The sequence below is a fragment of the Myxine glutinosa genome, chromosome 1 (genome assembly GCF_964187855.1).
Source record: "Myxine glutinosa chromosome 1, kmMyxGlut1.1, whole genome shotgun sequence".
In the NCBI taxonomy this organism is placed as follows: Eukaryota; Metazoa; Chordata; class Myxini; order Myxiniformes; family Myxinidae; genus Myxine; species Myxine glutinosa.
The window spans coordinates 240,298,494-240,370,582 of record NC_136261.1 but is presented as its reverse complement, the minus strand read 5'-3'; the positions used below and the strand labels follow the sequence as shown (position 1 = coordinate 240,370,582).

The window sequence follows — 72,089 nt, the reverse complement described above, 5'->3', positions numbered from 1 at the left end:
ATTTCGAGCCCACAATTCAATTGGATGAGCCCCCAATTTCTGTTATGTGCTCCTCCCCGACCACCTGGTCACGGTGTACCTCCGAGCCCCGAGAGGAGCCACGGCAGAAAAATATGTTATTCTGTGTCCGAAATCAATAGTGAAACCACACCAATGATTATCAACAAACAAATATTGTATTAAAAATCACACAAGAATAACGGTACAACAAATAGCAATCAAAAGTACACTCAATACATCTTATGATGGTACCATCAACTAGCATATGATAACTCACGGTGTTCCAGGTGAGTAGAAAAAAACCTTCCCCAATGTCTCTATATTCCCTTCCTCAAGACAAAGTTGCCTCGCTCCAGCAATCGCTAGAACAATGTCCAATCAAGACCAGAATCGCGTGCGGGTGTCAAGGGCAGTCGCACTGCCGATGCAGCTCTCAGGCGTAGGCGGTCGAAGCGACGCAAAAAGTCACGTGGTCCAAAACCAAGCAAACTCGCGGCGGAATGGGAAATCCCAAAGTTCCTCCAGGTATGAACGTTCCCTGGTTCAGTCGGCGAAACACCACTTAATCTCCAGACTCAGCGTTGCGCACACACATCCCCGACAGACGACAGGATGGTGAAGAAACGATACCGCATAGCAAAGACCTTTTGCGATGAACAAAGCGTGAGGGTCAAAATGGCCGTTGGCTCGTACTGGAGTCGAAACGACCTGGCGATTCATCAGAATCCCAACGCCAAACCTGACCACACAGGTTTCTCAATCCCAGCGATAACACCTATCGTAGGAATTCCTTTCAAGGAAACTCAAAGTTCACTCGCGACTTTCGTTCGACAACGCTCGCTATGGAGCTGGAAACGATTCGCTTCTTGTCCGACCTCTCTCGCCACGCCCTTGCCTTCCTCATCTTCTCGTCGTCATCCGGTTCCTGATCCGGTTGCATTTAAAGTTAACCCTTTTACATTGTGATAATACTAATGGCCATTTTACTTAAACAATGATAATAATAATACATAGAACCAGAAGTGTGTCCAGTGGATGAAAACCACAACAGCGGAAGTGACGAATCCGTAACTGTTTACAAGCATAATACACACTATTTCATGAAGCACACGTTTCTGCATGAGGATAGTGACTTGCAACCAAACAAACGTGCATTTCATTGTCAAAACTACTTCTATTAGGCAAACAAGATTGGATTTGCATGAAAAAGGTGTCTTGCCAAATGTGTCATTTTGCTGTTTACAAGCATAATACACACTATTTTTGAAGCACACACGTTTCTGCACTACAATTGTGACTCGCAACCAAAAAACGTGCCCTTTTGTGTCAAAACTACTTCTATTAGGCAAACAAGATTGGATTTGCACGAAAAATCTTTCTTGCTAAATATGTGTTATTTTGCTGTTTTCAAGCATCTATATAATAATAGCGTAAGGACTCGACTTTGTTATCCCTTTTACACCGCACCCAGTGACCTGATGCCCACGGCACTATTGGATTTACGATCTACTAACCGCGCTCTTTGTTTATCACGTACAGCCATACTCGAAAAATCTGAATTAGCCGACGTTGGGGCCCAAAAGCATCCGATTAACTGCCGATACGACGCCATCTTACGACGCCATCGTATTGGTGTCTGCTGGGCGAAGGTGAAGCTAGACGTCCACTGAGTGGACAATCCAGAGCATGCATTTGTGCCGGTGTCGGCGATCGTTGTTCATATACGCACTCTTCATTCTCATCTTTCTTCCTAACTCTTACTCGGACAAGCAAATCCCCTATGCCATCCAAAATGGTATACTCTATCCATCCACCACATCCTCCCTTCCATGGATGTTCCACGGGTTTCGGCTAGTAATACACTATTTTTGAAGCACACACGTTTCTGCACGAGAATAATGACTTGCAACCGAAAAAAACGTGCACTTCTGTGTCAAAACTCCTTCTACTTTACAAACAAGATTGGATTTGTACGAAAAAGATTTCTTGTCAAATAAGTGTTATTTTGCTGTGTTCAAGGATAATACACAATATTTGATTGGGAACACACATTTCTGCACCAGAATAGTGACCTGCAACCAAAATAACATGCCCTTTTGTGTCAAAACTGTTTCAATTTGGCAAACAAGATTTGATTTCTATGAAAAAGGTTTCTTGTCAAATATGTGTTAATTTGCTGTGTGCAAGCATAATACACACTAAATGATGAAGCACACTCGTTTCTGCACCAGAATAGTGACCTGCAACCAAAAAACGTGCACTTTTGAGTCTATACTGTTTCTATATGACAAACAAGATTGAGGATTTGCAATTAAAAGGTTTCTTGTCAAATATGTGTTCTTTTACTGAAGAAAAGCATAATACACACTATTTGATGAAGCACACACGTTTCTGCACTCGCATAGTGACTTGCAACCGAAAACAACGTGCACTTTTGAGTCCAAACTGCTTCTATTTGGCAAACAAGATTGGATTTGCACGGAAAAGGTTTCTTGTTAAACATGTGTTATTTTGCTGTGTTCATGCATAACACACACGATTTAATGAAGCACACACGTTTCTACACTCGAAGTGACTTGCAACCAAAAAAACATGCACTTTTGTGTCAAAACTGCTTCTATTTGGCAAACAAGTTTTGATTTGCACGGAAAAGGTTTTTTTTTTTTGTTTTTTTGTTTTTTTGTCTACAAGATCGAGACTCGTGTAAGAGCTAACATTAATGACAAAAAAAAAACGGACACAAAAGACATAATAAAGGGAGCGGGAGACAAGATGGGGCGAGAGGGGGAAGCACACAAGTACAACATTTGAGAGCAGGGACATTGGGAGATCTGTGGGAGGAAGTGGGCTTGGGGGAGGAGGCACGGAAAGTGGGGGGGGGGGGCGGGGGGGGGGGGGAAACGTTCTTCTTGTCAAACGTGTTATTTTGCTGTGTATACAAGCATAATATATACGATTTGAAGAAGCACACGCGTTTCTGCCTGAGAATAGTGACTTGCAACCAAAAAAAACGTGCTCTTTTGTGTCAAAACTGCTTCTATTTGGCAAACAAGATTGGATTTGCACGAAAAAGGTTTCTTGCCAAATATGTGTTATTTTGCTGTGTGCAAGCACAATACACACTATTTGATGAAGCACACGTTTCTGCCGTAGAATAGTGACTTGCGACAAAAAGAACATGCACTTTTGTGTCAAAACTGCGACGAATTGGCAAACAAGATTGGATTTGTACGAAAAAGATTTCTTGTCAAATACAGTCACGTGAAAAAGCAAGTACACCCCATGTAAAGTTTTGACTTTTTCAACGTATTTCAACATACAGCTATTTGATCTTCATTTCAACAATATTGATAGATAAAGGTGATATAACATAACAAATATCATGAAACATTTACATTTTGTAGTCCATTGTATAATATAAATAAACATAAATGCAAATTTCGCATGTGCAAAAAGTAAGTACACCCTTGGCTCTAATAGGTGGTATTGCCCCCTTTGGCAGAAACAACCTCAAGTCAGCGTTTCTTATAACTGTCTACCAGGCTCTGACATCGACTGGGAGAAATTTTTGCCCACTCCTCCATGCAGAATTCTTTCAGCTGTGCGATGTTTGAGGGGTTTGTTGCATGCACAGCTCGTTTCAAATCCCCCCACAACATCTCGATGGGATTTAGATCCGGGCTTTGACTTGGCCATTCCAGAACCCTCCATTTCTTTCTTTTCAGCCATTCCTTGGTGGATTTACTGGTATGTTTAGGGTCATTGTCATGTTGCAAGGTCCACCTTCGGTTGAGCTTCAACTTTCCAACAGATGGCCTCACATTATCAAGCACCCTCTGGTACAATGAAGAATTCATAGTGGATACTATGATGGTGAGCTGCACAGGCTCTGATGCAGCAAAGCTGCCCCAAACCATAATATTTCCACCACCATGCTTTACAGTTGGTATCAGGTTCATGTGGTCAAATGCTGTCTTTGGTTTTCGCCAAACATGTCCTCTGGTACTGTGGCCAAATAGCTCTACCTTTGACTCATCTGTCCAGAGCACATTTTTCAAGAAGTGCTGGTCTTTGCCGAGGTGTTAATTGACAAACTTTAGTCTTGCCCTGATGTTCCTTCTGGCCAGCAAAGGTTTCCTCCTGGCACATCTCCCATGTAGATCAAATTTGTGCAGCCTCTTTCTAATGGTAGACTCGTGCACTTTGACATCTGCAGTGGCAAGAGCTACCTGTAGGTCCCGTGATGACATTCTGGGGTTCTTAGAGACTTTTCAGGCATCTTACGGTCTGCTCTCGGGCTGAACTTGCTGGGGCGGCCTGGCCTGAACAAGTTGGCAGTTGTTTGGAATCTTCTCCACTTGTAGATGATCTTCCAGACAGTCGAATGATTGATTTCAAATTGTTTGGAGATCTTTTTAAATCCCTTCCCAGACTCGCAGGCATCTATAACCTTCTGTCTGAAGGCTGCAGAGCTCTTTTGATCTAGGCATGGTGACGCCGCACACTTCAACAAAAAAAGAGCAAACCAAACAAATTGTCTGAGGTTTAAATAAGACAGGTTCCTCCAAGATCCTCTCTAATGATGTTCTAATCATTTGCACCTGAGCTGGTGCACCTGATTCTAATTTTAGGTATTTGAAGTAGTGATAAATGTAGGGGTGTACTTTGTTTTTCCACATGTGAAATTTGCATTTATGTTTATTTAAATTATACATTGGACTACAAAATGTAAATGTTTCATGATATTTGTTATATTATATCACCTTTATCTATCAATATTGTTGAAATGAAGATCAAATAGCTGTATGTTGAAATACGTTGAAAAAGTCAAAACTTTCCATGGGGTGTACTTACTTTTTCACATGACTATGTGTTATTTTGCTGTGTACAAGCATAATACGAACTATTTCATGAAGCACACACGTTTCTGCACGAGGATAGTGACTTGCAACCAAAATAACGTGCCCTTTTGTGTCAAAACTACTTCTATTTGGCAAACAAGATTGGATTTGTACGAAAAATATTTTTTGGCAAATGTGTTATTTTGCTGTGCAGGCTGCTGCAAGGTGGGGGGGGGGGGGGGGGGGGGTTAGGATGATTCCAAAGGCCCTGCACTGACAGGGCCCCTAAAAATTAGTCAAACATTAGGTAAAAATTCTCAATATTAAATTATTAACCAGGCTTTGCAGTCTTGCCATGCTGTCCATTGAAAGTCAGTTGACTGGAAAGCTGGACTTCAAGGTCTTGATCAGTGGCTTTGCTCGCAACAAGGCTCGGCGCTGAGCTCTTGGTGTGTAAGGCTGAGCAAGGACCAGTGATAACTAAATGGAATGGCTAAGGATATTGGATCACTACACTTGGTATGTGTACTTGTATGTATACTCTGCTGCCGATTTTATTGTTTTGTTTGTTATATCATTCTAAGGACGATAATGTTAATTTATTTTAATTGAAGAGGTTTATGTATGTTGTAATTATTCTTACCATTAAAATTACATTTAGACTGTAAAAGATGGCCTTTAGCACATTTCTTGTGTGGGTATCAGTCTTGCATCAAATAGTGAATTCCATACTGGATGCAGAAATATAAGTATTGTTTCAACCTCCTGGCAAAAATGTCGGGGAAAAAATGTGCGCGCGTGCTTCATCGGGCACTGCACTGACTGCTTCGACATGGCAAACGGATATTGGATCAAAACGGAGCCCATTGTGATTGTGATATCTTTTCTTGGGGCCCAACATCCCTGACGGCGCCCCTGTTGCTGTGTACAAGCATAATACACACTATTTGATGAAGCACACATGTCTCTGCACTCGAATAGTGACTTGCAACCAAAAAAAAAAACGTGGTTTTGTGTCAAAACTGCTTCGATTTGGCAAACAAGCTTGTGGATTTGCAATTAAAAGGTTTCGTGTCAAATATGTGTTATTTAACTGAATGCAAGCATAATACACTATTTGATAAAGCACACACCTTTCTGCACTCACATAGTGACTTGCAACCGAAAACAACGTGCACTTTTGTCGTTGTTTTCGTGTTCATTTCTTCACAATACACACAATACACTCGCATAGTGACTTGAAACCCCCACCCCCCCCCCCCCCCCCAAAAACGTGCACTTGTGTCAAAACTGCTTCTATTTGGAAAACAAGATTGTGGATTTGGATGAAAAAGGTTAGTCAAATGTGTTATTTTGCTGTGTACAAGCAAAATACACTATTTGATGAAGCACACACGTTTCTGCCCGAGAATAGTGACTTGCAACCAAAAAAACGTGCATTTTTGTGTCAAAACTACTTCTATTAGGCAAACAAGATTGTGGATTTGGACGAAAAAGGTTTATTGTCAAATATGTTATTTTGCTGTGTCCAAGCAAAATACACACTATTTCATGAAGCACACACGTTTCTGCACTCGAATAGTGACTTGCAGCCAAAAAAACGTGCACTTTTGTGTTTCACTTTGGCAAACAAGATTGGATTTGTTCGAAAAAGATTTCTTGTCAAATATGTGTTATTTTGCTGTGTTCAAGCATAATACACAATATTTGATTGGGAACACACATTGCTGCACCAGAATAGTGACCTGCAACCAAAAAACGTGCACTTTTGAGTCCAAACTGCTTCTATTTGGCAAACAAGATTGTGGATTTGCACTGAAAAGGTTTCTAGTCAAATGTGTTATTTTGCTGTGTACAAGCATAATACACAATATTTGAATCGGAACATACTGTTACGGAACCGGAGAGGGCTTCCCTCGTTGCCCTGCGGAGATCAACCCGCCGTTCCTTCTACTAACCACTCTCCATTCCTGGTCGTCCCAACGCTCTCTCCCGCCCGCAGCGCCGCCAGGGTATTCGGGCCAGAAAGTCGGAATGGCCTTCCCGGGACCTGAGTGCAACGCTGGGTCGTGAGACAGGGAAGAGACGGCCGTTCGAGCTACGGTTTTAGGTTACCGAGCGGGTTTAGTAACCCGTAGTTCGAACCATTAACAAACTACACCCGATTCTAACGTTGGCCAAATCGCGCTATGCTAAATCAATGATGGAAAGGACACGACGACTGGGAAAGATGAAACGACGCAAGGGGGTACAGTTCTCAAGACCTCAAGGTGTAATTACAGTGGTGGAGAAAAGGGGTAGATTACAAGGCAGAGTGAGGTAAAGACACAGAAGAGATGGGCACTTAAATACAGGCTTATTTATACCCAGACAGACCACGGACAAACGGACAAGGTAGACTCACACAGGGGTTGATGGCAGGAATGGACAGGTAGGTCGGTGGCACAAGGTGCACCTTGGCTCGGGGACAGGATAAGGCACGGTCCAAAGATGCAGGGAGGTCTCACAGTGCTCGGAGGGTACGTCTTGCTTGCTCTAAGCTCAGCGCGCATCTGACGTCACCTCTCTCTCACTGCGCATGCTCAACGGGGAGTGACACGCCCTCGGCTGGTTGGTTCCGCCCCAACTGGGGCCGGTCCGCCGCTTCCATTGGGTGCGGGGGTTACCGGGCTCCGCCCTTGACGAGGAGCCGACAGGGAGCCATGTTCTGCCCCTGTTGGGTAACCCCGTCGAGCACATGTCCGATGGCGGCTCGTTGGGAAGGCCTGGTGCCCTCCCACCATTCCTACCAACCAAGCCGGAGTGAGGACGCGCACTCCCTGCGCTCGTTGTTGTTGTTGTTGTTGTTGTTGCTGCTGCTGAAGAGAACTGTGAGGAAGAACTGTGGGGAGGTATTGGGAGGTCCTAAACTTCCTAACGGTGCCATACAATCACATTCTGGTGCAACGAAGGGTCAGAATTAATGGAAACGAATCCTTAACTGACATAGACTAAGAATAACTAGCAAGATGTCCTATAGTTGTCTACATGAGATGCGGTGGACCTGGATGCGACATTTAATGGGGGAAATAGGGGAAGGTCGGGTCTACAGAGTGTTGTTTACAGAAAATGGGACTAGGGAATGGGGGGATTGGGGAGAGTTGGGAAGTATTGAGGAAATAGGGGAATATTTACAAGCGGATATGGATGGATGCAAATCCCATATCCGCAACAATACGTTTCTGCAGTGGAATAGTGACCTGCAACCAAAAAACGTGCACTTTGTCAAAACTGCGACTGCTTGACAAACAAGATTGGATTTGTACGAAAAAGATTTCTTGTCAAATATGTGTCGTTTTGCTGTGTGCAAGCATAATACACACAATTTGATGAAGCACACACGTTTCTGCTCTCGAATAGTGACTCGCAACCAAAATAACGTGCACTTTTGTGTCAAAACTGTTTCAATTTGGCAAACAAGATTGGTTTTGCACGAAAAACGTTTGTCAAATGTGTTTTGTTGCTGTGTCCAAGCACAATACACACTATTTGATGAAGCATACACGTTTCTGCACTAGAATAGTGACTCGCAACCAAAAAAAACGTGCACTTTTGTGCCAAAACTGCTTCTATTTGGCAAACAAGATTGCATTTGTGTTGCGGCCTGAAGCACACCAAGCCAAGCCTTCAATCACACTGTCGTTATTTTTGGATTATCACACGAAAATCTCTTCCTGCACATAAAACAAAGGGAGAAGAGGGAAAAACCCAAATAGGCCGGTCCAAGAGTAGGCCCCAGGGCAGGCCCCATAGTAGGCCCCAAGGCAGGCCCAGTAGTAGGCCCCAAGGCAGGCCCAGTAGTAGGCCCCAAGGCAGGCCCAGTAGTAGGCCCCACAGCAGGCCCAACATTAGGGCCCAAGGCAGGCCCCACAGGTAGGCAGCAAGAGTTCGATCAACGTCACCCTTCAGGTCGAGCGATTGCAGCTGGACACTCTACAATCCCCGAAAAAGCACTCTGCCATAAGCCCTCTTCCAAAATGGCCACTCACTCCTCTGAATCACCTTCCTGGCCACTCCCCTGCCCCACAGCCAATCATAGGCTTTATACACATGGACCAAACCACTTCGTCTAACTCACAGGGGGGTGTGGGGGAAGGAAGAAGAAAAAGGTCACAAACCGTAACACCTCCCCCCCTTAAAGAAGAAAACTTTACCCCAAGAAAAGTTTTTTACAAAGGCAGGATATACAGTGCAAGCATAAACTTAACCCAGCATAAACAGTGCAATTAACAAACAGCCATCTCTCCTTTGTGACACTTACAGGCATCATACCGAACGTGCAGGGGCATGAAAGAAAAATATCTTAAGCTCGAGATAGAGCATCTGCAATGACTATCTCGAGCCGAAATATGTACAATTTTCAAGGGGTACGGTTGTACTAAAAGCCCCCATCAGTTCCCTATCAGGTGCTTGGAGAGCAACGGTCTAATTCACGAGTCAATATCTTGATGCTTTATATGACCTACCAAGTGGCAGGCCGAGGTCGGCCTCACGCTCATAGTACCTTTTAAGCATATTAACATGGCACACCCGGCGGGGTTTCCATCTGTCATGGGTCCGCACCACGTAGTTCACCTCACAGCTTTTTTTCGACCAAGTAGGGACCACTAAACTTCACCAATAGTGGCTCCCCAGGCAGAGGTAGTGAAACTAGCACTTTGTGTCCAGACCTAAAATTACAAGCTGTCGTATTCAGGTCAAAACGGGCCTTCATTACTCGCTGAGATACTTTCAAATGTTCCTTGACATCATTGCAGGCAGTGGTAAGTGTTTCCTGGAAAGTACCTACGTAGACCCGAAGGTTAGGTTTCTCCGTCTCTTCGAGGAATCTTTCACTAATGGGGAAACACAAACCCTATTGCCAGCCAAATAATTTCCCAATAGTAAACTAATACCCTCTATGGGGAGAGTGGGGACTATTCCTACTATCATGGGTCCTGTGACCAAATTAGACTTCAAGTTCACCCTATGTAAGGGGACTGGGACATAACGACCTGCAATGCCCTGGATTAAGGCACTCGCTTTCCCCAAACTACTCAAAGTCAATGGCAAAACGTTAGACAACATCAATGACTGGGCGGCCCCAGTATCCCTCAGAATAACGACGGACTTGACTTTCCCGTCCCAAGACACTTGGCCCTTTGACACAAAGGGTTTATAATGGTCCTGTACGGGGCTCGTAAAGTCAGCAGTATCCTCAGCTTCAACTGAAAGGGCACAATCATGGTGATTGTCCACTTTGGTTCGAACCAATGCAATAGGTCTAGCGGAGCCTCCCTGCTTCTCCTCCCTTTGCAATTTCCAGCAATTCGACTTCAGATGTCCCCTCTGTTTACAGTAATAACACGTGGGGGCCGGTCCCCAGCGAGATGCCTGACTCGAACACTCAAACTGTCTACCCAGAGACAGCCGCATCAATGGACCCCTATGGTCTGTCCACTTCCCCTCTGACCGGTCCTCACTAACCCCCTTCTTGTTATCCCAGGTAGTACCATAATGAGGAAAACCAAGGCCTCTCTTATGTGTAAGTTCATAATCATCTGCACCAACAGCAGCTTTTTTCAACTCACCAACCTTATGATCCGTAAGGTGTGTCCTAATGTCCAAGGGGATACTGTTCCTAAACTCTTCCTTCAAGATAACCTCCCTTAGATTACCATATGTCCTATCCACTTGTAGAGAACGATACCACCGATCAAAACTCATTTCCTTCTCCCTTGCAAATTCAACAAATGTCTGCCCAGCCTGTCTTTTCAGGGTTCGGAACTTCTGCTGGTACGCTTCCGGAACTTGCTCATAGGCTGACAACACAGCCTTTTCAACAGCCTCATAATTCTCTGACTGATCCTCCGACAGAGCTGAATACACTTCCTGGGCTCTCCCTATGAACCCACTTTGTAGTAGCAGGGTCCAGTATTGTTTGGGCCACTGAAGACGTTTTGCTACCTTTTCAAAAGACAGGAAAAAAAAGTTTCCACCTCCTCCTCGTTAAACTTGAGAACAAGCCTAATGTTCCGAGCCACATCAAAGGAACGGGAGATCATTTTGACCCCCACCTGAATCGATGGAAACAGGTTGGGCCGGTCCCACCTGCATTTCTAATTTTCTTAACTCAAACTCTCGTTGTCGCTCTCCTTTTTTCTTTCAAACTCTTTGCTTTTCTTCCTTTTCTCTTTCAAACTCTTTGCTTTTCTGCCTTTTCTCTTTCAAACTCTTTCCTTTTCTCTTTCAAACTCTTTCCTTTTCTCTTTCAAACTCTTTGCCGTTCCTTGTCTTCTAACTTTAGTCCGAGCTGTCTTTCTTCTGATTCTATCCAGGCCAATTCCAAGGCTTCACTCCTCCATTTTACCCATGGTTCTAAACCCATGCGACTGACAATAGCCGAAACAATCTCCGCCTTTTTCATGCTAGATGTCCCACTAACCCCAAGATGATCAGCTACAGCTCGTAACTCTACCTTACGTAAGTTCTACATCTTGCACTGATAGCCCCTTCTCCAAAAATTCCTTCAACTCAAAATCTATCTCAGCCATGGTGTACGACTGCAGTGTAAGTACCAACACTGTAAACAAAAGTCAAATTATCTGCCAATGAGAAAACTTACAAATGCAGGAAAAAACCTAAATCCAACACAGGTGTCATATAATCCAGATCCCGGACGAGCCCCCAATTTGTTACGGCCTGAAGCACACAAAGCCAAGCCTTCAATCACACAGTCTTTATTTATGGATTATCACATGAAAATCTCTTCCTACACATAAAACAAAGAAGGGAGAAGAGAGGGAAAAACCCAAGTAGGCTGGTCCAAGAGTAGGCCGGTCCAAGAGTAGGCCGGTCCAAGAGTAGGCCGGTCCAAGAGTAGGCCCCAGGGCAGGCCCAATAGTAGGCCCCACAGCAGGCCCCAGGGCAGGCCCAGCACGAGAGGGTAGGAGTAGGCAAGTCCACGAGTAGGCCCCAAGGCAGGCCCCAGTGGTAATCAGCAAGAGTTCAATCAACATCACCCTTCAGGTAGCGAGATTGCAGCTGGCCACTCTAAAACCCCCGAAAAAGCACTCTGCCATAAGCCCTCTTCCAAAATGGCCACTCACTCCACTGCCCCACAGCCAATCATAGGCTTTATACACATGGACCAAACCACTTGGTCTAACTCACAGGGGGGTGTGGGGGAAGGAAGAAGAAAAAGGTCACAAACCGTAACACTTGCACGAAAAAGGTTTCTTGTAAAATATGTGTTAACATTAATAATGGGTAGCTTGGTCTGACTTCCAAAATTACTGTTTGTTGGTGTGGTTACAGTGTACGTGAAATTACAAATACAGTTTACATTCATTATTGTTACTCATTTAAATACAGGATGTTTTTCTTTCATTGTAAACTACTGAAAATAATTAAGGTGGGGGTATTGCCCTAGAACCCCAAACACCCCAAAACACCCCCCCCCCCTCCTCCCCCAAACTCCGCCAATGCCAAAAGACCCCAATCACCCAAAAGACCCTGAAGACCCAAAAGACCTCGAAGACCCAAAAGACCCGAAAACCCAAAAGACTCCAAAGACCCAAACACCCCCAAAGACCCAAAACACCCTTGAAGGCCCTCAGGCTCAAAAAGACCCTGAAGACCCAAACCACCCTGAATACCACGAATACCCTTGAATACACAGAGGAACCAAAAGACCCTTAAGACCCAAAAGCCCTTGAATACACCGAAGACCCCAAAAACCCAAAACACCAAAAGACCCAAAATACCCTTAGGATCCAAAATCCCAGAGGATCCAAAAGACCCCGAATACCCTTAGAATAGAATAGAATACCTTAATTAGAATCCTTAGATTAAATCCTTAGAATAGAATACCGAATACCCTTAAAAAGACACCTTAATACGAAGACACAAAACACCCTGAAGACCCTTAAAGACCCAGAGGAACAAAAGACCCTTAAGACCCAAAAGCCTCCGAAGACACCAAAGACCCTGAAGACCCTGAATATGCAAAAAATCCTGAAGACCCAAAAGACACCGAAATGGTCAAAGATGCAGATCCCTCTGAAACGACGTGTGGTGAGGCGCATGGAGCAAGTATGTATAATATTGCATGAACTGCTGTAGCTCAACAATATGTGGCCGACATCGAGTTTGAAATGAAAGTTTTCAAACATCAAATAGTTTGGGAAAGTTGTTAATAAATGGAGAATGTCTGTCAAAAGAGTGAAGAAAACTTAAACTTTGCGGTGTAACAAAATATTGAGGGAAAACCGTGGCTGGATTCCCCTAAACTGCGGGCAGTTTTACATATACCATTTATGTTACAGAAAATTTATTATTATTCAACGGTAAGAAAATATTTCCAATTTTTCATTTTTTCAAAATAGATTATTAACAAAATCCGATTATAGGTATTTTTTATATTGATTGTAAGACGTAGCTAATTGTATGACACTGCCATACTATTTCCGGTTGTTTGATTTCCGTGTCGTCGTCGGAGTTACGTCAACGTGCGACGTGCGTGTCCAAGTCCAACACTCCAAACTCAAGTTCACATGACTTTTGAAACTTATGGTGGCGGCGGTTAAGCTCCCTTCCACCAGGTAGTGTTTCTTACATGTTATACACAAACAAACCACCGTCCTCGAGTATACAATAAAACATACCACGTGTTGAACAGTTTGTACGTGCCACGGAACGAGGTTTACACCATTTGTTTTCAAAATCAAAGCTACCTGTGTCTTGATGTGGCTGAAAGTGTTTTTAAAAAAACATGCAATATAACTTGTATTCGGTCATTCGGTGTCTGCTGCATGTAATCTGTCTTGTCACGGCAGGAATGAATAATTAAAAAAGGAGAAAGAATTACAGGAGGAGCGACGCAGTGGAAAAAAGAAGAGAGGATGGAAGATTCAGGGGGTGATTTACACGAGGAAAAGAGGGACAAGACGAAAGAGAAAATGTCAGCAGATATGGGCAGTGACCTAAGAAGACGTCATGTGGGATCCATGTTAAGTGATGTCCCATCTAGCTCTGACTCGAGTGGAAGATCCAGCTCCAACCCCATTTCCACATCTGAACCTGAACACAGCAGCAGATGCCAGGAATCACAGCCCGGATCATACTGGCTCTGCCGCTTGGTCATCCTGCGCGCGCTTGCCTTTATATACTGTGAGTACAATATTCCACACAATTGGTTAAAAAGCCTAAAATTGTTACCTCCCACACCAGGTGTCTTCACCCCTGTCTGTCTGTCTGTCTGTCTGTCTGTCAGTTTGTGAACAGATCTCAAAAAGTTGTGTAAAGATTCGGACGGAATTTGATTGTGAGGTTGGGTATGTGATAAGGTCGAAATGGTTAGATTTTGGTGAAGATTCAAATCCGGATCTGATTCAGATAATTTTTAAGCGATTCTTCACCATTGAGAGAAAGGGAAAAAACCGATATGTAACATGATATTTCAAAAAAAGTTGCCGATGACTTATGACAAAACTTAGTGGACGAGTTGGTAAGGTGACAAGAACAAGCCGATTCGGTTTTGGTTCATGTCGGATCCAGATCTGACCTGTCAGTGCAATACAAACCATAAACTGTTCAGCCTGGAGGAGGTATGCTCACTACCGAGTGCCGTTCTGGTTTCATGAATGTTTTAATGGTGCATACCATACTGAAGACCAACATGAAGGGTGAAACTAATCATTGTGACATGATTTTCTCAGTAGTACTAGTACAGTGATGGATTTAATTTGTTCTTCCAGACTGATTTATCAAGATATTGCATTTGCATTGTTGTTGATGTTTTTGGACCAAAGTCTTGGTTTTATGTATCGATTTAGGTGACATTTGATGATGTCATCAATATAAATATTATACTGACATGGAGGTTGATACGAAATGACAATGAACTCTATAATGTCCATCCCATTGTTAATAACCATAATACTGTATTTACATTCTTTATCACGAAAGAAACCACACTTAGGACAAAAGCATGAACCACTTTTAGAGGCCATTTCCCCCGCAGAGCAGGGGTTGGCCTTTTATGGGCACCGTGGTCCCCTTTTTGAAGGAATGTTTTACGGCCGGATGCCCTTCCTGCCACCAACCCTGTTAGTCGCCTCTTGCGACAGACACTAAATACCAGTGAACTGGTACTCAATTTGCCCTCCTCAGAAGGATGACAGGCTGAGTCAATCCCCCTGGGCCTGGCGTTAATTCAGCGATCGACCGGGATTCGAACCCAGGGTCCTAGGATCCCAAGCCTGCACCCTAACCGCTAAGCCAACACTAGGCTTTTTTAGGACATAAGCATGAATAAGCTTTTAAAAAGGGAATGGATAAACTGATGACCACCGATGACACCAAGTTGGGGATGTGCAGAGATCTGAAAAGCCAGGTGGATGGATGAGACCATAGAGTAAAGCCTGGCAATCTTTAATAAGTGAAAAAGAGAAGGTGCTGTCTTGGAATCTTAACAAATAATTTAATCAGTGTACAGGATTTTACTTTTTGCGGAATCCAGGGGCAAAATAATTGGCCAAAAAGGAGAATTTGGGATCGTTGGCCTATAATGGAGCAGGCATCTGCCATTTATCTTCATACGAATGCATTGGTTGGCACGTTCTAAGGCTTTGCAAGTCAGTCATTCCACATTCCAAGTGCTTGATGATCTCATCTTGTTGTTTCCCTTGGTAAATCTTTCTCTATGTTGCATCAACTCTTATTTGTGCAGCTTAGTCTTTCCTTGTTACCCCGTGCATGAAGTGCAAAGCTGGGTTAAACAATTGGTCCACTCTATCTGTCTGTCTATCTACAGACGTGAGTCGCTGATTGAGGAACCACATAATTTCATTGGATGTTATATTTTGAACATGAGTTGGAACACGAACCTGCAGTTTAGCAATACTTTGGCTCTGAATTTGGCAAATTGTTTGGGATCTGGACTCTGTGTCCTTTCCTTCTGACAAGGTGGAAAAGTTTCTGTCAACCCTCGACTTTGATTCTGCAACTGGTCCTGACGGCATCAGCCCACGGGTCCTAAAATCATGTTCTTCCGCTCTTTCACTCCCTCTTTCTGTTCACTTCACCCTCTCTTTTGCTCAAGGTCATCTGCCATCTGCTTGGAAATCAGCCAACATCACCACTTTGCACAAAAAAGGTGCAAAAACAGATCCTAGCAACTACAGACCAATCAGCCTTCTCCCAATTATCAGCAAAGTCATGGAATCCATCATTGCTTCAGATATGAAATCTTTCCTCTTCTCCAATGGCTTGATCTCTGATCATCAATTTGGTTTCAGACCTGGTCACTCTACTCTGGACATGCTGCTTCTGCTTTCTCAACAATGGATGGAGGTCCTCAACGCCAAACAGGAAATTAGAGCTGTCTCCCTTGACATTTCACGTGCCTTCGATACGGTCTGGCACCCTGCTCTGCTCACCAAACTCTCCTCCTTTGGTATCCATGGAAATCTCCACGCATGGCTGGCGGACTTCCTCTCTGGTTGTAGTCAACGTGTGGCCCTAAATGGGTTTCTCTCATCTCCTCTTCCTGTTCAGGCTGGAGTTCCCCAAGGTAGTGTTCTGGGCCCTGTGCTTTTTCTGGTCTTCATCAATGTTCTCTCTGACTCTCTTGAAAATCCTCTCCATCTCTTTGCTGACGACTCTACTCTCTGTCGCTCCATTCCTCACCCCTCAGATCGGCAGTCTCCAGCCTCCTCACTCTCTGCAGACCTGGACAAAATCACAGACTGGGCAAACAAATGGAACATGTCTTTCAATCCTGATAAATCTCACACTCTTACGATGTCTCTCCGAAAAGACCGACTGGACAACCCTCCCATCCACTTTCTGAATAATCCTCTCCAAGATGTTCTGTCACTCAAGCTTTTGGGTCTCACTTTTTGCCATGATCTTTCCTGGGAAAACCACATTTCAAATCTGGCCTCCAAAGCCAGTCGCCGACTGGGCATCCTCTGTCGTGCGAAGTCCTTCCTTGGCACACCTGAGCTCCTCACCACATACAAGGCTTTCATCCGCAGCTCTATGGAATACTGCTCTCCCCTCTGGTCTGGTGCTCCTGCCTCACACCTAGCTCGTCTTCACGCTGTTGAAACCAAAGCGTTCAGAATCATTGGAATCTCCTGCGATGATGCTAACTCCAAGGGCCTTTCACTCACTCACCGCAGGCAGGTTGGTGGTCTTTCCGTCTTCTACCGACTCCTCTCTGGCCTTGCCCCCCCAGCTCTCTCTGGGCTCTGTCCCCCAAATATTACTACAGGTCGCACAAGATCTGCCTGCAACCCTCTTATGGTTAAACTGCCAAAATCAAGACTTTCTGCTCACCTTCACTCCTTCATTCCTCTTTTCTCCCGCCTCTGGAACAAACTCCCTCACTCTCTTCAATCCCACTCCACCCTCCAGGTCTTTAAAACACCTGTTCACCACCATCTCTTTTCCTCCCCCATCCAAAACCTTGATCTATTCTACCCCCGCTAATTTCGGTCCCCTTGTGTTTTATACCTCTCCCCCCCTCCCCCTTCCCACGCCTCCTCCCCCCCCCCCCCTCCCCCTTCCCACGCCTCCTCCCCCCAAGCCCTCTCCCTCCCACACTTCTCCCTGCTCTCAAATGTTGTGGTTGTATGCTTCCCCTTCTCTCCCCATCTTGTCTTCCGCTCCCTCTTTTTGTATATTTTGTTTGTCTGGTTGATTTGTTTGTGAAATAAATGTTAGCTCTTCCACGAGCCTCGATTCAGTATACAAAAAAAAAAAAAAAAAAAATCTCTTCCCGAGCATGCATGTGCACAGAGGAGGAAGGTAATTTTTTTAAATCTGCCTGCCTGTCTCGTAGTTGAACAAAATTGAAAGTCATTCCAAACAGGAAACTTACTGTTTTTAGGAATATCTTAAAGGACACAAACAAGACTCGAAGAACTAATGTAGCATGTTAAATAAGGTGGTGCAAAAGACGGTGCATTGAAGGGTTTTTTTTTCTACAGGCTTTAAAACCTTCATTTTATTCCAATATGGGATCCACTTTCAAAATGACATAAACCACCCCAGAATGCTTGGTGTGCATGCAGAGAAACTCATAGCAACTCGATGGTATTTATAAAATACTTACCCTGCATGGTCAAATTGGAGCAAACCAACTCTTCTTTTTTTTGAATGTTTTTTTGGTTTGATCCAATATGGCTGCCAGACCACGTGAGCGATTACATCATAAATTTATATTCTCTAATATAATTGTTGCATCGATCACACTCAATAAATTTCAAACTGATCAGACTAAGCATTGTACCTGTTGAATTATGACGTCATAATTACATCACCAATGATGTCATCATTAACAACACTTATTCCACATGCTGAGTTCTTTACAAAGAGCCGTTTAAATTTTTTCCATGTATCGGTTTAGGAGATATAGAGGAGGTGCAACATTTTTCTGTTTTTCCAAGATGGTGCCTGTACCACGTCACCTGTGACGTCATAATTATCATTAAAATATTCTACAGGAGGAGGCGCTCCTATGGTGAAAATTTTGTGTCAATCGGACCAAAAATTGCAGAGGAAAAAAAATTAATACTAATCAGATGAAGTGTTATACTTGTCGAGTTATGACGTCATAATGAAGGTACCAATGACATCATCAACATATCTTATTCCCCATGGGGAGTACTTCATAATGAGCCTTGTTTCAACTTTTTCCATTGAGCAGTTTGGGAGATACAGAGGTGTAACGTTTTGCCAAGATGGCGTCCATACCACGTGACCTATGACGTCATAATTATGAGTAAAAAAATTGTACAGGCGGAGGCGCTCCTATGGTAAAATTTTCTGTCAATTGGACCAATGCTTGCCGAGAAAATGCATTTTTAAAATGCAGACATGCCACTCGTACGCACGTACGCCACTCATACGCAAGTACACCACATGTACGCACGTACGCAACCGAATACCTAGCCCTGCTTTTCGCCTCGCGAGCGCAGGATAGGGAGGTTCATTGGGGCGGCCGAACGTATATCGCACGTAGGCACATAAGGATTGTAACATAAAATGGCTCACTCAGCTTCTAAAATAAGCTGACGATATTTTGTAATGCACCTGCGAGAAAGGGGTGTGTGTCACTGCACAGCAATATAGTTAGAGAACCTTCTGAACTCTCCCAAAAAGCTGATAGTTTGCAGCTGCTTTGCAAACTCCCAGGGACCTCGACCAGTACACGGCCTGAAGTTTCGTAGATGGGCACATTCTTCCTAAACCTTCGACCATTGCTACCAGTGAGTGGATTTTAATCTTTGTGGGGTTTCCTCATGTGTACCAGGCAGGCTTGATGATTTATTTAATGGGCGTCTCAATTTGAAAGCCATTGCTGTCATGACCAACATTTGGGCAGATTTCCCTGAGGGAGATACCATATCAGGTTTAGTTACTTCTTCACACCGATGGGAAGGTTATATCTGGGTCTTGTCAATGCACAGGATAAGTTTAAAATGAAATTATTTACTATTAATCATGTTTGGGCAGAGACAAAATGGAGAAGATTGTCATGGGGACTGCAAGGCTAACCCCCGCTCTAGCAGGGAAAATGGCCTTAAAATGCATGTTGTTGTTGTTGTTGTTGTATGTTTGGGCAGAGGGGAGCAGATGGGAGTGGGAGTTGTATGAGCTGTGAGGGATGTTATAGTTATAAATATATCTTTTTGTTTGCTTCCGGGGCCTCAAAAGAAATGATACTAGATTTTTGCATCTATTGGTAAAAGGAGATGTGTGTGTGTGTGTGTGTGTGTGTGTGTATGTGTGTGTGTGTGTGTGTGTGTGTGTGTGTGTGTGTGTGTGTGTGTGTGTGTGTGTGTGTGTTATCTACTGCCGCCACTTCCTTGTACTAACAGGAAATGGTATGAACTTGACCCCCTCTCATCCACTGATATTTCTAGTACTATTCCTATTTCTAAGTCCAATTTGCATTTAGTAACAGAACAATTATGGTTAACCATCTTGAAATTGCCACTCTTTTGTCTAAATGATGAAAATTATGTTAAAAAGACAATTTAAATTACAGATTTAGTGCTAGCAACGGCAGGTTCAAAGTGCCCGAGCCAACAAAACTGAGTCACTGTAAGCACACACACACACACACACACACACACACACACACACACACACACACACACACACACACACACACACACACACACACATGGAGGTGGATACTTTGACACCCAATAGATCTCCGTTCCATCTCCTGAGGCCCACCCATGTGTGGGGATAGCAGTCAAAAACAATTTACATGCACACACACACACACACACACACACACACACACACACACACACACACCTTCTGAAACCTGCATTTTGAGATAACGACCAATGACACACACACACACACACACACACACACACACACACACACACACACACACACACATCTCGTTTTTTCATTTCTGTTCCTCACAATTCTATCCCTCTCTTTCATTCACAGACATACACACACACACACACACACACACACACACACACACACACACACACACACACACACTTAATTAATTGTAAAGTATCGGTTGTTCCTAAACTTAAATAATTTAAAAGATTGTTGTCAATGATGTTAATTTTACAACATCCCATATTCAACTTTATTTAAATTGTAAACCTCAAACATAGTTTCTCCACCTAAAGCAAGAACCTTAACCTGTAAGCAATTGACTAGTTTCCCGACTGCATGGATCATCAGCTGGGCACCGTTCTTCCTCGAGGTTTCGATCCTTTCAGCCCAGGACCTCTCCAAACGGCGGATCCACAACCTCGATCATGGATCCACATCAATTGATGGTAAATCAGTGGATCCACAACCTCAGTTGCGTCCAGGCAGTCAGTCAACCCATCAATGCAACATCACTTATTCCAACTTTACTTGCAATAGGATTTAATGTGTTATCATATATTTATAACTTTCCTTACACACTCTATAATATGATAATATCATTAAATCATTCACATCTTACCCTTAAACACATCAATCGACCAAACAGCATGACCACACCACCTACCTTTCTATCAAACTCTATTTCGAATGTTCAAACTGTCATTTATAACGGTTTTTGGCATGCTGCCGTATCCTAGCAACCACTGATTCCTAGCAACATTGATTTGTAGTATATTTAATTATTATATTGTACTGTATTTACATAAAGATCTCATGAATAATATTTTTACTATTCGTATTGTATTTCACTAATTCGATTTGGTGTCGTTTTGTGATTTTAAAGAAAACTTGTTTTAATCTACCAACTGTAGCCCCCTGCGCTAACATACGTCTGACTAGTTGTTGTAATTTATTGACCATTTCCGAGCTGTGTGTGGTTGCTCTCACAGTCCTAATTATTTCACCTGCAACCGTACCATGAAATAGCTTTTTGGGAATGTTGCTGTCTAAGAAAGGCATTCGGACAATGTGGAATGGAAATGCATCTCGTTTATCAAATAATTTGGTGTGAAATTTATTATTATGGATGTCAATTTGTAATTCTAAAAAGGAAACTGAAGTGGAAGTTTGGTTTTCCTTTTTTAATTCAAGTTCTTTTGGATATATATCATCATGAAGCTGCTCAAATATAAATCCATCATTAATTGCCAACAAATCATCAACGAACCTGAAGATGTTTCGGCATCTTCGTACAGTTGTTAATTTATTCCTGCACATGTTCTGGACCCAATCAAACTCGTACATGTGCAGAAACAAATTTGCAAAGAAAGGGGCCGGATCTGAACCCGTAGGTGTGCCCACTTTCTGCTGGAGTATCTTGTTGCCAAATGTAAAGAAACTGTTGTTTAGCAGAAATCGAATACTTTCTTTGAGTTTACTTTTTGAAAAACTGCATGAATATTGATTATCCTTTACAGACCAGTGTGCTCTGTTTTGATATACATTAATGTATACTTTATTACCTCCTGCAAATGCTTTATCTATTGCTCTGTCCAATGCGGTTACCAGCTTGTCATGTGGAATGTTTGTGTACAATGTGGAAAAATCAAAAGTTGAAAGACATTTCGCCTTACCCTTGTTATTAATGTTGTGGACACTGTCGATTACCGGTTTGGAATTGTCAATGATCCAGAATTTCTTAATACCAGAATAAAACTTCACTTTTTCATGGGAGTTTTTAAAGCGTTTAGAGATTAGTTTCATTGCCGCTGTTATACTGCCCGACAAAGGTTTCAAACTACATTCTCTACTTGCGATGATGAACCTCATCTTACAAGGGTGTTTGTGCATTTTTGGGATCCAGTAAATGAATGGTAATTTATGGTGTTTATCTGGAACTAACAGTCTTCTCACCGTTGAGTGATTTGTATGGTGTTGTATCAAGTCTGTTTTGTCCTCGTTACTTATTTTGTAGGTCTTTGAAATTCCCGTGTCTAAGCCCAATTCTTCCAAAAGTGTTTGAATGTAGAATGTTTTACATACAAATGCAATATTATTATTTGCTTTGTCAATTGGAACAATAACATATTGTGTTTGAAGCTGCCTTAAGCAATCACGTGTCTCTGGATTGTTTAAAATTGCCTTCGGATTATTGATTCAAACACACACACACACACACACACACACACACACACACACACACACACACACACACGCACGCACACACATACACGTACGTTGTAATAGTCTCGCATTCCAAAAAAGTAAGTCTCGCTTGTAATATTTTTATTACAACATTGTTATTTTTTAAATTTACGTTGGCCCTTTGGATATTTTCAGAAATAAGATCAAAACAGATTTTTTTCGTCTGCATGTGACATCAGTTGTTTTGATTTAAAAAAAACTAATGTGAAGTTTTCTGTACTTTGTTTTTTTTCATTTCCCTATTCTAAGCCAGGTGTTGCCTTCTTGGTGGCTTTGCAGCAGAATAAGGCTCTTTTGGGTCAGAATGGTCTTCTGCCAGCTAACCAGTACCTTCAACGTGTGCGGGACTATGTTGGTGATGGTGTTGGTTGGGCGACATTACGATACTCCCCAACATTGCTGTGGTTTTTCGACTACGAACATTCCATCAACTGGAGCCTCGATTTTATTGCCGTTCTAGGTCTGAGGTTGTTATTCACAGCTCATGTGGAGTGTTCTTAATCTGTGAAACTGTTTTCAGTAAGATCAATGGTGCTTCTATAACTTATCCATATAAGGAGGATGCTAACATAAGGCTTCTTGACAACTTACTTACCTTGTTATGAATTCATGGCAACTTACTTCCCAGATTACTTGATATTCAACAAAATCGTCATAAAAGCAACATTCATGTATGTTAGTTAGGCTCTGTATTTCTTCTCATGCCAAGTTTATCCAAAAAGGTGTTATTATCATTATCCATTTTGGTTTTATTGGCATTGCAAAAAAATTGATTTTTAGGTCATCTCATCTCGATTCTCAAAGCGATAACTTGTAAAATGGGGCTTGATGTCTGGATATCTGTCAGTCCGTTCGTCCGTTAACTTTTTGCTATTTTTAATACCCCTCCCTTATAGCCTGGCCTTATAACCTGTTCTGAAACTTGACAAATGAATACAGGACAGTAGGCTGCACAATCGCGCAGGCTTCAATTTTTGGGGATTTCGGATAATGAGGGCCCCCAGGGGGGTTACCCTCTTAACTTTGGATCTGTACTCGTCCCTTATATACCCTGCGATTGCTCTGACTCTGAGACTCTATACAGCCCTCTACTCGATGGCCCGCAGGATCGCTGCGTCTTAGATTTTTCGATTTGGTAAAGCTGAAATCACCAATCAGGGTAGCTCCAAGGGGGCCCCCTCAAATTAGCGGAGGTCTGAACTACAACCTCAAGAGATGAGTCAGTCATTTGGGGCAATTTTATGTAATATTTTAGAAAAGAAAGATATTTACGCTTTCCAGTAGAACCTCTTTTTTCCGGACATCCAAATAACAGAAGATTCGTTTTCTGGGGGAAAAAAATCATGTCCAAAAATAAATTAAAACGGTGGAATTTTCCTGGTGGTTTTGGACTAAAAATTTTTTTTTCACTTAGCCGAGTTTTGAGGCAGGCCTGTGACAACATCATGAGTTGCTCTCCTAAAAGCCAAACATGTTTGCTGAATACTTTAAGTTTATTCATTCAAAATTGCTTTTGAACATGTTAACATGAGGTCTCAGACACAGAAAATTATTTAGTGAAAACCCCTATGAATGAAGTAAGCAGAGACATAAATACAGTACACTAGTACAGTAACCCAAATGTAAAAGGGAGCCCTAAATTTTCCCATCTTCTGAACTTGAAAATTCCAGCTTCCAGTCCAATCCTGCTCAGCTTTTAACATCTGTTCTCACATATGCAGATCATTCTCATGGCTGCATATGATGAATCCAAATATACAGAATGAAAGGGGGTGTGGTTAAACTCCCAAAGTGGGATTATATAATCAGCATGCACATAATTCTCAAATTTTTTGGAATACAAAGTCGAGGCTCGTGTAAGAGCAGATATGTGATACCTCTCTGTTTTTTTTTTTTTTTAGCTCACCTTGACTTTAGTCCGGTGAGCTTATGCGATCGAGCAATGTCCATAGGTAAGTCAGTGAGTGAGTGAGTCTGTAAACACCAGTCATTATCGCTTGAACCAAACAAATAATTTTCATGAAACTTGGCCACAAGCTTCATATCTGATGCCTAACAAAGGTATATTGACCGCATCAAAATCTGCACTCATTAACTGGTTGGCATCAGGCCTAAAACGCTAAAAAAATGCCCTAACCTACAGGGGGCGTTGCATCAGCAGCACGGCTATGCCCTCAGCCAAAAACATGACCTACAACCTGTAAAAAAATGACCTGCAACCTGTAAAAAAAATGACTTGCAACCTGTAAAAACATGACCTGCAACCTGTAAAAACATGACCTGTAAACATGTATCACAGTAATCAGCATCGAGAGGGCTTCCATTCAACCAATCACGTGACCAGATTCTGCGCATGACCAAATTTTTCACATTTTATGATGTCATTGACTGTTTGTTGCTCCTGATCCAGGTGAGATTCAGGATCCGTGGTCGTATTTTTTATTTCACGTTCACAACAATAAATAGACAGACAGATTGAACTGCATTTTGCTTGTTTATGCCATGGGCCACATGGCTCCTGCCATTGGTTGTCGAGGGCGAGTTAAAATACACAGAGATCAAGGGAAAAGGGATAATTAGGGTTAGCTGTTGCGGTTAGGGTGCAACGTAACACACCATCAATAAAATAATAATTTATTTGTTTTAATTAATGACATCCATTAACTCAAAATATTGTAACACCATTTTGTATTGACCATTCCGGATAAAACAGTTTCTACTAAAATTATCCTGTTTAGATTGACATCACTAAGTGACTATCTAAGGTACCCACATTGCTGAAATGGCTGAAGCCTCGCTGCTTTCACCACTGTTGTGGGTTCGATGCCCATGGTGGTTCAAACTAGTGTTGGTGGATCAGACGTCTTGTTAAGGGTATCACTGGTATCATGGATTAATATTTGAACACTCAACCAATCAATGCCTGCTTGTGGAGGAAATTCAAAAACAAAACTAAAACCAATCAACGTGGTTGTAAGAAAATAAAAAAAACAAACGATGAACTTGCTTGCGATTACTTGCTTATAATCTTTTGAAACAAACTATTTCCGTGTAGTTTTGGTAATGGAACCTCTAATACAGACATGTGCAAAACACTGGAGGTCAATTTGCAATGGTCAAAGAGATACAGAGAACAGGTGTGTGTGTGTGTGTGTGTGTGTGTGTGTGTGTGTGTGTGTGTGTGTGTGTGTGTGTGTGTGTGTGTGTGTTATACCTCCTAGCTTGATAGACCAGCAAGGCACCGCCCATTAGGCATGAGCTTAGCAGAGATACAGCCCCTGCATCTCCGCAGGATTGAACTGCAGCCAATACCAGCAAGAGAGATCCTCGTTCTTCCAATTTCTCTGGGAATTTAGCATTACTTTTTTTTAAACTTGGCCTAATGTGAACAGTTTGTGCAAGCACTACTCTTTTGGAGCTTCAAGCACAGAATTTTTAAACCTGCCAGGACCAAAACTCCTACTCAGTAAGTTTCAAATATCATTTATCAAGCATTGTGCAATTTGGTTTCACAAGTTGTTGGATGGAAGATTGACTTGAAGCGGAGCAAGTTGTGATATATAATACTGATGTGCTTTGCAGGCCTCGTACTCTCAAGTTTTGTGCTACTTACAGGGAGGGCCAACATGCCACTAATGGCAACGCTTTGGGTTCTCTACCACTCGCTTGTTAATGTGGGACAAGTCTGGTACTCCTTTGGTAAGTTCCATTCCTTATTACAATACCAACAGTGGCAAGGATGCATGTCAAAGATATCGGCCCGATTGCATCAAGCAATCTTAAGGAAAGATTTGAGGATTTACTTAAATATTCCCTCAAGTTTCCCCTTAAGGGCATCCTTGAGGATCATTGCATATTTGAATATTCTTCAGGTTTTCCTCAAAACTTTCCCTAAACCCAACGGAACCCCCCTCCCCCCCCCCACCCGTCCTTACCTCTCGTCCTTAAACATCAACGTTTGAGTTTCCAAATGGCGCTCTTTATGGAAATTGATCACAAAGAGGATGATGAAATTGGTCACAAAGAGGATTTTTTTTTTGTTGTTGTTCTTTTTTTTGTGTACAAGATCGAGGCTCGTGAAAGAGCGAACATTAATCACACAAAAGTCAAACCGACACAAACCAACACATAAAACACAAAATAAGGGGAGCAGTAGACAAGATGGGGAGAGAGGGCGAAGGACACAAACACAACATTTGAGAGCAGGGACATCGAGAGAACTGTGGGAGGGAGAGGGCTTGGGGGGAGGTGGGAGAGGTATAAAACGTATGGACACTGCAAGGACTTCCAGGAAAGAAGTTGGAATTTCGAAAAAGTGTATCTGGGGTGAATTCGCGGGGGTAGAAAAGATCAAGTTTTTGGATGGGGGAAGATTCCAATGAGATGGTGGTGAACAGCTGTTTTAAAGACCTGGAGGGAGGAGTGGGATTGAAGGGAGTGGGGGAGTTTGTTCCAGAGGCAGGAGAAAAGGGGAATAAAAGAGTGAAGGTGAGCAGAGAGCATAGATTTTGGCATTTTAACCATAAGAGGGTTGCTGGCAGATCTTGTGCGACCTGTAGGAATATTTGGGGGACAGAGCACAGAGAGAGCTGGGGGAGCAAGGCCGGAGAGGAGTCGGTAGAAGACAGAAAGACCACCAACCTGCCTGCGGTGAGTGAGTGAAAGGCCCTCGGAGTTAGCTTCATCGCAGGAGATTCCAATGATTCTGAAAGCTTTGGTTTCAACAGCGTGAAGTCGAGCTAGGTGTGAGGAGGAGCACCGGCCCAGAGGGGGGAACAGTATTCCATTGAGCTGCGGATGAAAGCCTTGTATGTGGTGAGGAGCTCAGGTGTTCCGAGGAAGGACTTCGCACGACGGAGGATGCCCAGTCGGCGACTGGCTTTGGAGGCCAGTTTGTTAATGTGGTTTTGCCAAGAAAGATCATGGCAGACAGTGAGACCCAAAAGCTTGAGCGAACAGAACTTCTTGGAGAGGATTGTTGAGAAAGTAGATGAGAGGGTTTTCCTGTTGGTCTTTTCGGAGAGACATAGTAAGTGTGTGAGATTTCTCAGGATTGAAAGACATGTTCCACTTGTTTGACCAGTCTGTGATTTTGTCCAGGTCTGCAGAGAGTGAGGAGGCTGCAGACTGCCGATCTGAGGGATGAGGAATGGAGCGGCAGAGAGCGGAGTCATCAGCAAAGAGATAGAGAGGGTTTTCCAGAGAGTCGGAGAGGTCATTGATGAAGACCAGAAAAAGCACAGGGCCCAGAACACTACCTTGGGGAACTCCCGCCAGAACAGGAAGGGGAGATGAGAGAAATCCATTCAGGGCCATACGTTGACTACGACCAGAGAGGAAGTCCGCAAGCCAAGCGTGGAGATTTCCATGGATACCATAGGAGGAGAGTTTGGTAAGCAGAGTTGGGTGCCAGACCGTATCGAAGACACGTGATATGTCAAGGGAGACAGCTCTGATTTCCTGTTTGGCATTTAGTACCTCCATCCGTTGTTGCTACAGCAGAAGCAACATGTCCAGAGTAGAATGCCCTGGTCTGAATCCAAATTGATGATCGGAGATCAAGCCATTGGAGAAGAGGAAGGATTTGATATCCGAAGCAATGATGGATTCCATGACTTTGCTGATAATTGGGAGCAGGCTGATTAGTCTGTAGTTGCAAGGATCTGTTTTTCCACATTTTTTGTGTAAAGCGGTAATGTTTGCTGATTTCCAAGATGCTGGCAGATGACCTTGAGCAAAAGAGAGGGTGAAAAGAACAGAGAGAGGGTGAGATAGAGCGGCAGAGCAGGATTTTAGGACCTGTGGGCTGATGCCGTCTGGTCCAGTTGCAGAATCAGATTCGAGGTTTGACAAAAACTTTTCCACCTTGTCAGGAGAGAAGGACACAGAGTCCAGGAGCAGTTGGGTGCGACTGGGTAAGGTGGGAACAGAGAAAGATGGGTTTGGGACACAAGATTTTGAGGCAAACACAGAGTTGAGGCATTCGGCTTTGTCACGTGCAATGTCAACTGTGTAGCTATTTGAGGTGAGGGAGGGGATGGAGGGGGAACAAACACCGGAAACGGATTTGACCAGACGCCACCAGGATTTGGAGGAAGGAGACAGGTTTGAGAGTTCATTCTTGAGTGTGGAGAGATAGTGCTTCCTGGCACTCCTGAGGGTAGACACACACTTGTTCCGAGCTTGGTGGAAGGAACTGAGATTGCCTTCAGTTGGATTTGCCTTCCAAGAGGCAAAGGCAAGTTGTTTCAGGGCAACTGCCTCACCACAGGATTCAGTGTACCATGGACGAGAGGAAGGGTAAGACAACTGAAAACGAGATGGGATAAATCTGTGCATGGGAGAGAGCAGTTTGCTTTGGAAGAATTCCCAGGAAGAATTGATGTCAGAGGCAGTAGAGACGGGAGACCAGTCCAGATGATTGATGGCTGCTTGCAGACCGTGCCAGTCAGCCTGAGTGAAATGCCAGACTCGTCGGCACTGAGGAGGCTCTCTGAGAATGGCCAGAGAGATGTCCACTTTAACAAGCACATGATCGGAAGACCCGATTGGAGCAGAAGAAGAGCAGCAGACATTTGCAGGGAAGTTTGTCATAACCAAGTCTAGAAGAGAAGATACTCCATTGACTGAGATCTGGGTCGGGAAATTGACAGATTGTGTCAGTCCCAATGAGTCACAGAAGTCCTTTGCTGAGGTGCCATGGCTGGTGAGAGAGGAACCCACACCCAGCCAGCTGGCATGATGACAGTTGAAGTAGACAGCGACATGTAAATGGAGTCATCACTGTTTGGAGGACAGTACAGAACACATCTATCTATAATTCCAGTAATCTCTGTGTGTATGTATGTATGTATGTATGTATGTATGTATGTCTGTATGTCTGTGACCGCTGTTTCTCGACAACCACGGGTCCGATATACTTTAAACTTGCGAGGTATATTGCTGGGGACCCGAGGATGTGCCTTTTCAAGGTTTCATATTAATCGGACAAGTAGTTAGCGAGCTATGTCCAAAAAACGATTCAACCAATCAGAGAGCAGCGAGCTATCACGTGTGCCGAACGTGGCGAACAGACTCTGCCTCGGACGGCACATTTGAGAGCGTATTCATTTATTTCACGTTGGCAAACTATGTTGGCGTTAAACTATGTTTTAAAACTAATTAAAACTACTTTGCGATTCTTTCGCTTTCCTGCGCGTTTGTGCACGCTATGGCGATTTCTTTACCAAACTCCGCAAGCCGTTCGCTTTGGACCAAACCATTTCATGTAAATAGAGGGGGGGGGGGGGATTGTCACCGTACTCGCAAGCCGTTCGCTTTGGACCAAACCATTTCATGTAAATAGAGGGGGGGGATTGTCACCGTACTCGCAAGCCGTTCGCTTTGGACCAAACCATTTCATGTAAATAGAGGGGGGGGATATAATTTTAGATATATATATAGTACGGGCATGCCCTGGTATGAACAAAAGGTGGGAGCGGAGAGGAAGCCGTAGCCAGAGGTACTCCTGGGGGTTGGGTGGAGAGAGGACAGTGCAAGGAGAGTGAGGAAGAGAGTTTTTGATAAAGATAGCAACCCCACCACCAGGACGAGGCTCAGGTCTATCATACCGGAGGAGGGAGTAACCAGGAAGAGATATTAAGGAATCAGAGACATCTTGAAGGAGGAAAGCTTCTGTTAAGCAGATCAAGTCTGGATTGTCAGAAGCAACCTGAATGGAGAGATCAATCAGGTTTGAGCGAAGGCCCCGGATGTTTGAGGTCCATATCGTTAATGAGAGAGGGGGAGCAACGGGTGCAGGAGAGGGGAGCGGAGCGGTAGGGTCAGATGAAGGATGAGAGGGGGAGGTAGGAAGAGCAGTTGATAGCGTGTCAGAGAATACAGAAGAGTTACAAGAAAGGGAAGGTTGAGGAGGACGAAGGGTTTGATAGTGATGGCATGAGGCACAGTGAGGGGTTCTTTGAGGGGGTGGGGGGGCAGAGGAAAGTAGAAGGTTGGGGGAGGTGGAGGTATGAGATAGAAGGGAGATGAAGTGGGGAGGAGGCAGCTTTGAGAAGGAGGTGGGAGGGGGGGGAATTGGAGAGGGATGGTAGAGGGGGATATTTGAAGGGGAGGAATTAGGTGGGAGTTTTGAAGGGGAGGGGCACTGGGGGAGTTTTGGAGGGGAGGGACAAGGGGAGAGTTTAGAAAGTGGATGATTAATGAAAGACGAACATTGATAACAAATTGGGTTTATTGTGATTTTCAAGTTTGAGATCCGTTTAAGAACGATAGAGGAGGGGTGGAATGAATTTGAATTTAGAGCATTTAGTGATTTAGAATTATAAGAGATTGAATATTTTTTTGAAATGGAATGAGTTGCAGAGGAAATTGAAAAAAGCCTTTTAAATAGGAAGAAAAACAGAGTGTTGTAATATACCACTGAATAAAACACTGCAGGGGAAAGTTTAAACATATTTAAACAGAACCGTGAAGAACAATCTAATATTCACAAAAATACCAACGGGGAGAGGGCCTGGAGGGACAACCACGAGTCACGTGAACAGGGCAAAAGTTGTCAGCAAAAGGAACAGGGCAAAACAGATCTAGGGAATGGCGTGAAAATGGGGGTGAAATGGGGGTGAAACACGTGGTCGCAGAATGAACGAACGAAAAGAAGGAAATGTTTGTTTTTTGTTTTTGTTTTTTTTAGTTAAGAATTTAAACAAGGAAGTATGGGGTGAAAAGACTTGGGAAATGACTGAGAGAATGAGAGTAGAAGGACCACGATGAGGATGATGAAATTGGTCACAAAGAGGATGAAGAAATTGGTCATAAAGAGGACGTCGCAAATGTACTTTCAGAGACCTTTGTCAACCCTCATTACGTTTATGATGATGAACACTTGTGCCAAGCATTTCGGTTCTACAGGACAGGGAACTAGAAGATGGTGGACCTGTTGCATGAACATCTTGACCATCCTACACAGAGGAATTTCGTCCAACCAGTTGTGCTACAAGTTTGTATTTTTTTGAGGTTCCTGGCTTGCGGAAGCTTCAGGCTGTGATTGTATATACCATCAACATCAACAAATTGACGGTTTGCCACATCATCCACAGGTTGGCAGAATTCCTTTTCGGGAGTTCATCAGCTTCCAGGCTGAGGAACATTCCCATCACGTGAAGCGCGGTTTCTTCTCCATGCACAGATTCCCGGGTGTGATCGGTGTTATTGACTGCACGCACATCCGTATAAAAGCCCTACACGAATACAAAATCAATCACAAAGGATTTCACTGCTTCAATGTGCAGTGTGTCTGTGACCATGAGATAACGATTATCAACTTGGTTGCCAAACTCCCTGGTGCGATGCATGATTCTCGGATCTGGCGCGAGTCTGCTATACACTGCCAAATTCAACAGTCACAACATAATGGACCGATTATTGTTGAAGGTGGCTATCCATGCCAAACATGGTTGATGACTCCGCTCACTCATCACAATGATTGAGCAGAGGGAACGGTACAATGATGCCCTCACATGAACCAAAACGATCATAGGGAGGACATTCAGAGCCATGAAAATAAGGTTCAACTGCCTCCAAGGCAGGATACGTTTATCGCCGCAGAGGGCATGTTGTGTCGTTATGGCAGCTGTGGTCCTGCATAACATCAGTCGGAGATTTGGGGTACCAGACTCTAATCACGAGTAGAGGAGTACCGAGAAGTGATATGCCAAAATGCAATGTACCTCTTCCTATCTCCAATCTGATTGGTTGTCTAGCATAGCAACGGCTCCTAAGGATTTCCTCAACCTTAAGGAAATGCTTACTTGAGGATTTCCTAATAGTGGGGCGGCTTAGCCCAAATATTCAAAAGAATTGTGCATTTTGTGATACAAGCACCAAATTTGGCACAAATGTACATTAATATGTTGCGAACATTTTCAGATATTGGGCCACTTGAAATTCCGTAATTTTTTTTTTCAAATTTTTTCAAATTTCGTAATTTCAAATTTTTCGGGTGACACCGTCACAATTTCGGTCTTCGAGGCCGGCCGATAGGCAAAGTGTGACCGGAAGGGACGAGGTTCTCCTGACCAGGTGGCCCTCGATCTGGGAAGCGAGAGGCGTTCCATTAGTGGACGCGCGCCTCACGCCCGACTTTTGGGCGGCCCCGGCAGGCCGTTTGTTTTGACGTTCCGTGACAGGCCCCGCACCCCCACCTCCGGGCCGACCGGAAGCTTGTGCTGAGTACATCATACCTGAACAACTCAGTGAGGCAGAACACAGCAGTGCACACCAGGGTGACCCCTTCAGTGCATAAACCAATTAACCTGTCCACTGCAGGGCATATAGAAATGAAGTTATTTTCTGCATATAATAATAATATAAGTTCAGTTCTATATAACAATTTCTGTTATCACCACTACCACTACAACTACCACTACTACAAGCTTTGTCTGGAATTTTGTGGACTAACAGACAAACAGACATACAGACAAGCTGGGATCAAAACATTACCTCCTTCCACCATTGAGTGTAGAGGTAAACATCATGGAAATTATATCATGCCCTAGATTTAATTCATGCTTACCCATGTATTTGCTTCACTGGTTCACAAGGTCTTTTGCATACATGTAATTCAGACTCTCGTCTTCATTGCTGACCACACAATGTTCGCAACATATTAATGTACATTTGTGCCAAATTTGGTGCTTGTATCACAAAATGCACAATTCTTTTGAATATTTGGGCTAAGCCACCCCACTATATCGGCCGGCCTCGAAGACCGAAATTGTGACGGTGTCACCCGAAAAATTTGAAATTACGAAATTTGAAAAAAATTGAAAAAAAAAATTACGGAATTTCAAGTGGCCCAATATCTGAAAATGTTCGCAACATATTAATGTACATTTGTGCCAAATTTGGTGCTTGTATCACAAAATGCACAACAGGTTTGCTATGCTGCTACACTATAAGGGTTGTTTATGCAACATCTCTCAAGAAAATATTTCACGAAGTAATCACAGTGTACCTTAAGGGGAATCTTTTCTGAAGGAAGAGGGAATTTTATGCAACTGGGCCACTGTCTCCAAAAGTAGCATCTCTATTGCATCAGATGCACCAATTCTAAAAACAAAAGTACATATTTTATTTATATATATATATATATATATATATATATATATATATATATATATATATATATATATATATATCTATATATATAAAGTAGAGTTGGCCTCTATCTATGATCTCTAAGATCTCGAGAACCCGTGGACTGATTTGCGAGCGGAAAGTACTGTTCGACTCGGGATGGTCCCAGGAATGTCACGGAGACATAAACATTTAAAAAATTTCGGGTTTTAAAATTAGCGTATTATTAGCACTAGCAGAAGAGAGAGGGATTCGAAGGGAGGGAGCGCAGCGCTTCTAGCGCTTCTGACTACAGCACACCTTAAAATTAAAAAAACTTCGGGTCTACAATCTCTAAGATCTCGAGAACCCGTGGACGGATTTGCGAGCGGAAAGTACTGTTCGACTCGGGATGGTCCCAGGAATGTCACGGAGACATAAACATTTAAAAAATTCGGGTTTTAAAATTAGCGTTCCCCTCCCCTCCTCTTCCCCCCTCCCCTCCTCCTCCCACTCCCCGTGCAAAGCCGGGTACCTCTGCTAGTATATATATATAGATATATATATATATATATATATATATATATATATATATATATATGTATGTATGTATACATATATATATATATATATATATATATATATGTATGTATACATATATGTATGTATATATATATATATGTATGTATACATATATGTATGTATATATACATATATATATGTATATATGTATGTATATATACATATATATATATATATATGTATGTATATATACATATATATATATATATATATATATATATACATATATATATATATATATATATATATATATATATATATATATATATATATATATATATATATATATATATATATATATATATATATATATATATATATATATATATATATATATATACAGACTTGGCATTTAATATGGAATATTTTTTTTTTCTTGACTTGGGTTTACTTTCTTAACTCAGTATATCAACCTAGTGAGTTTCCTTTACACTTTGGTGATTTATTTGTTAAAAGAACCATGTCACTGATTGTCTTTCGCAGCAAGAAGTCAATAACAGGATTATATCACAGGTGGCGTGACAAAATGTAAGGACAGGTACATTTGACGATTGGCTTCACAATCGGGTATATAAGGGTTGTTGCGTTCTGTATTAGTGGAAATCAACTGCTGCACGTCTCCAAAAGTTATTGCTGCTTCCTCTGCAGATGGTCCGTCAACTCGACAATGCTGTTTGTCATGGAGTGGTGGCTTTACGAAATTACGGCATGAAACAGCGCGCTATTGCTCGGCAGTATGGCATCACTCAAGGTCAGGTGTCAAAGATCCTGAAACGAAATGCTCAGAGGGGTGTCCCTACTCCAATACCGAGGCTAGGACGTCCACGCAGAACCACAAGGAGTGATGATCGCCAGCTGCACCGGTTAGTCTGCAATGGCCGTACCAAGTCAGCTAATCGGCTTAGGGCTGAGTGGCAGCAACTGACAAATGTGCCTGTATCCAGAAGGCGAGTCAACCAACGACTGGTTCAAGCAGGCTATCGTGGCAGGCGTCCCCTGAGAAAGCCACGCCTGACCAGACAACACCGCCAGCGCCGATTGCAGTGGGCCAGAGAGCACCGTCAATGGCAGCCAGGACACTGGAATCACGTGATCTTCAGTGACGAGTCTAGATTTCTGGTCTATCGTCAAGATGGTCGCTTCCGAGTGTGCAGACAAGTGCATGAAGCCTACAACAAAGATTGTATAGTGCCAAGAGTCCAAGCTGGAGGTGGTGGGGTGACCGTTTGGGCTGCTTTTCATGCAGGGGGCAAAACTGACCTGGTTGTTCTGAATGGAAACCTGAACCAGTTCAAGCACAGGGCCATCCTGGAAGAAACATTGCCCTCCATTTGCTCGTGCAGCCTTTCGAGGAAACTTTGTCTTCCAAGATGACAATGCACGGCCTCATCGTGCTCGCATGATCCAACACTTTCTTGCTGACCGTGGTGTAGAGCATATGGAGTGGCCTGCCATGTCCCCGGATATGAATCTGATAGAGAACTTGTGGGCAGAATTAACGCGTCAAATCGACCACTTGGACCAGCAGCCGACCTCTGTGTGTGAATTGCAGCAGGCTATTGTCACTGCATGGCAAGCGATTCCTGTCCAAACCTTGGCAAATCTCGTGAACAGCATGCCTCAACGTGTACGTGCTCTCCTGAATGCTCGTGGGGGTTACACGAAGTACTGAACTGTAATTTTACTGTCTGTAATCCCAGTCGTAATTTAACTTTTGTTTTTGTTAAAAAAAATTTGGGCTAATGTGCAAAATAAAGAGATACTTCTGGAAAACGTACAGAAGTTTAACACAGTACTGTCCATGAATTGAGTTCGATATCAGTTTACATCACTTTCAAGGATCAATTTATTTGTTTCGAAATGTCAAATGTGGTTTTTGTTTCTTTTAAAGGTCACATTAACAAAATGTAGAATAATTTCAACATAATTCCAATGAACTTTTGGTTCCAAGACATCTTGAAAAGTAAGTTCACCCCCACCAAAAAAATATTCCATATTAAATGCCAAGTCTGTATATATATATATATATATATATATATATATATATATATATATATATATATATATATATATATATATATATATATATATATATATATATATATATATATATATACATACATATACAGACTTGGCATTTAATATGGAATATTTTTTTTGTGGGGGTGAACTTACTTTTCAAGATGTCTTAGAACCAAAAGTTCATTGGAATTATGTTGAAATTATTCTCGATTTTGTTAATGTCACCTTTAAAAGAAGCAAAAACCACATTTGACATTTCGAAACAAATAAATTGATCCTTGAAAGTGATGTAAACTGATATCGAACTCAATTCATGGACAGTACTGTGTTAAACTTCTGTACGTTTTCCAGAAGTATCTCTTTATTTTGCACATTAGCCAAAAAATTTTTTAACAAAAGTTAAATTACGACTGGGATTACGGACAGTAAAATTACAGTTCAGTACTTTGTGTAACCCCCACAAGCATTCAGGAGAGCACGTACACGTTGAGGCATGCTGTTCATGAGATTTGCCAAGGTTTGGACAGGAATCGCTTGCCATGCAGTGACAATAGCCTGCTGCAATTCACGCACAGAGGTCGGCTGCTGGTCCAAGTGGTCGATTTGATGCGTTAATTCTGCCCACAAGTTCTCCATCGGATTCATATCCGGGGACATGGCAGGCCACTCCATATGCTCTACACCACGGTCAGCAAGAAAGTGTTGGATCATGCGAGCACGATGAGGCCGTGCATTGTCATCTTGGAAGACAACGTTTCCTCGAAAGGCTGCACGAGCAAATGGAACCAATGTTTCTTCCAGAATGGCCCTGTACTTGAACTGGTTCAGGTTTCCATTCAGAGCAACCAGGTCAGTTTTGCCCCCTGCATGTAAAGCAGCCCAAACGGTCACCCCACCACCTCCAGCTTGGACTCTTGGCACTATACAATCTTTGTTGTAGGCTTCATGCACTTGTATGCGCACTCGGACGCGGCCATCTTGACGATAGACCAGAAATCTAGACTCGTCACTGAAGATCAGGTGATTCCAGTGTCCTTGCTGCCATTGATTGTGCTCTCTGGCCCACTGCAATCGGCGCTGGCAGTGTTGTCTGGTCAGGCGTGGCTTTCTCAGGGGACGCCTGCCACGATAGCCTGCTTGAACCAGTCGTTGGTTGACTGGCCTTCTGGATACTGGCACATTTGTCAGTTGCTGCCACTCAGCCCTAAGCCGATTAGCTGACTTGGTCCGGCCATTGCGGACTAACCGGTGCAGCTGGCGATCATCCCTCCTTGTGGTTCTGCGGGGACATCCTGGCCTCGGTATTGGAGTAGGTACACCCCTCTGAGCATTTCGTTTCAGGATCTATGACACCTGACCTTGAGTGATGCCATACTGCCGAGCAATAGCACGCTGTTTCATGCCGTAATTTCGTAAAGCCACCACTCCATGACAAACAGCATTGTCGAGTTGACGGACCATCTCCAGAGGAAGCGGCAATAACTTTTGGAGACGTGTAGCAGTTGTTTTCCACTAATACAGAACGCAACAACCCTTGTATACCCGACTGTGAAGCCAATCATCAAATGCACCTGTCCGTACATTTTGCCACGCCACCTGTGATATAATCCTGTTGTTGACTTCTTGCTGCGACAGACAATCAGTTACATGGTTCTTTTAACAAATAAATCACCAAAGTGTAAAAGAAACTCACCAGATTGATATACTGAGTTAAGAAAGTAAACCCAAGTCAAGAAAAAATATATAATCCATATTAAATGCCAAGTCTGTATATATATATATATATATTGTTACAGACGTGGCTTGGATGTTATTTACCGAGCGGTTTTATGGTATGACCACGTCTGCACAAGTTACCCGATTGTGCCCGAACGTTGACTAGTCGCGCTATGCTAGACCAATGAAGGAAAAAGAAGACACACGGCTGGAATTAATACGACACGACACCAGGGATACGGTTCTCAAAGGTTGTTATTACAATAATGCGGAAGGTTTAGATTACAGGGACAAGAGGGAAACATAGGAAGGTGGGCACTTAAACACACTTATATTAACCCCAACGGACGACAGATAAACGGGACAAGGCTCACTCACACGGGGTTTGATGGCAAAGAAAGCGGGTAGCGATCGCTCCAGGTGCACCTGGGCTCAGGGCAGGATCACGTACGGTCCAGTTTAAGAGATGCGGTGGAGGTATTGCAGCGCTCGAGGGGTGGCGACTTCTCTCTCCAGGCTGGGGGCGCATCTGACGTCACATCCGGCGCGGGGCCGCGTATATCCGGCGGGGAGTGACACGCCCTCGGCTCGTTAGCTCCGCCTCGTGGAATCGGCACGTTGCTTCTCATTGGGTGCGTGGGGGGGTTACTGGCTCCGCCCCTGACGAGGAGCTGACAGCCAGCCCCTTCGGGGTAACGCCGTGGAGCGTATGGTCATGGCGGGTAACCGAGCCGGTGTGAGGACGCACACTCCCCGCCCCTCTGTTGTTGTAGTCGTAGTTGTAGTTGTAATTGTTGTTGTAGTTGTTGTTATTGTTGTTGTTTGGGGAAGAAGATGGGAGGAGGTATGGGAAAGGTCCTAAACTCACTACTGATGCCATATAATCACATTCTGGTGCAACGAAGAGTCATAATTAATGGAAACGAGGCCTTAACTGACATAGATTAAGAATAACTAGGAAGATGTCCGAAAGTTGGCTACGTGTGGTGCGGTGGACCTGGGCACGACATTTAATGGGGGAATAAGGGGAAGGTCGGCTCTACTGATTGTTATTTACATGCAATGGGACTAGGGAATGGGGGATTGGGGAAAGTTGGGGAGTATTGGAGAAAATAGGGGAATATTTACAAGCGGATATGGAGGCCAAATTCCATATTCGCAACATTGCACCCTTCTCTACCCTCGGGGCGTCCCGACCCGATAAATTTTTACCTACTTTAGTGTGGCACGCAATGTAGTTCCCTCTACTATTAACTCTACCCTGAGTGCGACAGTTTTACAGATATTCACAAATGAGTAAATATGTCCCCCTGCGACGTTGCACCCTTCTCCTCACAGAAACACACCCACAGGATAACCGAATCCGGAAAGAATTCTCAAACTAAACATACAGCCGGTAGGGAGCATTATTTACAAGACTACGCTGCTATTTACACTACGATCCAGGACCTGTTTTTGGAGGAACACATGCAGATGTTATGCATAGAGAGAGCGCGCTTGCCAACATCGATACACCAACCCACGAGTGCTCTGTGGCCGACGGCCTTTAATAACGTGCAGAGCACCCTTTCCCAGCATCAAAAGCACCACCCCACCGCCAATCGGTGCAGTCACCATTGTTCATTGGAATAAAAATAAACTCGACAACCCCTAACCCTGCAGGTGTCTCTTGCTCTTCTTGTGGTGCACTTGGTGGTGTTAACTATTAGTGGTTCACCTGTATGGCATAGGTGCCACGTTGATCCATAGGTCCATCCCCGGGTGGTGCTTGGCCGCAAACGAACTGCGGTCCATTGTGGGTGGCCACAAACATTGCGGTCCATATGGTGTATCGATCCCGGCAGCAAACAGCGAAAGTGCAGGCCCACAACTGCGCAGCCAGCACCTCTCTCTCCTCTCTCTCTACCCCAAAGCCAGATCCTCGGAGGTGGGAGACAAAAGAAGCAGACAAGTGAGTAAGGTGGTAAGGGCGCAAAAGTGCACGCAATGTAAGGTGATGCACACTGGGGGCACATGGGAACCAGGTGAGACAGGTACGTTCCTATCGTACGCCCCCCCCCCACCAGGTAACCTACATGGCCCCTCCCTTACCCCTTACTGTATCCACAAAACACAACACTACCCATAAACATCTACTTTACAAATCAACAAACATCCCTACTGTCTTCCCCGTTCCTCCCATAAACCAAATTCGTCTTCTCTCCCTCCTAACCAATCAAATTTGCCATTTTCAACTCTCCTCAAAATTTGCCATTTTCAACTCAACATCAAAATTTGCCATTACCAATTCATCATCAGTCCCTCCTAGGGAGGGAGAGATGGAATCACCCCAATGTCTCATCCACGTCGTGATGCGTCTCACAAATCCTCACAGCAATCTCATTTCCTGCACAAAACAAAGAAAACACAGGTGTGGAGTCATCATCATCACCACAGGTAAGTGGCTGCGTATGGTGCGACAGGTTCATCAATCCTAACTATTTCCTAAATGACTTTAACAACTTTACACTACCCGGGGTCTCTCTCCGGCCAAACCATTGGCCCTCTTACACTATGGGTTCTAAAAACCAATTCCCATTGGCCAAACTGTGGTGCTCTTCAATTTGGGGTCTCACTCCCCCGATTCATCTCCCGGTGCCCTCGTACAATTTCTGGGCTGCGGCGTGTACCTCTCCCAGTGGGTCTACCCACCTGCACACCTCCACCACTGCAGTTGCCTCCGAGCTTACCTGCTCCTTACCCTAACCTAACTACCAGGGGAAGGCCCTCTGGCTCTCTCCCCACTCCGTGCCCTCTCTGGCACTGGGCTGCCCGATCCACACCCGGGATCCTCAGGCACCCACTCACAACTACCGGCTCCCAGAGCCCACCTGCGGCCTCACCTGGCCGACATCCTCACAGTGGTGGAGTGCCCAACCAACTACACACACTAACAGGCTACACGCCCAGCCATTTCCACAACACTAATGCACCCATTCACAACACCATTCTGCAACCGCACCACAAATGCCAATATCCAACCACAATGTACCTGCACCCTCTACCTAACACTTACACTACCCGCCCCGGGTACTCGTGAAAGGGGTCCACTCTTCCCCCATCCACACCTTCGCACCATGCACACCACTCCGTACCACTCACTCCAACTCTCTCCACACACCTGTACCTGCACACCTGTGCTCTCACACCTGGTGCCACCTGCACCCTTCTCTCCCCAAGCGCATTCGCGCTGATCCACACACTCACTACTCATACACTGCTCCACACACCTGTCCAGTTGCACACCTGTGCAATCACACCTGTTCAATTCTCACAAACACGGCATCATCTCAGCTAACTACTCCCTTCTGAAACTTGCGCTTCCCAGTCGTCCCTTTAAACTATTGCGCTCCCTCGTCATTATCATCCATACTAATCTACCTGCGTCCCCACTACAGGTATCAGTCACTAACTAATCTTAACGTTACCTAAGGTCATCTTCTCTAGATCCCTACACACAATATCCTAACCCACCCGGGCTAGTTTTCACTGCCATACACCCCATAAGCTATTGCTCCTTTGCCCCCCACACATGGGAAGGATGGTGGTTTTGCCATCCCACCACATCGGGGGTCTCTCACTACCAATTTCGCACATCGAATTTCAACAAATTAAAAATTTGCCAATCACTGCCCATCATCTGCCAATCACTACTGCCAATCCCTTGCCAATCATCAAATTTGGTTTTTCTCTAATTTTGGGTCCAAAACACTAACCTCATCACCCAGTCTACTCACTAATACCTCTCGGTGCGCCAATCCCTGTCCAAAGCCCGGCTTCGTAAAGCCAAGCAATGGATGCTGGTTGTTTTGTGCCAGCGGCTGGATGCGTCCGGCACTCGGTGCAGGGACGGGGGCTTACCCGTGCCGAGATCCCACGCACCACCTCGGCACGGAGCCATCCAATGCCCCGCTCTCGACCTGCCGGCACGTCTCACCAAAAAGTGGTCGCCATGACGACCCTTTCTATCGGGCTGCCAGCTCCGCCTAGTGGAGCCTGGACGCGGCCGTTCAAAGCTAGGCCTGGCACGCACCGAGGGCCTGCTTCGGCTAAAAGTCGTTCTAAACTCTACCCCGTCTAACGTCGATGCTTCACCTGCATGCTTACATCCCGCAGCCCGTTCCTTGCTCACACATCCAGCCGTGCCCATGCTCCTCGTACCTTTCCTTACACACCCAGGTACCCTCATTCCACTCACAGCCTTGGTCACACACCTGACCACCGAACACTTTGGCACACATTCGTTGCTCGCACACCTCACCAATACACCGCTTCGCACCCCCTCCTCGGTCACCTCCTCTGTGACAATCACAGGTGTGCCCTCATTCGCACACCCAACCACGTGCCTCACCACCAATTCCAGCGTGCATTCCCACTCACGCTCTACCATTCCAGGTGTGCATCCTTCCATCCCAGGTGTACATCCTCGCTCACCTGTCACAACTAACTCACGCTCCATGTCACTCTCACTACTTTCACCTCCATTCCTGACAACGCACTCACCCTTACTCTTGACAGCACACTCTTTCCCCATGCACCTGTCCGTCACACACCTTTCTCGCGCACACTCTCCCGTTACACCCTCTGTAACACTCACCACAGGTGGACACTCTTCCTTACTTCTGACAGCGCACTCTTTCCTCATGCACCTGTCCGTCACACACCTTTCTCGCGCACACTCTCCCGTTACACCCTCTGTAACACTCACCACAGGTGGACACTCTTCCTTACTTCTGACAGCGCACTCTTTCCTCATGCACCTGTCCGTCACACACCTTTCTCGCGCACACTCTTGCGCACACTCTCCCGTCACACCCTCTGTAACACTCACCACAGGTGGACACTCTTCCTTACTTCTGACAGCGCACTCTTTCCTCATGCACCTGTCCGTCACACACCTTTCTCGCGCACACTCTTGCGCACACTCTCCCGTCACACCCTCTGTAACACTCACCACCCCGCGCTTCCATGTGCTCCCTCGCACACACGCTACGACCGACTCACTCTCGCCAGCACCCTCACTCCTTGGCACGCACTTTTTCCTCACACACCCCAGAGTCGGACTTTCTCGCACACCTCCTCTTTCGCACACCAGACCTGTCGCACACTTCACCAACGGCCTCTCACGAACACCCGGGTCCATCTCGACCCCCAAGCTCCTTAAATCCCCTGGCGCATCATACGCACGACCATATTGGTCACCACTTACACCGGGTCCTCTTCCTCTTCGCTTCTCCTCCATCACCTGCGAATCCCTCATCCGGTTTATGAGCACATCATCACGATCCAAACACAGACTTTGGACCAATTCTTTTATCTCCTCTTTTATCTCTTTCTTATCCCCTCTCCGTCGCTTCTTAATTTCGCTCATCCCTTCTTCCACTTCTTCTAATTTGTGCTTCACCTCTTTTATTCCCCGGTACGTCTCCTCAAGCTCATCCTCCAAGGCTACCTTGACCGTTTCCATGTGCGTCCTCACCTGCCGGTCCTTCGTCTCCATAACCTCTATCACCTCGTCCAGCCTCGTTGTCAGTCCCTCACGTACCATCTGACATTCCCTCTTTGTCGCTATCAAGTCGTTTTTTATGTCGTTTTGTGTCGCTTTTAACCCTCCTAATACCGCAGTGTTCCTTTGAACCTGCTCCACTAACTCCGTCTGTCCCACCGTCAGCTGCTCCACCTCCTGCGTCAGGTCCTCTATGCCCCCTTGTAACTTTACAGTCCCCTTTCTCACCTCCTTCTCCATGTGCTCCTTACAGTGCCTCACCTCCTCGCGCACTCCTTCGACCTCCTCACTCACTCCTCTTCTGATCTCCTCTCCCATCACTTGCATCTCCTGCCCAGATGCCACCCTCATCTGCTCCATTTCCTCCCTGTGAGCATCCAGTTTGGTTTCTACCCCCATTCTGACCCCCTCTATCTGCTGCTCCATTTGTTTAACTTCCCTTTCCGCTTGGTCCCTCATGTCCCTCAATTTGCCTTCCATACTGTTTTCTAACCCCTCTAACCCATTTTTCACTCCCTCTATCTGATTCTCCTGGGCAGCCATTCTATTTTCTACCCCCATTAACCCATTTTTCACTTCTTTTATCCCGTTGTCTAACCCCTCAAAATTATTGTCTAACTTCCCAAATTTCTTGTCTAACCCCTCACTGGTACCCCTCGCTTCGTCCCTCATTACCCCCATTTGGTTTTCCAATCGCTCACTATTCTTTTCCATAAGGGCCGTCATTTGTATAAAAAAAAGTTCCAATCTTCCCAGCGGCGCTACTTCGGTCGCGGGCACGGTGACCAGCGAGGCGCCATTTTGCGCGCCCGCTTCTTCGTGCGTGACGGCGCTATTTTGCGAACCTGCCGCCCTCACTGCTTCGCTCTCCTCCTGTCCCTCATTTTGGTCCTGGATCGACCCTGCTTCACTCTCCCCTACCGGACCCCAGCCGTCTTGACCCGCCATAGCGCGACTTTCAAAATTCGGGTTTTTATTTTTATTTTTTTGTAAAACACAATCAAATTTCGCTGTTATAATTTCGAGCGCGTAAACGCGCTCCGGGTCCAATCTCACTCCTCGACACCAATTGTTACAGACGTGGCTTGGATGTTATTTACCGAGCGGTTTTATGGTATGACCACGTCTGCACAAGTTACCCGATTGTGCCCGAACGTTGACTAGTCGCGCTATGCTAGACCAATGAAGGAAAAAGAAGACACACGGCTGGAATTAATACGACACGACACCAGGGATACGGTTCTCAAAGGTTGTTATTACAATAATGCGGAAGGTTTAGATTACAGGGACAAGAGGGAAACATAGGAAGGTGGGCACTTAAACACACTTATATTAACCCCAACGGACGACAGATAAACGGGACAAGGCTCACTCACACGGGGTTTGATGGCAAAGAAAGCGGGTAGCGATCGCTCCAAGTGCACCTGGGCTCAGGGCAGGATCACGTACGGTCCAGTTTAAGAGATGCGGTGGAGGTATTGCAGCGCTCGAGGGGTGGCGACTTCTCTCTCCAGGCTGGGGGCGCATCTGACGTCACATCCGGCGCGGGGCCGCGTATATCCGGCGGGGAGTGACACGCCCTCGGCTCGTTAGCTCCGCCTCGTGGAATCGGCACGTTGCTTCTCATTGGGTGCGTGGGGGGGTTACTGGCTCCGCCCCTGACGAGGAGCTGACAGCCAGCCCCTTCGGGGTAACGCCGTGGAGCGTATGGTCATGGCGGGTAACCGAGCCGGTGTGAGGACGCACACTCCCCGCCCCTCTGTTGTTGTAGTCGTAGTTGTAGTTGTAATTGTTGTTGTAGTTGTTGTTATTGTTGTTGTTTGGGGAAGAAGATGGGAGGAGGTATGGGAAAGGTCCTAAACTCACTACTGATGCCATATAATCACATTCTGGTGCAACGAAGAGTCATAATTAATGGAAACGAGGCCTTAACTGACATAGATTAAGAATAACTAGGAAGATGTCCGAAAGTTGGCTACGTGTGGTGCGGTGGACCTGGGCACGACATTTAATGGGGGAATAAGGGGAAGGTCGGCTCTACTGATTGTTATTTACATGCAATGGGACTAGGGAATGGGGGATTGGGGAAAGTTGGGGAGTATTGGAGAAAATAGGGGAATATTTACAAGCGGATATGGAGGCCAAATTCCATATTCGCAACAATATATATATATATATATATATATATATATATATATATATTATTTTGTAGTCTGTAAAATGAAATTGATTTCCAAATGACAAATGTATTTTTGAACCTTTTAAAACTGTTTTGATCACGTGTATATTTTAGGTTGGGAGTCTCAGCTGCTTGAGACTGGTTTCCTGGCCATTTTCATGTGCCCTTTGATGTCCTTGCAGCTGCTGCCTTGCAATACACCACCACCAGCCATGGTCATCTGGGCTTACCGCTGGCTAATATTCCGCATCATGCTGGGAGCAGTTAGTACTCTCACCACAGACCCCAAGTGGTTACAGTTACACTTTTTTGATCCATTCTTCATGTGAAGATTATCACTGCCTCTGTGATCTTGTTTCTTCTTGTTGTTTTGTTATAGTAATTGACGTAAGTCCCACTTAATTGATAATATGAATGGCTCGATTGTAATGTAGTTCCACTAGGGTAGGGAGGGTGGACATATTGGATATCGAGGGTCGCTAGAATTGCCAAATTTGGCACAAGTGAATAATAAAATGTTTATTCTCTGGGCACGTGTGCTTGAAGTTAATTGGCTGAAACGTAGTCTTTGTTTTTCCCTTGCAGGGTCTTATTAAACTCCGAGGGGATAAGTGCTGGCATGACCTCACCTGCATGAAATATCATTATGAGGTAAATGTTTTTGAATTATCTGGTATGGATATGACATGTCAATTGGCATCAGACTGCATGTAATGGTTGCATGCTTTAAGTCTGTACCTTTAACCTTTTTGTTTGCAGATCACTAAAAGAGAATTACACAAATTATACCAAGTTTGATTATCTTAATGGACCCATCATCAGATCACCTTGATTTACCTTTCCCGATTTTCTTCTTCCATTTATTGATGTTCTTTCCAACATTGCTGTCTTAATAAATGCTTCCCACGTATGCAGACACAGCCAGTTCCAAATCCTTTGGCGTACTTCATGCATCAGACACCCATGTGGTTTCATAATTTTGAGGTTCTGGTGAACCACTTCATTGAGTTGGTGGTTCCCTTTTTCCTATTGCTTGGCCGACGTATGCGGATTGCCCATGGCCTTCTTCAGATCCTCTTCCAGGTTAGAGGTCGCATTCTCTTTTCCATTATTGAGGAAACCGTGTTAACCAATAACCAATAACATTTAATTTCACAGCTTTTGTTGAATGTAAACCTCAATATTCACCCCTTCTCCCCCTCCCCCTCCCCATGGCCTACTAATCTAAAAATATACCTTTTGAAGAAATTCATTGTACAGTAATTATTAAGAGTTGAATGACATATTTTAAGAATGGTATATCAACAAAGAATCTTACGTCGGATTGGCTACTCGTCCAGGAATGTACTCTTAGCCAATGAAACTGCTTTGGCATCCCTATGTGCCTCGCGGCCCAAAAGGAATGGTTATCTATCTATAATTCCAGTAATCTCTGTGTGTATGTTTGTATGTTTGTATGTTTGTATGTTTGTATGTATGTATGTATGTATGTTTGTCTGTGACCGCTGTTTCTCGACAACTACCGGTCCGATATACTTTAAACTTGCCAGGTATATTGCTGGGGACCCGAGGATGTGCCTTTTCAAGGTTTGAAATTAATCGGACAAGTAGTTACCGAGCTATGGCGATTTAGCCGTTCGCCGTTCGCTTTGGCGTTGCGAATGGACCAAACCATTTCATGTAAATAGAGGGGGGGGTTCTGTGGTCGTTGCGAATGGACCAAACCATTTCATGTAAATAGAGGGGGGGGGGTTGTCACCGTACTCGCAAGCCGTTCGCCGTTCGCTTTGGCGTTGCGAATGGACCAAACCATTTCATGTAAATAGAGGGGGGGGATATAATTTTAGATATATATATAGTACGGGCATATATATAGTACGGGCATGCCCTAGTATCAACAAAGAAGGTAGTTTACTCGTTATATTTTACACAAGCAAGCCAGTGGGCCCCAGGCCTACTTTTTTGCTTCATTTGTAGCTATAATTTTTTTAATTTTGAAATTTTAAGAATGAGGAAACGGTAAATAATTATTTCATTGCATCGATGTCACTTGCCAGAAGCCAATCATGGTGAAACTACCGTCACACAGCCAATCAGTAGTGTCTTGTGACTTTTCGCCAGGCCACATGAAGCGTAGTTCACACACGAAGCATCGTTTATGCTTGTGTTGTCTGGACATTTATCGATGTGAATAATGAACATGCTTTTGTCCAAATCAAATTGTTTTTGACACTGCACTGCCTGGGTCCATGATTATTAATATGGCACTGTTTTCAACTTTATGTAATCAGTGGTTTGGGAGGAGATGCAAAACTGACACAGACATTGGATATTATTATAATACTAGCGGGGTCACCCGTGGGAATCCCACGGGCATGGATGTGTGTGACATTTCGACATAGAGTTAGATGCTGCACCTGCACATTCAGTTATATAAAATGGTTACTGGCAATTGATCACATCCACAAATGATGTAATCCACACAATTTATGTACTTTACATAACGTTAATAGGAATACATGCCCGTGTAGATGGGAAATACAGTTTGTTTGAAATAAATCACAAATATCAGAAGAAAGTTTTTAAAATTTAGAACTATTCTCACTCAGAGTTAAACATCACCGTAATATTATGCGGTTGCTTCAGCGTTTTCGGTGAATTATATGTCATTCCCATCTACACGGGCATGTATTCCGATTAACGTTATGTAAAGTACATAAATTGTGTGGATTACATCATTTGTGGATGTGATCAATTGCCAGTAACCATTTTATATAACTGTGTGCAGGCGCAGCATCTAACTCAATATGTCGAAATGTCACACACATCCATGCCCAACCGTATCCCTGCTGTATATACATGTGACATGTTGTTGTTGTATGTGTATATATATGTCTGTGTATGTCACACACATTACACCGTATCCCTGCGGTAAGAGCGCAGTGCATGTCACATGTATATACAGTGTATATACACATGCACATGCACATGCACATGTATATACACATATATATATACATGTATATACATATGTCTGTGCATGTCACACACATTACACCGTATCCCTGCGGTAAGAGCGTGACCAAGGGTTGGCGTCAGGAAGGGCATCCGGCCATAAAAACATTGCCTCAAACAGGGAACCATGATTGTCATGGGGCCCGCAAGGCTAACCCCCGCTCTAGCGGGGAAAATGGCCTTAAAACGATCATTCATATTCATTCATTCATCCATGCCCGTGGGATTCCCACCCGTGGGAATCCCACGGGCATGGATGTGTGTGACGAATTTTAAATATATGTCGACTGTTATTTTAGGCGGTGTATTTTCGTTTATCATCATGGCGCGATTTTAAAAAATATATCTCTGCATTTTCCTCTCCAATACCTCCTCACACTTTACACACCCACCGGCCCATGTTTACATACACACACACACACACACACACACACACACACACACACACACACACACACACACGTACAGACACATATACACATATGCACATATGCAAATATGTATACACATATGTATCCACATATACACATATATGCACATTATACACATATATACATCTCCACACACACACACACACACACACACACACACACACACACACACACACACACACATATACACATACACAAAAACAGACACACACACGTACAGACACATATACACACATACACACACACACAGACATATATATATATACACATACAACAACAACATGCATTTTAAGGCCATTTTCCCTGCTAGAGCGGGGGTTAGCCTACATACACATCCACACACATATATACACACACACACGTACACACACGTACACATGTCCCACATGTATATATCCCACATCCCACATGTATATACATGTTTAAAGTGTACGTGCCCTTCCCCCCTCCCCCGCCCGGGAACGCTGGGTCCTTCTGCTGGTAACGAATAAAATAAAAACGAAGAAATATCTCTCGGTTTCATGAAACTCGGTGGAATTGGATGAAATTTGCTCGGTGAATTCACTCGGTGTATTCGGTTCGGCTCGGTTCACTCGGTGTAAAGAAAAAGCGATAATGTCGACATGTTGCTGTCTGTGTCATGTTGGGCGGTGTATGATTCTTGTTGGCTGTTGGGCGGTGTTATGGTGTATTTTAAAAAATATATCTCTGCATTTTCCCGCGTTGCTGACACCGAGTCGTTCTTCATCGACTGTGTCATTCATTTTGGAAATGGAAGTTTCCACGCAACGCATGAATTGTCACGAGTCAAGAGGAAGTGTCTCGTCATCATCAAATGACAAATATATTACATTGTGAAAATTAAAGATTTCAAATAAACCTATTTAAAGTGTACATAACTAATAAAAAAAACGAAGAAATATCTCGGTAATTTCCTGAAACATATTTTACTTCCGGCTTAAACAAGAATGTATCAATTGAATGCAGGTTTATTAGCAACAACGATGAACAATCAATCTGCAAGACAAAGAAAGCGATGGTAGATATTAGAATAAGATAATAGATACAGAATATGCAAATAACAATGCGCAGTATTACACAAGATGAGAACGCAATAGAGAACAGCACCATACAAGAGTTGTCTATCTCCCTTTCCCAAAAACGTTCAATTGTGACACAGAATAGAACGAAACTGGAGACCGAGAAAAAGGATCACATGAGCTTATAATTGATATTCCTCTGAATTGAATCGGGCTGGTGGTTTGATAATTCGCTTCGGGCGGCCCGTCACCACCCGATCAATCGTCGGAGTCCTCTGAGGGCAGTTCGTAATTTCCTGGTCCATTTAGTCTAGTAGGAAGACTAGGTCCACCTGCACCCCCCGGAGATATACTTCTAATCAGTGTTTCTAGATTGGAAAAAATGTGTAGAAAATGACTAGCTATGGCCCCAAGCTGAAAAAATGTCCCACATACCATTTTTATGCAAATTACTGCTGCAAATTTTATGCAAAATTATGCAAATTTTATGCAAATTTTTGATGAGGAGTAGAGTTGAGGGGTCTTTGAGGGCTTCATCGAGGTGCTCTCGGTTGCAAGACTGGGTCATTCTGAGAAGCACAGCAGGGTCAGAGATCATGATGTTCTCCTCCTCAGTGAATCTCTCCATCAACAGCCTCTCCATTGCCTCACACACTGTTTTGAGGCAAAAGAGGGACTTTGCGTAGGCCTTTCCACTGAGAACACCTTTGAGAGATCCACTTGTTACTAGTTGTGCCTCAAAGAGAATCTCTGCATATCCAGAACCACGCATCTTGTGTCCAGTGAGCATCCCGATGTAGTTCATGGATGTGTGGAAGGGTCCAATCGTTACTACATGACTAGCAAATTCATTTGGCCAGCGCCAGATGATGGGAAGGGCTTTCATGCAGACACCCAGATCAAATGTATTCAGGACCCATCTCTGACCCACCTCAGCAGTTGCTGCCTCGGAACGCTTCAGTAGCTCACGAACAACTGCGTTGTCTGTGATCGGTCTGTGCCTGGTGCCTGCATGGCATGGCAATGGCCTGCAGCCTGTGCCTGGGCTAGGGGGTTTCACCTCTGCAACTGGTTCTCCCCCACCCAGCAAATCAACAGTCGACTACTGCACGCCTATCCACCAACCGATCACAGACAACGCAGTTGTTCGTGAGCTACTGAAGCGTTCCGAGGCAGCAACTGCTGAGGTGGGTCAGAGATGGGTCCTGAATACATTTGATCTGGGTGTCTGCATGAAAGCCCTTCCCATCATCTGGCGCTGGCCAAATGAATTTGCTAGTCATGTAGTAACGATTGGACCCTTCCACACATCCATGAACTACATCGGGATGCTCACTGGACACAAGATGCGTGGTTCTGGATATGCAGAGATTCTCTTTGAGGCACAACTAGTAACAAGTGGATCTCTCAAAGGTGTTCTCAGTGGAAAGGCCTACGCAAAGTCCCTCTTTTGCCTCAAAACAGTGTGTGAGGCAATGGAGAGGCTGTTGATGGAGAGATTCACTGAGGAGGAGAACATCATGATCTCTGACCCTGCTGTGCTTCTCAGAATGACCCAGTCTTGCAACCGAGAGCACCTCGATGAAGCCCTCAAAGACCCCTCAACTCTACTCCTCATCAAAAATTTGCATAAAATTTGCATAATTTTGCATAAAATTTGCAGCAGTAATTTGCATAAAAATGGTATGTGGGACATTTTTTCAGCTTGGGGCCATAGCTAGTCATTTTCTACACATTTTTTCCAATCTAGAAACACTGATTAGAAGTATATCTCCGGGGGGTGCAGGGGGACCTAGTCTTCCTACTAGACTAATTGTGGGAGTCTCCGGTGGGTGGTTCACTATCGCCCTGTCCGACGCCGGAGTCCCCTCCAGCTGGTCCATCATCACCCGAACCGTCAAGGGGGCAGAAATAGGCAGTGACCGTGGAGGTGTGGCGGTGGTCTGCACATGTGGTTGGTTAGCGACTCTCGCGGGTGGTGTCATCGCGGTGGTGGAGCGGAGTGTCTGTGATGGTAAGCCCGGCGCAATGACATGTTGGGGTTCACCCTTCTGGGGAGTGGTAACAGGATTGAGACAGACTCTTGGAGCGGCGATGGGTAGGGTACCAGACATTAAGGATTTCGGTACGATTGGCATAACACTTGGCATAACGGTTGGCAGCATGCCACTTTTGCCAGTCGTAGTGGGAGTTGTCATGCTGAAAGGCGTAAAACGTCGCAGGAACTTACGATTCCGGAGAGTGATTCTTCCGGAGCCATCCACCTTGACAACGTATTGATCAAATTGTTTTACCTCAATCACGGTTCCGGTCCGGTCCCATTTTCGTGGTTCCAGGCCGGTCTGGTTCTGGATCCGGACATGGTCCCCGACGGCCAGTGGAGGTAGTTTTGTCGTGTGTTCAGAGAGTCTTTCGATCTCCCTGGCATGCCGAATGCGCAAAGCTTCCTCACGATTGTTGCGTGTTTCCCGCCAGGTGTCCGATGGCAAGTATCTGCCTGGGATGATGGGTATGAAGTCCTTGACTGGCCTCTTGAAGATGACCATGGCTGGAGACAACCCAGTGTCCTGATCCGGTGCATTCCGGTACTGGAGTATTGCACGTTGGAACCGATCAGTGTCTAGTTCACCATTGGAACCAGTGTTATCGGTGATCATTCTTTTCGATGTTTTGACTGCGATCTCGGCACGACAGTTGCTGTGTGGGAAGGCAGTGGATGACAACCGATGGTTAATGCCCCACCGACGCAAGAAGTCTTGGGTGTCATGTGCCGTGAATTCTGGCCCACAGTCAGATGCCAATTCGTCGGGGATACCATAAGTGGCGAAGTTCGACCGCAGACATTTCACTAGGCCTTGTGCCCCGCCAGTTGTTAGCTGAATGATTGGCCAATTAGAGTAACGATCAACGGTGACCAAATAACTCCGACCCTTGTGATGAAAGTAATCTGAACAAACGTACTGGAAAGGGTAGGCAGGTTCAGCTGAGGCTGTAGGTGGAGCGCTTGGTTGCGATGGGGCCATCCGATTGCAGTGTGAGCAGCGATTGCGCATCTCATGAATCTGGGGAGTGATTCCAGGCCAAAAGATCGAGCTGCTGGCCCGGGTGGTCATAGCCGTGACTCCTTGGTGAGCAGCATGAAGATTCTCAAGGACAAGCTTCCGTAGCTTCGGTGGGATGATAATCCTCCCCTTGTAGACCACTATGCCATCAATAGTGTAGAGGTGTTCACGGAAGGGAAAGTATTCCAAAATGGACACAGGGAAATCGTCCCGACTGGCAGGTAGACCCTGCTCAATAGAATTGAGTAACTGCAGCATCTGAGTGTCACTTGCTGTTTCGTCCCGAACATCGTCCCAAGTGACGGACCGCACAGAATCGAGTGTCTTGATGGCTGCCATAGAAATAGCCATTTCCATGCCAGTGTCGTCATCTGTGGTCCACAGCCCAGTCAAGGTGTGCTGTCTTAGTGTAGTCGATGTGGCCACATCCATAATGGAGGAAATGTCATCCACCAGTGGCAGTCGTTCCGATGGTCTAGCACCCGACGGATGTCGTGAAATCGCATCTGGTACGCAGTGTCGTTTTCCCGGGATGTGGATAATTCGGAAACGATATGCTAGGGTCCTTTCTTTCAAGTTGGCAAGCCGCGTGTTATGGATGTCCTCTAATCGTCTGTCACCAAGAAGCTTGATTAAGGGCTTGTGATCGACGGCAATAATCAGGTTCTTGCATCCCAACACAAAATACTTTACTTTTTCCAGGCTGTCCGCCACTGCTAGAGCTTCACCCTCTATCGGAGCATAGCGCGACTCCGCTGCATGGGTGAAGCGGCCTCCAGCAAGGGTGATTTTCCAGCCATCGGGGCAGCACTGTGGGGTTTCACCAGGGCATCTGCAGTGTTTTTGGAGGAGCCAGAAGCCAATCCCATCCTTCGACCAGTCAGTTGCGAGACATGTTGTCCGTTCCTTGTCAAAGATCCGGACCCCATTTGCGACTTCAGATATGATGAGTCGTTTTGATTCTTCGAATAGGGATTGTAGTGTTGCATCCCAGTAGAAGGGGGTGCATGGTTTTAGGAGGTCCCGAAAAGGTCGCATCCTCTCGGTCATGCTGAAGCAGTATGTTACCTGATTGACTAGCCCAAACCAGGAGCGAATGTCAGTAATTGTTTTTGGTGTGGGGAAGTCCTGTATCGCTTGGAGATACCTTTGGCATGGTCGTACACTGTCCATGGTGATCTCGAATCCAGCGAATTCGACCGTGTCCTGACCAAAATGGAATTTCGTCGGATTTTGCGTAATCCCATTACGGCCGCACAGGTCGAGCCAGTTGCATGTCTGAAAAAAGCTCTCTTCCAATGTGTCGCTCCACATGATGGTATCATCAATACATTTGGACTTGTTTTTGAAGTCCGATACAATTTCGTCAAATCGTCTGGAGTATCCATCACCTGAAGCGATGTAACCTTGGGGAGTGGTGCAGTAATGGTATCGGCCCCATGGTGTGATGAACGTTGTCAGATGGCGGTCACATTCTCTGATTGGAACGCTGTGATAGCCATTCCAGGCGTCTGTTACCGTCTTTTTGGTGTTATGTGGCACTGCCATTGCTTGATGGAAGGGTGACTGGGTGTGGTGGGTCTCACGTGTGCAGTGCGCATTCAGTGGTTGCAGATCAACTGTCCTCCGTGGGGTCCCATCCTTCTTTGGACAGACGACCATTCTGCTGCACCATGTCACTGGTTCACCAATTGGCACCGGTTCCAGAACCCCTAACCTGATGTCGCGATCGATACCAGCCTTGACTTCTGCCTGCCAGTGTAAGGGGACAGGCACTGGGGTGTGCACCGCTTTTGGTGTTGCCTCGGGGTCAACCATCAGTGTGAGAGGCGGACCTTCCATGTGGGGTAGTGGCTGGTGTTCGCAGACATTGAATGTGCTGCTTTTGTAGTACTCCAGTAGCCATTTCTCCAGCCTCTCTCGGTTCTCGTCAGTGGCCGGAAATGGGATAGATGTAGGCAGTGTAGGGGGAAGCGATCTTTCCGGGCAGTTACAATTTGCATCGATAACTGCTGCCACTGCAGCACCAACTGTGTTGGATTCGCCAATGGTTGGGAAGCTACTAGACACGAGGCCTAGATCGACGCATGCTTCACGACTGAGATACATGTTCCGTGTGTCAGGTGAGATGTAGCAGATTTGTCGGGTTTCAATAATGTCGCCATTGGCTGTGCGACCAGACAGGTGTAGGAGCATGGCGCCGATAATCCGGACCCTTCCACTGTTAACAGCATTCATCTTCAGGTTGACAGGTAACAGGTCTTCATTACGCAGCCCGAGTTTGTGGAAAATATTAAGTCCTGTGAGGCAGCTTTGACAGCCAGTGTCGGCCATGGCCTGGAGCCTGGCCGATTTTGGTCGGGATGACAGTGGCTGGCCGAAATGGTCATAAGATTCCTTATCGATCCGTGCTATGAGTTTTATGTACGGCTGTGGTTGAGACTTCTTCTTGGTCCAGCCAGAGAGGTGGTCAAATATATGGTGGTCGAGGTGTAGTGGAGTTGACAAGGTGGCCATGGCCCTTTTAATTTGCGGCTTCCAAATGGCCGTTTCTCGTTCCGTGACAGAGCAGAGGAGATCGTGGACCTGGCTGCTTTCTTCCACATCATGAGCATCCATTGATTTGTCCGTAGGTTTGTTGTCCGCCTTTTTCGTGCCTCCCCGGCAGACATGTGCAAAATGGCCGCGAGTGGCGCATTTACTGCATGTTTTCCCGTAGGCATTGCAGAATTGACGCCTTTGGTCGATGTTCGGCTGTTTGCCATGACCAGTTTTGCCGCAATAACTACAAATGGCCGCCTGCTTGTCGGTAGTGATCAGGGCTCTTTTGTTCTTCCAGATTTTGTATTGGCTTGCGCCATGAGCGCCTTCACTATCGAGCAAGGCATTCTGGGAACGTTTCCCTGCTTCCTTGGCCTCGACGAAAATAAGAACTTCCTCCAAGCTCATGTTCTGATTTTGATCGCCGAGAATGTCCTGTTGTATATCTTGATCGGCGAGTCCCCGACATAGGACATCGCGAACCATGTCCTTGGTGTAGTTGACATCAGTAGGGGGATTGCATGAGCATACAACAGAAAACTTGCAGATCTCAGCTTGACCAGCCAGACGGGCTGCGTAGGTACGAATTGGTTCTTCTCGGTCCTGTCGCATGTTGTGGAGGTTTACGCGGGACACCATGGTATTCTCCTCTCGGACAGCAAGGGACCGAATGGCTTGTAGTATAGCTGCCTCGTCCTTGATTTCAATGCGTGGGTTGCTGCGGTGGAGGTCACGTCGTAGGTTATCATCACAACATTCAAGGAGTTGAACGCGAACATCATTGCCGATTATCTGGGTCGCTGCCTTGTAACCATCCCATCTTCTGGTGAAATATTGCCAATCTTCGCTGGTACCGCCGGTTTGGATACGAGGACGGCTGACTTTGTCCGGTTTGGCTGGTGCAATGGACGTGTGAGTCATGGCGTGGATGGAGAGCTGGATAGCAGCAACGGCATTGTCAGTGCTGTCAGGAACGTAGACACAGCTCGGGAAGGGGCAGACTGCAGCAGGCATCTTCAGATGAGTTGATTGTTCATAAACAAGAATGTATCAATTGAATGCAGGTTTATTAGCAACAACGATGAACAATCAATCTGCAAGACAAAGAAAGCGATGGTAGATATTAGAATAAGATAATAGATACAGAATATGCAAATAACAATGCGCAGTATTACACAAGATGAGAACGCAATAGAGAACAGCACCATACAAGAGTTGTCTACGGCTAATAACGTTGAATGAAATAAAAACGAAGAAATATATGTCGGCATCATTGTTGACGTTTTTGTGACGACTGTCATCAAACGAAAACGTAATATATCTTAACGGAAAAGCAAAAGCGAATTTTTAATATATATCGACACATTGCCGTCGGTGTCATGTTGGGCGGTGTATGATACACCATGACGCGATTTTAAAAAATATATCTGCATTTTCCCGCGTGTGTGGAATGTTTGTGGAAAATTAAAGATTTCAAATAAACCTATTTAAAGTGTATGCGCACATAACTAATAAAAAAAACGAAGAAATATCTCGGTAATTTCCTGAAACATATTTTACTTCCGGCTAATAATGTTGAATGAAATAAAAACGAAGAAATATATGTCGGCATCATTGTTGACGTTTTTGTGACGACTGTCATCAAACGAAAAAGTAATATATCTTAACGGAAAAGCAAAAGCGAATTTTTAATATATATCGACACATTGCCGTCGGTGTCATGTTGGGCGGTGTATGATACACCATGACGCGATTTAAAAAAATATATCTCTGCATTTTCCCGCGTGTGTGGAATGTTTGTGGAAAATTAAAGATTTCAAATATACCTATTTAAAGTGTATGCGCACATAACTAATAAAAAAAACGAAGAAATATCTCGGTAATTTCCTGAAACATATTTTACTTCCGGCTAATAATGTTGAATGAAATAAAAACGAAGAAATATATGTCGGCATCATTGTTGACGTTTTTGTGACGACTGTCATCAAACGAAAAAGTAATATATCTTAACGGAAAAGCAAAAGCGAATTTTTAATATATATTGACACGTTGCCGTCGGTGTCATGTTGGGCGGTGTATGATACACCATGACGCGATTTTAAAAAATATATCTCTGCATTTTCCCGCGTGTGTGGAATGTTCTCAATTATTGCTGACACCGAGTCTGAAACCATCGATAAAAATGAAATCATATGGTGAGTTAGATTGGAGATAAAGGCGTGAGAGAGACTCAATGGCCTTGAAGTTGCAGGCGTTTGAGAATTCATTCGTTCTATAAACGGCAACTTTTATCGGATTTTCTTCCCGTTTTTTTTCAACCGAGTCTAAAACTATGTTAGCGACTGTGAAAAATGAAATGATATATCGAATTTGATTTGAAATAAAACTGGGAGAGAGAGCAAGACACCACGGGCCTACAAAACAGGCCCTTAAGCTATGCGAGTTAATAAAATGGTGGATATTTGTTTATAATTATATGAAGCCACTCCCAGAATGGGTGGAGCTATGGGTGGAGCTATGGGTGGAGCTATGGGTGGAGCTACCCTGCAAACCGAGTAAGCCACACCCCGGACAGACACCCAACAGACAGAATCATCTACGGCTATTATAATATAGATTATATAGATATTATCACCATTGATTAAAAGCATTCCCAAGAAATACAAGTACATATTCTCATTCGCCCCAAAATTATTTATCTCTGACAGTGAGCAACTGAATTTGTTCTGTGATTTAAAATTAATTAATTAATTTAATTTATTGTTTATTATTTAATTTAATTTATTTAATTTTAATTTATTGTGGTTTAAAATTAAGATTTTCCCTGTGTCTGTCCAATCATGTTCCTCCCTCAACAGCCTCAACGTTGCACGTCACCATCACCATCTCATGTTGGCTCCCATTTCCATTGATTTTATCTTTGTAATTACCTCCGCTCCTGAAGGTGGACGCAGGTTATGTTTTCACCCCTGTCTGTCTGTTTGTCTGTCTGTTTGTCTCTCTCTCTGTCTGTCTGTCTGTCTGCCTGTGAGCAGGATATCTCAAAAAGTTAGGTACAAATTCACATGAAACTTGGTGGACAGGTTGGCTGTGTGACAAGGACGAATTGAAGATCTGGATCCGGATCCGGATCCGAGAATTGAAAAATTTCTTTTAATTGATTCTTCATCATCGAGAGATGTGGCCAAACGATAAATAACATATTTCAAAAAGTTGTGGACGGATTATAACAAAACTTGGTGGATGAGTTGGGTAGGTAACAAGAAAAAGCCGATTAGAGATGCAGATCTGGCCTATCAGTGGGATACAAAACGTAAACTGTTTGGCCTGGCGGAGGTGTGCGCTCTACCGAATGCTGTTCTAGTTCCTGATAACTCTGTCATACCCCGTCTTTAATTCTAAGGTTGTTTGCTGACTTTCCATTTGTTCTTTTATTCCCTCCTCTGTAAATCTAAAACATATGGGCAATACCCCTGGTGCCTACCTGGTAGAATAAACAGTATACCACACTGAGTAAAGGTATTTTAAAACAATTTCAATGGTTGCTAGAAGACAGCGCAGCATGTGAAATCATACAAACATAATCATAAGACTTTAAACAAACAAACAAAAAAATACCTATTTTGGGGGGCAACACCCAAACACCCCAGTAGACCCCTAAAGGGGCAGATTTTTTTAAAATGCTGTGAACAAACGTCAGTACATCACGGGTGATGAAGATTGTGGTCAAGTTTCATCAAAATTGTGTGTGTAGTTTCTGAGAAAAAAGCAAATTCCTATTTTGGGGGTCAAACCTGGATCCACTTTGACCCCCAGTAAAACCCCTTAGACCCCGATGTTTTCAATGCCATGAATAAACTTTAGTCACAACACAAATAATATCATTTGTGCCAAGTTTGGTCACAATCCCTTCAGCGGTTTCGGAGAAGAAGTTGCAAGTGTTTACAGACTGACGGACTGACAACGCACCATCGCATAAGCTTTCCTGAACTTTGATCCAGGTGAGCTAACCATGGACATCCTGGTTCATGGACACCTTCTGTCATTTTGCTCCTCCATGAGCCTTGACTGTAAAAAAAAAAAAAAATTAGAGTCTTAATTTTTCACACCAGATCTGAGGACATAATTTGGCAGAGGAATTATTTTTTCACAAGAAATGATTCATTGAAATAAATGTGAGTTTATCGATATGGAATGTGGCTTGAGTCCCTGGGCAATTGTTATTATCCCATTTGCAATCCTTCTGACCACTCTTTACATGCTGGAATTATCACCTTACTGGAAATGTTAAAATGGCTGCTTTTGCTCAAAGTATCAGAATTTATTTTTGTCTACTGAAGTTGAGGCTCATGGAAGAGTGAAATGGCAGAGGTCAACATACTGATATAGGGTACAAGGTATACAGGTGGACTAAAACTAGCTAATGCTGTCCATTACAAGAAAGGGAAAGACGGATAAAAAGGGAATAGGGGATGAGCGACAATATGAAGACTCAGGAGTTGGTATGAGAGAACCCATAATATGTCGCTGAGCTGGAGGCTTTAACGGACTGGAGGGTAGATTATCAGACAGATTCAGGAATAGTTGTAATAATCTGGTTTTGTTTTACTACAATATGTCTTTGAAATACAATTGTTGCCAAAAATAATAAACAAGATTGAAATTGTACAAATTATGCCTTCGCGTGGCAATTACTGTATTTCATTCAGTAAAGCCGATTGTAATATTTTCTTAAATTCTCTTTTTATCTGTGGAAGGTTCTGTTAATTCTCAGCGGGAATTTGAGTTTCCTCAACTGGGTCACCATCGTTCCCTGCATTGCCAGTTTTGATGATCCAGTTCTTGCACCGCTATTCAGCACAGCTACACGTACTGCGGCAGCTCAAGTTCAGGCGAAACACAAAGGGCAGCATCCAGGCTTTTGTATGTCCAATTATTTGTCAATGGTATTATACATTGTGCTTTTATGAGATATATTGTACTCTAATCGGATTGAATGCAGAAAGAGATCATTCATTGTAATACATTTCATGTTGTGTTTCTATTAAGGGTGCCGGGTCAGGCAAGGCCTCCATTTAGCTCTTGGTCTCCTCATTGCTTACTTGAGCATTCCTGTCATTCAAAACCTTCTTAGTGCCCGTCAGCACATGAACACCTCCTTCGACCCTCTTCGCATTGTCAACACTTACGGAGCATTCGGAACGTACGTACTGTCTATCACATCTGCTGTCTGTGAGAATCTTCCTACTTTAAACTTCCAGCTCCAGTCACGATAGGAGATTGATGTGAGGTTTCCTGATGACTTTTGATTAGGGGGATGATTGTGAGCAAGAGTAACCTGAATTTCCAGTTTACAATTTATAGTAGTCGATAGCCAATCTTGGACTAGACAGAGCAAAAGTGAAGTACCATTCCTCTGAGCTGTCCTTTCAGGCCATTATTCTCATCATTACATCAGTGTTATTTACCATATTTCAAGTGCTTTGACATACAATATTTCAAACTTGTTTACCCCATCCAGGTGTCCATCATTCTGACCAAATACTACCTGTCGTTGAATTCTAGGAGATATTTAAAAAGAATTGACTTGATCTACTTGTTACCCTCACCAGAGGAGAGGTTATTGCATTTGGGTCCGTTTCTTTGTCCGTTTGTCTGTCTGTCTGTTTGTCTGCACAGAACGTGATTATGCTTTTCTCTGCTACCGTTGGTCTGATTTCCAAGAAATTTTCACCATATAATAGGAGCGCATCCTCCTGTATAATTTCTTATGATAATTATGACGTCATAGGTCACGTGGTACGGGCGCCATCTTGGAAAAACCAAAAAACTTTGTTCTTCTATATCTGCGAAACCAATACATGGAAAAAATTGAAACATGGCTCATTGTCAAGTACTCCTCATGGGGAACAACATATATTCATGATGATGTCATCAGTGCCTTCATTATGATGTCATGATTAGACAGGTAGAACGATTGATCCGATCAGTTTGAAATTTCTTGAGCATGATCTACACAAACATTGTATGGGAGAATTAAATTGATGACATCATCGATCACGTGGTTCAGCAGCCATATTGGATTTAACATAAATCAACGTCAATAAACCACACAAACACAGCATCTAATAAACACCACACAAAATAGACCACACAAATCCGTCTTGGTGAGGGTCTGCAATCTCTGATTGCTCTTTCTTCTTTTATTTGCTAACGAATGATCTATTCAATAAGATGGCAAATGTATAAATACCTCACATTCCCTTTAAGATTTTGGCCCTTGCATCACTACAACATAAAACTACTTTCTCAGGGTGACCAAGGAGCGGACAGAGGTGATCTTGCAGGGCACAGCAAGCGCTGATCCCAAAGGAGTGTCTGTTGTGTGGGAAGAGTACGAGTTCAAGTGTAAGCCGGGGTCTTTGAAACGTCGACCTTGCTTGATCTCGCCCTACCATTACCGCTTGGATTGGCTCATGTGGTTTGCTGCTTTTCAGGTAACACTTGCTCATAGAGATTGTATTTTTATCTACTTTGGCAGGAAAAGCCACAGCAACCGTTAATAATACGAATGATGTCCTTTATCTGCTTTTAATTCAAAATTGCAGGTGGTTACTCATGTGTTTGAGCATTTCAATGGTTCATGTAATGGAAGTGTCGACAATACAGGGTGTTTATGAAGTCTCTATCTATTTCAGAGAAATAACGGGTAACTAAATAGATACGGACTTTATAAACACCCTGTATTGTTAATAGCTTGGGCAGAGGACTATTAAAATAATGATAAAGAAAATCATCTCTTCTGTTAAGGAGAATATAAAATACAGAATAATACTTTATATTATATGGTGCTATTGTTTTCACCACATTCAAAAGTGAAATGTCAAATGTGTGCAGAATATAAGTGTGAGACAAAAACGATGGTGTTTGTTAATGTGGTTACAATGAACGGTCTTATTCATTCATTTTCCTGTTGTTTTTCTGGGCAGTGGTTAATTGGGATTGTTTAACCTCACACAGACATACGAACAGAACGAGTGGTTGGTACACCTGGTGGGTAAACTTCTCATAAACGACAACGCCACACTTGACCTCATGGATCACAACCCTTTTCATGGTCGTTATCCCCCGAGGTGAGGGCTTCTGCTGCCCAATAATGCATTCCGTTTGAGTACTATTCGATTTTTACTATGTGTCTGGTTTATCTGACTTTCTGAAATCGTTTTCCTGTATGATTGTCCAGGTGGGTTCGTGCCGAGCACTTCCGTTACCAATTCAGCCATCCAGGTAGGAAAAATGCAGCAACTGGAAAGTGGTGGATCCGGAAGCGCATTGGTGGATACCTCCCTCCTGTTAACCTCGAAATATTGGCACCGTATTTCCGCTCACATGGATGGAATCTTCCAGAGAGACTTTGAGTCTCAGAATGGAATGCTCATGTATCCTCAGGACGATTTTTGTTGTTGTTTTTCCAAGTTAATGTGACCGAGCCAGCATTGCTCTCTTTGCTCCTGATGGGAATTAGTTGAGGTGCGACTATCTCTAAAGGAGCCGTCCATGTGAATTGGATTGCCTTCCACCTGATAATGCCAATTAGTTTGTCTTTTTATGGTATTGGTGGCAGATCATGTGATAAACCCCAATATTTTAGCACTCATCTCATATTTGGGAAATTGAGGTCCCAGAGGCAGGGGTTCTCCAATGCTGATAAAAAATAATCTTATTTTAGAGGAATTTTGCAATAGCTGTATCTTCAGAACTATTTGAGAGATACTCACAAAAATTACTGTGTGCTGCTCGACAACTTTACGTAGACCACAAACCTATTAGAGATATATTATGTCAGGCCAGGATTTTCAATGCCAATGAGACAAATGGCTTCTACACTTAAATTGTGACATTAAAGAGACATGAGAACCGGTAGCTTCCATAAAAGCTTGAGCTATTAACTTCCCTGATCATTTATTATAATACTCAAGAGATTGACACCCTGAGTGACAATGTTGGTGGATGACTGGATTATATTCACTCGCAAATAACCCATCTTCATGGACGGGTTAATACCCCCACTGTTAGGGTTCATGTCATGGTTAAAGAGTCCGCTCTGAGTCTAGGAGGAGGTTCAAATGGGGCCAAATCATTCTACCAACCACCTTTAGAGGCCATTTTCCCCACATAGCAGGGGTTGGACTTTTTGGGGCACCGTGTTCCCCTTTTTGAAGCAATGTTTTATGGCCGGATGCTCTTCCTGCCACCAACCCTGTTAGTCACCTCTTGCGACACACAGGGAATTATCAGTGAACTGGTACTCAATTTGCCGACCTCGGAAGGATGAATGACAGGCTGAGTCAACCCCCTTGGCGTTAATTCAGCGATTGACCGGGATTCGAACCCAGGATCCTAGGATCCCAAGCCGGCACCCTAACTGCTAAGCCAACACCAGGCTGGCCAAATCATACGAAAGACTTTTAAAATGGTACGTGCTACATCCTTGCTTGACAATCAGCATTTAGAGCATATGAGAAACCACCAAGGATAGAGTTCATCAAAGGATAGAGATGCTCTCCAAGGACAGAGCATGTACAAACAACGCTTGGAAGGGAATGGCAATCCACACAGTATAACCCTTGCCATGAAACTGCTTCAGCAGCAAGACCCTATGTAAAGAGTACAGCACATCATCAAAACGAATTAGGACTTATGACGTATAATACGGCTTCCATCAGGTGATAGCATTTGATGCATATTTACATAGACAAAATTTGGGTCCTCCTCCCACCCTGACCCCATGGTACTATGATCTCTTTTATACCCACTAAAACCTTCCCATGCATCACATGAGCGAACCCACCAGTTGGCAACTCATTCTGTCCAACGTTTCAAGAGGAGTGCATATTCGTCAAACAAACAGACACTTCTCCAATTTTATTGTTCCAGGTTGGGGTCTTCAGAGACCAACCCGTCATCCCAGCAAAGTGGCTAAGGGAAGAAAAGATCTCCGCTACCAATGGATCAATGAAATCGCGAATCGGCGTCTAACGACCCAACAACTGCAGCTAAAATGACATCAAGATCACCGCCGGATGTAGTTGGCGAGCGATTATTTAAAATGCACATGTAAGTGCGCATCCAATTTTCCGGCCAAGCAGATTATAATGTCAATCACTATGAAAATCTGTAGAATCCCGTTTCTTAATGGCCACATAGGTTGTGCAACAATAATTATGTTTATTCCAATAATTGAGGGGAGAAGAACAACGTGACACATGTCAGCAAGCAATAATAAACAATTATTATGCCTTTCGTACACACCATACCAACGGCAAACATAAGTATGCCATATATATTTTCATAGCGGAACCGGGACAGAGAACGAGCAAGAGTCAATAAAGAGGCGTTCGGCCTGCAACTTCCAGCTCCATGCGTGCTCTCATGACTGCATGTCCTCCAGGGATATACATATTCCCAATGATGTCTTAGGCCTTATCCATAACAATATATAGTATGACAATGTAACTGGATAAATAAAGCTATGATTATTTCCTTTTGACTTGTGTACAACTGTTTTTACTACTGGAATTGGACAAATGGAAATAATGACATGTCCATTTGGTAAATGTTGGAATAAATAATAAAATATGATTATTCCATTGTTATCGAAGTCACAAATCATCTTTCGTTTATCAACAGCTTCATATTGTTATTATTATTAGCTCACCTGGAGCGACTTTCAAGGGAGCTTATGCGATGGCGCGTTGTCTGTCTGTCAGTCTGTCCGTCAGTCCGTCTGTAAACACTTGAAACTTCTTCTCTGAAACCGCTGAAGAATCATTGGAATCTCCTGCGATGAAGCCTTCTCCAAGGGCCTTTCACTCACTCACCGCAGGCAGGTTGGTGGTCTTTCCGTCTTCTACCGACTCCTCTCTGGCCTTGCCCCTCCAGCTCTCTCTGGGCTCTGTCCCTCAAATATTCCTACAGGTCGCACAAGATCTGCCTGCAACCCTCTTTTGGTTAAACTGCGAAAATCAAAACTCTCTGCTCACCTTCACTCCTTCATTCCTCTTTTCTCCCGCCTCTGGAACAAACTCCCTCACTCTATTCAATCCCACTCCACCCTCCAGGTCTTTAAAACAGCTGTTCACCACCATCTCTTATCTTCCCCCTTCCAAAACCTTGATCTTTTCTACCCCCGCTAATTTCACCCCAAATCCACTTTTTTGAAATACCAACTTCTGTCCTGGAAGTCCTTTGTGTCCTTGTGTTTTATACTTCTTCCACCCCCCCCCCCCCTTCCCACGCCTCCTCCCCCCAAGCCCTCTCCCTCCCACACATCTCCCTGCTCTCAAATGTTGTGTTTGTGTGCTTCCCCTTCTCTCCCCATCTTGTCTTCCGCTCCCTCTTTTTATATATCTTGTTTGTCTGGTTGATTTGTTTGTGAAATAAATGTTAGCTCTTTCACGAGCCTCGATTCTGTATACAAAAAAGAGATTGCGACCAAATTTAGCACAAATGATATTTGTTGTGTTGTGACTAAAGTTTGTACACGGCATTAAAATACATCAGAGTCTAAGGGGGTCTACCGGGGGTCAAAGTGGATCCCGGTTTGACCCTCCCCCTACCCCCCCCCCCCCCCCCAAAATAGGAATTTGCTTTTTCCTCTCTGAAACTACACACACTATTTTGATGAAACTTGACCACAACCTTCATCACTCATGATGTACCAATGTTTGTTCAAGGCATTGGAAAAATTGGGGTCTGAGGAGATAAATGGGGTGGGAGGAGGGGGCGGGTGGATTTTCCCCCAAAATAGGTATTTTTGTTTGTTTGTTTGTTTAAAGTCTTATGATTATGTTAGTATGATTCTACATGCTTCCCTATCTTCTAGCAAGCATGGAAATTGGTTTAAAATACCTTTAGTCAGTGCAGTATACTGTTTATTCTACCAGGTGAGCACCAGGGGTATTGCCCCGATGTTTACTATGATGTACATGTGTTGAAGATTGAGTGGAGCTTCTGTGGATAGTTAAAGGCTAATAAGCAAATATAAACAAACAGGAATGCAGAAAAACGTGTGTACACAATTTGTAACTCTTTCCTAATCAATAACTGTTATGTAATTATTTTCAAAACCAGTATCTTGGTTTAAATCAGATGAAAGGATGTATAAAAAAAGGAAAGACAATGGAAAGTACAACAGGACAGAAGTATAAGATGGAAACTTAAGCTGAAATTTCATTGGTCCATGGCAGGAATGTGGTGATAAATAATAACCCATATATAAATCATTGTGAATAATCACTTTCCTGATTACACAATTGTTAAAGTAGATTGGAGCAATTTCTTCATTAGTTGTTCTTATTTTGTTCTTTGAATAACAAGTATAACAAGTCTGTCTTCTCCCGACCCCTCTCCGGCCTTGCTCCCCCTGCTCTGTCTATGCTTTGTCCCCCAAATATTCCTGCAGGACGCCCAAGATCTGCCAGCAACCCTCTTATGGTGAAACTACCAAAATCTAGGCTCTCTGCTCACCTTCACTCTTTCATTCCCCTTTTCTCCCGCTTCTGGAACAAACTCCCCCACTCCCTTCAATCCCACTCCTCCTCCAGGTCTTTAAAACAGCTGTTCACCACCATCTCTTTTCTTCCCCCATCCAAAACCTTGATCTTTTCTACCCCCGTTAATTCACCACAGATCCACTTTTTTGAAATATCGGCTTCTTTCCTGGATGTCCTAGCAGTGTACATGTGTTTTATACCCCCTCCCGCCCCTCCACCCCCTTTCCGTGCCTCCCCCCCCCAAGCCCTCTCCCTCCCACAGATCTCCCGATGTCCCTGCTCTCAAATGTTGTACTTGTGTGCTTCCCTCTCTCTCCCCATCTTGTCTCCCGCTCCCTTTATCTTGTGTTTTATGTGTCAGTTTATCTTTTTGTGATTAATGTTAGCTCTTACACCAGCCTCGATCTTGTATACCAAAAAAAAAAAGTTGCAGACCCTCGCCAGGATGTGTTTGTAGTTTGTGTGGTGTTTATTAGATGCTGTGTTTGTTCGGTTTATTGATGACATAGATTTATGTTCAATCCAATATGGCTGCCGAACGACGTGACTGATGACGCCATTTTTTTTTCTCCGCCCATTTATTGCTAGATGACGATCAATACATTTCATCTTGATCAGATGAAGTTTTGTTGTTGTCGAATTATGACGTCTTAGTGGAGGCACCTATGACATCATCATTAACATATGTTATTCCCCATGAAGAGTTCTTCAAAATGAGCCATGTCTCAATTTTTCTGTCCAGCACTTTTAGAGATATAGAGGTGCAAAACTTTTCAGTTTTTCCAAGATGGTGCCCATACCACGTAACCTATGATGTCATGGCTATCATTAAATTTTCTACAGGAGGAGGCGCAGCTATGGTGAAAATTTCCTGTTAATCGGACCAACGGCTGCAGAGAAAAGCATACTTATTCTGTGCGGACAAACAGACATAAACAAACAGACAAACAAACGGACCCAAATGCAATACCCTCTCCTCTGGAGAGGGTAACTGGAGAGTTCATAGAACACCTTACCCCCACAAATTGTTCAAATATATAATTCCATTGAAATATAATAATGATTTAAAGGTCGTATAAAAATATTCCAGAAGTTTGCCGCTATTGATGTAGTGTCTTATTCACCACCTTATTTAACATGTCCAAGTACTGCAAAACTGGAGGTTTTGGGAAACGATAAGAAGGCGATTTGTGTTCTACAGTGTTCAATTGTATAATTAAATTTAAATATAAAAAAAATTTCAAAGGTCGTATAAAAATTTTAATTCCGGAAATTTACAGCCGTTCACGCAGTGACTATTACGCCATCCTATGTAACAAGTTACGTTAGTTCTCTGTTCCTGTTATCTGTGTCCTTTATATGTCTTTAAAAATAGAAAGTTTCCTGTTTGGAATGATTTTCTATTTTGTGTGACTGCCACAAAGGCAGACGTAGTAAAATAATTATCTCACTCCCTCCTTCAGGTAATGAAAACGGCATAATTAGCCAACCTATATTGTTTTAATGAAAACACATTTCAATATTCAAAGCTGTGTGTGCCTCCAGCTGTCTGCATTAGATGTACCCATCCATTTGGGTTAATGGAGTTAAAATCACCCAACAGAAGTGGTGCGTGGGTGTTCATGGACAGCACAATTAGTTGGTATTGCTTGACTCCAAGCAATATCCATTGACTTTGTCTGTGAGAGCAGATTCGGACCATAAAATGGACATAGTAGAGTGCAAAAAAACAGGAAAGACGAGATGAGCACTTGGTAGAGTGCAAACCTCTGCCAGGCTTATTTAGTTTACATTTTGTATCCCACTGATAGGCCAGATCTGGACTCAGACCTGACCAAAATTTAATCACGTCTAACCTACTCATCCACCAAGTTTTGTCATAACTCGTCCGCAACACTTTGAGGATATTACAGTGTATATTGTTTTTGGCCCCATCTCTCAATGGTGAAGAATCACTTAAACATTTTTTTTAAATCTCGTATCCAGATCCGAATTCAGATTGTTACATATTTATGTGAATGTATGTGAATTACCATTCAGGTCTTTGCTTATCCATGTGTAATAGATTAAGGGTTGTTGTGGTTGGAGGGTCAGGAGCCCTTCTGAAAAAGTGTCCGGAAACGGAAGTGACCGGAAACGGAAGAGGAAAAGACACGAGGAAGAAAAGGACGAGTATTCTTCTTCTTCCTCGCCCCGCTCCGACGAAAGGTGGGATCGACCTTGCGCTGCGTGGAAAAGCGGCGTTCCGAAGCCCGTCTGGCGAGAGGAGTTACCGGGACGTGTACCTACCCGGTGGAGACGTCAAGTTGACGTGGGGCCGTGCATCGACCCCGCGTCTGGCACCGTTCGCGGCAGGTACGGGTCGACGACGTACGGGTCTAAACTAAACTATCTAAACCGACGCGTACGGGTCGCCTGTGGGGCCTAACACGCCTTGCAAGCGGCGTGGGGCTTTTGGCTTGATTTACCGTACCCGCTTCGCGTGGCCACGAGGGGCTGCAGCCGCGGTGCCTGGTACGATACCTGCCCGGTGGAAACACGTCCACCCGGGGTTCGTTCAACCGCCCGAGAGCGGCGACGCCGACCAGCATCTCGGTCAGGAGGGGCCCAGAGACATTGTGAGGGGCAGAGACCAAAAGGGGGTCGTGAGTACAGAAGTGGACACACCTATATAAGATGGCCATCTTAAGCATATAGGGAATTGATTGTGGATTGGGGAATTGTTGATGGTTGTTTGTTGTTGATTGCTCGGGGAATATCCGTGATTGTATCATTGAAATCGTATGCTATCCTTACCCTGGAAATATATCATTGCACATCCGTTTCTCTTGGGTGGAATTCATAGGGATTGCGTTGCGAAAGCGCATATATATAATACTACTTGCTGGCGAAGGTCCTCTCACGGTCCGGGGGTCACCGAGACCAGGTAGTCACCGAGGGGACCACGTAACAGAATTGGGGGCTCGTCCAAATTACGATTACGCAATTGGGTCTACGTCCGGGATCTAAAAGTGTATTTGTATAAAATAATAAAAAAATATTTTTATTAATTAAAATTTATTAATTAAGTATTAATTGGAAAATTTTTGGGGAAATTGGGGTAAAGTCTTGGGTGAAGGTTAACAGGTGTTAACGATAGTCACCATGGCGTTTGTGGCACAGAACTTTGCGGTAACACCGAGTGAGGCACAGTTCCGAGCGTTACTAAAGTCGGACCTCTTGAAATTGGCCAAACATTTTAACTTGGAGGTCCGAACTAATTTGAGGAAGGCAGAGTTGCAGGCCACGGTGATACAATCTATGGTGGGATTAGGAACATGGGACGAGTTAGCCTGGGAGTGGCTACCCGAAGAACCAGAAGACGTGGAGCTCCGGAAACTGGAGTTGCAATTACGGAGCCAGGAACGGATTAAAGAAGAGGAAAGGAAAGCAGAAGAGAGGAGAGAAGAGAAACAAGCAGAGGAAAGGAGAGTGGAACGAGAACTCCAGGAAAGGTTAGCAGAAGAAGAAAGGAAAGCAGAAAAGGAAAGAGCAGAAGAAGAAATTCTTCAGATTGTGTGTGCATTAGATGCACACTTGCAGACTCCTTGGCAGGAGTCCGAGTTTTTAGCTCTTTCACGAGCCTCGATCTTGTATACAAAAGGAAAGCAGAAAAGGAAAGAGCAGAAGAAGAAAGGAAAGCAGAAGAGAGGAGAGAAGAGAAGCAAGCAGAGGAAAGGAGAGTGGAAAGAGAACTCCAGGAAAGGTTAGAAGGGAGAAAAGCAGAGGAGAGGAGAGCTGCAAGGGACCTCGAAGCAGAGGAGAGAAAAGCGGAAAGGGAATTAAAGGAACGTGACATGGAGCTTCAGCAAGAAATCAAATTCAAGGAGCTGGAGTTAATGAGAGAACGGGGAGAGGCACCACCCTTGCTGACGGGGTCGACACCTAACCAGAAAACCTGGGATGTGGGCAGACATGTGAGGCTGGTTCCACCGTTCAGTGAAAAGGAAGTCGCGAAATTTTTTCCACACTTTGAGAAAGTGGCTCGACAATTAAACTGGCCGGAGGAGGCCTGGACCATACTCGTGCAAAGTGTGCTGGTGGGGAAAGCTCAGGAAATTTATTCGGCGCTACCAATGGACCAATGTGCAGATTATGAGGTACTGAAGAAGCACATCCTCAAGGCCTATGAGTTGGTTCCGGAAGCTTACAGGCAAAAATTCAGGAATGCCAGGAAGAGGGAGAGTGAGACCCATGTGGAGTTTGCCAGAGTGAAAGAAAGCATGTTTGATCGGTGGTGTGAGTCAAAAGGAGTCGGGAAAGACTTTGAAACATTGCGTGACTTGATCCTGGTGGAGGAATTCCAGCAGTGTGTCCACGAGGACATCAAAGTGTACCTGCAGGAAAAGAAAGTACCAAAGTTGTGGGACGCAGCCACCATGGCAGATGATTATGCCTTAACCCACCGAATAGGGGTCCACAAACCTAACTCCTCGCCTAGACTTCAGCAGGGGAGTTATGGAACACCCGGTGCGGAGAACGACAATACCTGGCGGCGGCCTCGAGAGGAGTATGGGGACAACGCGAATACCCCACCTGTTCGAAATCAGAGGGATGCGGGCCCAAGACAAACTTATATTTCGGGGGGCCCGAGGCAGACCACGAGTTTTTCCTCCGGGCCTACTTGCGCTTTTTGCAAAAAACCTGGACACTTGATGTCCAGTTGTTACCGCATGAAAAGGGAAGACCCAGAGCGGAGTCCGACTATTACGACTCCAAATGCAATGGCCATTGTGAGAAATCGCCATCAAAAGGGT

The 72,089-nt window shown here is 44.2% G+C and overlaps 1 protein-coding gene across 5 annotated transcripts; it reads left to right on the top strand.

Annotated features, from left to right (window-relative positions):
- The first annotated feature begins 13,305 nt into the window (after nucleotides 1-13,305).
- LMF1 (lipase maturation factor 1) lies at nucleotides 13,306-65,394 on the top strand. Of its 5 annotated transcripts, none has more exons than XM_068129052.2 (12): nucleotides 13,306-13,462; nucleotides 13,697-14,030; nucleotides 22,744-22,950; nucleotides 26,073-26,189; nucleotides 45,764-45,912; nucleotides 46,235-46,300; nucleotides 46,565-46,732; nucleotides 60,496-60,661; nucleotides 60,788-60,941; nucleotides 62,052-62,235; nucleotides 62,759-62,871; nucleotides 62,982-65,394. In XM_068129052.2, the coding sequence occupies exons 2-12, from the start codon at nucleotides 13,763-13,765 to the stop codon at nucleotides 63,154-63,156; spliced, it is 1,767 nt and encodes a 588-aa protein (XP_067985153.2). In that variant the 5' UTR covers nucleotides 13,306-13,462; nucleotides 13,697-13,762; the 3' UTR covers nucleotides 63,157-65,394. The 5 variants fall into 5 exon arrangements, with proteins under 5 accessions (XP_067985153.2, XP_078641550.1, XP_078641546.1 ...); XM_078785424.1 differs by having other exon boundaries at nucleotides 13,347-13,462; nucleotides 22,744-22,957; nucleotides 45,832-45,912; XM_078785420.1 differs by having other exon boundaries at nucleotides 13,362-13,462; nucleotides 45,832-45,912.
- The last annotated feature ends 6,695 nt before the right edge of the window (nucleotides 65,395-72,089 follow it).

Excerpts from the sequence above, each read along its gene's own strand:
- LMF1 (XM_068129052.2), top strand. The coding sequence starts at position 13,763 with ATGGAAGATTCAGGGGGTGATTTACACGAGGAAAAGAGGGACAAGACG. Across the intron at positions 46,733-60,495 it reads TTCTTCAGATCCTCTTCCAG|GTTCTGTTAATTCTCAGCGG; the intron begins GTTAGAGGTCGC and ends TATCTGTGGAAG. Across the intron at positions 62,872-62,981 it reads CATGGTCGTTATCCCCCGAG|GTGGGTTCGTGCCGAGCACT; the intron begins GTGAGGGCTTCT and ends ATGATTGTCCAG.